The sequence below is a fragment of the Pyrus communis genome, chromosome 2, assembly GCF_041283825.1.
Source record: "Pyrus communis isolate YQ-2024b chromosome 2, ASM4128382v1, whole genome shotgun sequence".
Lineage (NCBI taxonomy): Eukaryota > Viridiplantae > Streptophyta > Magnoliopsida > Rosales > Rosaceae > Pyrus > Pyrus communis.
The window spans coordinates 22,262,380-22,326,327 of NC_142566.1; the positions used below are offsets into that span (position 1 = coordinate 22,262,380).

At 37.3% G+C, this 63,948-nt stretch overlaps 10 protein-coding genes, 1 long non-coding RNA gene and 1 pseudogene across 15 annotated transcripts; 6 read left to right on the forward strand and 6 right to left on the reverse strand.

The window, feature by feature from the left end:
- The first annotated feature begins 341 nt into the window (after positions 1-341).
- On the forward strand, positions 342-5,508 carry LOC137748923 (F-box protein At4g35930). Of its 3 annotated transcripts, none has more exons than XM_088687179.1 (5): positions 342-560; positions 838-1,363; positions 2,198-2,272; positions 2,371-2,480; positions 2,565-5,508. In XM_088687179.1, the coding sequence occupies exons 2-5, from the start codon at positions 1,013-1,015 to the stop codon at positions 2,812-2,814; spliced, it is 786 nt and encodes a 261-aa protein (XP_088543305.1). In that variant the 5' UTR covers positions 342-560; positions 838-1,012; the 3' UTR covers positions 2,815-5,508. The 3 variants fall into 3 exon arrangements, with proteins under 3 accessions (XP_088543305.1, XP_068345216.2, XP_088543306.1); XM_068489115.2 differs by having other exon boundaries at positions 890-1,363; XM_088687180.1 differs by lacking the exon at positions 342-560 and adding an exon at positions 625-766 and having other exon boundaries at positions 890-1,363.
- On the reverse strand, positions 3,214-5,476 carry LOC137747635 (Small GTP-binding protein). The gene has a single exon (XM_068487778.2). It carries the CDS (start codon positions 5,474-5,476, stop codon positions 3,428-3,430), a length of 2,049 nt encoding a protein of 682 aa, XP_068343879.2. The 3' UTR covers positions 3,214-3,427.
- A 1,833-nt stretch (positions 5,509-7,341) lies between the features above and the next one.
- Positions 7,342-9,831, reverse strand: LOC137746526 (GDSL esterase/lipase EXL3-like). Its single transcript, XM_088677661.1, has 5 exons — positions 9,483-9,831; positions 9,139-9,269; positions 8,834-9,067; positions 8,064-8,319; positions 7,342-7,794 (listed from the first exon to the last, which is right to left on the reverse strand). Exons 1-5 carry the CDS (start codon positions 9,829-9,831, stop codon positions 7,601-7,603), a joined length of 1,164 nt encoding a protein of 387 aa, XP_088533787.1. The 3' UTR covers positions 7,342-7,600.
- Positions 9,832-14,022: 4,191 nt separating this feature from the next.
- LOC148698738 (uncharacterized) lies at positions 14,023-14,940 on the forward strand. 2 transcript variants are annotated; one of them, XR_015957474.1, is made up of 2 exons: positions 14,023-14,474; positions 14,628-14,940. It is a non-coding gene; the product is annotated as an uncharacterized LOC148698738 (long non-coding RNA). The 2 variants fall into 2 exon arrangements; XR_015957473.1 differs by having other exon boundaries at positions 14,723-14,940.
- Positions 14,941-17,126: 2,186 nt separating this feature from the next.
- LOC137748267 (GDSL esterase/lipase EXL3) lies at positions 17,127-19,677 on the reverse strand. The gene is made up of 5 exons (XM_068488394.2): positions 19,309-19,677; positions 18,965-19,095; positions 18,659-18,892; positions 17,888-18,143; positions 17,127-17,616 (listed from the first exon to the last, which is right to left on the reverse strand). The coding sequence occupies exons 1-5, from the start codon at positions 19,655-19,657 to the stop codon at positions 17,423-17,425; spliced, it is 1,164 nt and encodes a 387-aa protein (XP_068344495.2). The 5' UTR covers positions 19,658-19,677; the 3' UTR covers positions 17,127-17,422.
- A 5,004-nt stretch (positions 19,678-24,681) lies between these two features.
- Positions 24,682-26,573, reverse strand: LOC137748266 (GDSL esterase/lipase EXL3-like). 2 transcript variants are annotated; one of them, XM_088687201.1, is made up of 5 exons: positions 26,258-26,573; positions 26,092-26,168; positions 25,722-25,955; positions 25,323-25,578; positions 24,682-25,221 (listed from the first exon to the last, which is right to left on the reverse strand). In XM_088687201.1, the coding sequence occupies exons 1-5, from the start codon at positions 26,541-26,543 to the stop codon at positions 25,028-25,030; spliced, it is 1,047 nt and encodes a 348-aa protein (XP_088543327.1). In that variant the 5' UTR covers positions 26,544-26,573; the 3' UTR covers positions 24,682-25,027. The 2 variants fall into 2 exon arrangements, with proteins under 2 accessions (XP_088543327.1, XP_088543321.1); XM_088687195.1 differs by having other exon boundaries at positions 26,038-26,168; positions 26,258-26,571.
- Positions 26,574-29,642: 3,069 nt separating this feature from the next.
- On the forward strand, positions 29,643-30,929 carry LOC137746585 (heavy metal-associated isoprenylated plant protein 27). Its single transcript, XM_068486602.2, has 2 exons — positions 29,643-29,787; positions 30,421-30,929. Exons 1-2 carry the CDS (start codon positions 29,707-29,709, stop codon positions 30,805-30,807), a joined length of 468 nt encoding a protein of 155 aa, XP_068342703.2. The 5' UTR covers positions 29,643-29,706; the 3' UTR covers positions 30,808-30,929.
- Positions 30,930-31,539: 610 nt separating this feature from the next.
- On the forward strand, positions 31,540-35,805 carry LOC137747299 (uncharacterized). The gene is made up of 3 exons (XM_068487388.2): positions 31,540-31,913; positions 34,232-34,556; positions 34,669-35,805. The coding sequence occupies exons 1-3, from the start codon at positions 31,833-31,835 to the stop codon at positions 35,511-35,513; spliced, it is 1,251 nt and encodes a 416-aa protein (XP_068343489.2). The 5' UTR covers positions 31,540-31,832; the 3' UTR covers positions 35,514-35,805.
- A 1,082-nt stretch (positions 35,806-36,887) lies between these two features.
- LOC137748139 (vacuolar protein sorting-associated protein 35A) lies at positions 36,888-43,735 on the forward strand. Its single transcript, XM_068488232.2, has 21 exons — positions 36,888-37,109; positions 37,244-37,340; positions 37,478-37,601; positions 38,083-38,268; positions 38,370-38,457; positions 38,651-38,707; positions 38,811-38,900; positions 39,009-39,131; positions 39,632-39,766; positions 40,016-40,132; positions 40,494-40,733; positions 40,805-40,870; positions 41,001-41,090; positions 41,582-41,671; positions 41,849-41,938; positions 42,049-42,117; positions 42,207-42,287; positions 42,452-42,559; positions 42,661-42,764; positions 43,045-43,158; positions 43,241-43,735. Exons 1-21 carry the CDS (start codon positions 37,017-37,019, stop codon positions 43,449-43,451), a joined length of 2,373 nt encoding a protein of 790 aa, XP_068344333.2. The 5' UTR covers positions 36,888-37,016; the 3' UTR covers positions 43,452-43,735.
- An 875-nt stretch (positions 43,736-44,610) lies between these two features.
- On the reverse strand, positions 44,611-47,229 carry LOC137746994 (rac-like GTP-binding protein ARAC1). Its single transcript, XM_068486994.2, has 7 exons — positions 46,620-47,229; positions 45,803-45,890; positions 45,604-45,713; positions 45,425-45,488; positions 45,187-45,251; positions 45,033-45,098; positions 44,611-44,951 (listed from the first exon to the last, which is right to left on the reverse strand). The coding sequence occupies exons 1-7, from the start codon at positions 46,716-46,718 to the stop codon at positions 44,850-44,852; spliced, it is 594 nt and encodes a 197-aa protein (XP_068343095.1). The 5' UTR covers positions 46,719-47,229; the 3' UTR covers positions 44,611-44,849.
- A 3,258-nt stretch (positions 47,230-50,487) lies between these two features.
- Positions 50,488-52,542, reverse strand: LOC137747781 (3-dehydroquinate synthase, chloroplastic-like; annotated as a pseudogene).
- Positions 52,543-57,528: 4,986 nt separating this feature from the next.
- LOC137747206 (SKP1-like protein 1A) lies at positions 57,529-59,084 on the forward strand. Its single transcript, XM_068487271.2, has 2 exons — positions 57,529-57,975; positions 58,674-59,084. Exons 1-2 carry the CDS (start codon positions 57,679-57,681, stop codon positions 58,845-58,847), a joined length of 471 nt encoding a protein of 156 aa, XP_068343372.2. The 5' UTR covers positions 57,529-57,678; the 3' UTR covers positions 58,848-59,084.
- The last annotated feature ends 4,864 nt before the right edge of the window (positions 59,085-63,948 follow it).

Sequence of the window (63,948 nt, forward strand, 5' to 3'; positions counted from 1 at the left end):
TTCGGATCTTCTTCGTGAGGATCCAGAAAATTTGTGAATAGTGTTCGTTAATCGTATATCATATGATCAATTTTTATCAGGTATTATTTAATTTTAATTTTAAATAATTTTTAATCGTACAATATACGATGAACAGCCATGATTTATAAATCTTGAGATCCTCACGGCAAAGATCAGGATTCTTAGTATCTAGCACGCAATCTGCGCCGTCCGACAACTCTCTGCAGTTAACCATGACCAATAACAGAGAGCCACGTAATAGTAACCTAGATTATTACACAATTCACTTTCTACGGCTTTTATTTTGTAAAAAAACTGTTGCTGTGAAACTTTCGCGGGCATTTGCATCAATTTCAAATCGAGTAAACCCTAGCGGCCCCATTTTCCCTCTCTCTCTCTCTCTCTCTCTCTCTCTCCCTCCCTCCCTCCCTCCCTCCCTCCCCCGCCTCTGCGTTTGCTCTGCTACCTATGATTTATTTTTTACTTTTGGATTTTCTACCAAATTCTGTGGCCACGATGCTCGCGCTGCTCTGGGTTTCGGTTTGATTTTTTTATGGAAGGTATGAAATTTCTTTAATTTTTTGCTTGTTTTATGATTTTATTTTTTATTTTTTATTTTTTATTTTTGTGGATTGGACGAGCTAGGGACTATGGGTCTGTTAGAATTTGAATAATCTAGGGTTTCTGACGAGTTTTCTGTTTGCGATTTTGGTTTTTCCGGATTGCAATTAGAAAAGGGCTGGAGGCGATTTCAAACCGTAAAAATGTATAGTTAGTTAGAATTCGATATTTGGTTAGCAATTTTATTCTGTTTTACTGTTTTTTTTTTTTTTTCAGCTTTAATGTCTGCCATGGTTCGGAAGCTAAAGATTGAATTCTTATGTTAGAGATTTGATAGTTTGTGGCTGCTTAGGTTTTTCTGATTGAATTGAGAGATTGAAGATTTATTTATTGGGTAAAAATTGGGCATTTGGGTCAAAATAATTTGGGGGTGAAACAAAAAGAGGGGAAGATGGGGAAAGTGTCTCCAAAGGAGAGGAATTCGAAGAATCCGAAACAGAAGAAGCGGCGGGGTTCCAGCAGTAAGTATCTGAAGCCGGGTGCTCTTGCCCAGCCTAAGTACAATAAGGTGTCTTCAGGTAAGTCTTGTACTGATCTGGGGAGGAAAAGGGTGGCTGTGTTTGAGAGCAAGAAGGTTGAGGGTGACATGGTGCTCGAAGATAAGGCTATTGATAAGAGCCCATTGATGTTATCCCTTGTGAATTTGGCTCGGCAGAATAGTTTGTTGAAAACTCCGAGGACTCCTCGCTTTGAAGACTGCAAGTCAGAGTCCCGGCTTGAGTCCCTTCCCATGGATTTGCTGGTATTGTTTACTATCACTATCCCTTTGTTCCATTGTTCTGTTTTTATGTTGACTATGTTTTTGTTTGTGTTAAATATGATAGCATCATTTGTGCTTGTAGAAATGTTTTGTATGTTGGTATAAATCACTTCTCTTTGTAAGCGTGACATCCCGCAACTTCTGAACATTCGGCAGTCAGAGTCTAGGAGAGGGTGGTTGTTTTGTGATTTATTTGTGTTTACTTGGGTTTACCAACATCTTGTTGTGCCACTTTTTGATCAGGGTATTGGATTGAGGAAAAACTATCCATGAACATAGACAATATTGTAGTAGGTTGGGGTTTTTAATTTTAATGTGTTCAAGCGTACTTGTGTTTTAGTTGAATTGAGATCTGTAATGTTTCTGCTTTGTTTCTTGCTTTTCATATTGGTGTTAACATTTTTGCCGAAAGAAATTGATTTTTTTGTTTTTGTTTAGGATATTGATTAGTTACGCAAAATTGTTTTGGAATGTCTAGTAGAACTGTTAGGTCTTTGATCTATGACTCTAAATTATTAGTTGTCATAGCCTTTAATCCCTTCTTGAGATAGATTCTACTTTTTTTATCCTTTTGATGAGTATTTTGGACCAAATTTGTGCAGTGCTTAAGTTTCGACATGAAACTGGATATTAAGTCTGATACATGTTATGGTGTTGTTTAGATATACAAAAGACGTTGCATGACTACTCTCCATGTTATAGATCAGGATGTGTAACTGCTTGCTTCTTATGTGCGCTCACAGACGTAGGTTTGGATTTTTTCAGTTTGATATATCCATGTACTTTTTGTACTGATTCCTCTTTTTGCAATTCAAGGTTAAGTTATTGTGTCACCTGCACCATGACCAACTGAAGGCACTTTTTCACGTTTCTCAGCGGGTTAGAAAAGCTGTAAGGCCCTCTCTCTCTGTCCATATATTTATATATATGCTTACATATATGTATATATGCGTATGAACACAATAAAATGTTTATACTATTGGAGACAGGTTGTAATTGCGAGGCAGTTCTACTTTAATTATACAACTCCAGATCGCTCTAGACAGGAGATGTTGAATACAATGACACCCCATCCCGCAGAGCACTGGCCTTTTCTAAAGTATGTGTTCTAAACTATGTTTTGTCACTGTTTATTCTGTCCAATATGTTTCTTCTTCTTCTGAGTTTTACATGGTTTTTGCAGCAAGGGAAATGGGAATGGTGTATGGATTCGGAGCCCCCATACCCCAAAAGCACCGAAGCATGGTCCCCGACCACCATCCCGCCTCAAAGTCTCTGAAATGAGGCAGGTTGCTGCAGTTCTCTTCCAGGAGTCAAATTTCGCCTCAAGATGCATGGTGCCATCTGCCATACCAAAGCCCCTGTGCAAAAATCGAGTTCTGTTCTACGAGGACGAGTTATGCCAGGCTGTTGCTCAGAACAAACTTCTTTGAACTCGTTGCCTCATGTTTCCATATGTATATATAGTTTCTTTCTCGTATCTATAGGTGGCGTGATCAGGGTAGGGAGTATGCAATTTTGTAGAGTTTGCTGGGGGCAATTCAGGAGATATGGAACCTCATATTTGAATCAGGAGTCGAAAGAATTCAGATTACGGTGTGAGAGTAGTAGTTTTAAAACTGGTCACTTGTATATTTCCATGTTTCGGAACAATGGCTAGTTGTATTCCGAGCAATATTGTTTCTATTTTATGCTAAATTTGATTTCTGTGCAAAGAGCTTCATTATTTCTCTTACGTTTTATGAACATTTGGATGCTCCTAAATCTGTAAATCTAAAGACAACACTGTGAGCATGCTCATTTCTTGGGAAGCAACATATTGAATTTCAACATTTAACACGAAACATCAGATTTATTACTGTCATTACATATGTTTACATTTGATTTGGAGTCTGTGATTGTCATTCTTTCTTTTCGAAAACCCTAAATGTTGTTGGAAACCAAGTTTGCGAAGATAAAGATGGAAAATGCACAAGTTTTTCATACATTCTACAAAAACAGTTATCATTTATACAACAATGTCAGAAGCCTTAAATGCTTCTTGTATCACAATACCTCCTTTTCGAGTTTCAACACGGCCATGAAGGCTTCTTGAGGCACATCAACTTTACCGATTGCCTTCATTCGTTTCTTTCCCTCAGCCTGTTTTTTGAGCAGCTTCTTCTTCCTTGTGATATCTCCGCCGTAGCATTTCGCTAAAACATCCTTTCGGATTGCTGATAAAGCTTCACTAGCAATCACTTTTGATCCTATGCATGCTTGAATGGGCACTTTAAACATCTGCCTTGGTATGAGCTCCTTCAGCTTTTGTGTCAAAGCCCTCCCTACACCATATGCCTTGTCCTTGTGTACAATGGTTGCCAACGGTTCTACAGGTTCGCCGTTAATCTGAATATCGAGTCTTATTAGATCGCTTTCTTTGTATCCGATAAAAGTGTATTCCATGCTTGCATAACCTTTGCTTCTGGACTTGAGCTGGTCGAAAAAGTCGCCTACCATCTCAGCCAAGGGTAATTCATATGTGAGTGATGCTCTATTCTCAGCAATAAACTTCATTTCTTTAAACACTGCTCTTCTGTCCTGTGCCAACTCCATAAGAGGACCGATGTACTCCTTCGGCGTAAGCATCTCAATTTTCACAAGAGGCTCCTCAATCGACTTCCTTTTTCCAGGCTCGGGAAGAGCAGATGGATTTGAGCATTCAACAACCTCACCACTTACACAATTCACTTTATACACAACGCTCGGGGCAGTAGTTATCAGACTCAGATTGTACTCCCTCTCCAGCCTCTCCTGAACAATTTCCATGTGGAGGAGCCCCAAGAATCCACACCTAAACCCAAAACCCATAGCGCTAGAAGTCTCCGGCTCAAACTTCAGAGCAGCATCATTAAGCTGCAGTTTCTCAAGTGCATCCCTCAGCTCAGGAAACTGGTCTGCATCCACAGGAAACATGCCACAGAACACCATTGGGGTAGCTTCCTCATAACCGGGCAATGAACTTTCCGCCTTTCGACTATAATGAGTGATTGTATCCCCAACCCTAGCATCAGCCACTGATCTTATAGAAGCCGAAAGATAACCCACCTCGCCGGCATAAAGTTCCTCAACTTGCTGCTGAGTTGGAGACAAAACCCCAATCTCATCAGCAAAATAATCCTTGCCACTAGCCATGAAATAAACCCTATCCCCCTTCTTAATCCTCCCATCAATCACCCTAAAATACACAATAACACCCCTATAAGGGTCATAATAACTATCAAAAATCAGAGCCCGCAATGGCTTATCAGCATTCTCTGCCGGAGGAGGAACTCTTTCGACGATCGCATCGAGAATCTCAGTGATCCCAATTCCCTCCTTGGCAGAACAGAGTATGGCATTGCTGCAATCCAACCCAATAACCTCCTCAATCTCCTTGATCACACTATCCGGGTCAGCCCCCGGGAGGTCAATTTTATTCAATACAGGGATAATCTCCAAGTTGTTCTCCAATGCCAGGTACACATTCGCCAAAGTCTGCGCTTCGACACCCTGCGAAGCATCGACGACAAGCAGAGCGCCTTCACAAGCAGCAAGCGATCTAGAAACCTCATAAGAAAAATCGACATGCCCAGGAGTGTCAATCAAATTCAAACAATAGGGCTCACCATTTTTGAACCCATATCGCATTCGGGCAATCTGGAGCTTGATGGTGATGCCCCTTTCTCTCTCCAAGTCCATGTTGTCGAGAAACTGCTCCTTCATCTCGCGCTTCTGCACAGTGCCGGTGGTTTCGAGCAGCTTATCGGCCAAAGTCGACTTGCCATGGTCTATGTGGGCGATGATGCAGAAGTTCCTGATGTGGGAAATGGGGACCTTAGAGAGGCGGTCATGGCCGAGCTGGAAAATGGGTTGGGTGCCGGTGGACTGGCAGAGCACTTGGTGGAGGCTGTGACGGCGGGGGCGGGAGGTTTTGGAGAGGTGGAGGAGGGGTTTGGAGTGAGAGTAGAGAGAGGAGGAAGGCAAGAAGGAGGTGGTGGTCCTGGGCTGGGAGCGTTGGGGTGTGGTGGTGGTTGTGGATAGGAGGAAGGTTTGAGCAGAGAGGTCCGCAGCCATGGCGGAGAAGCTATGGCGTTGGATTGAATTGTATGAATGCCTTGGGCTAAGAGCTTGTTTTGGATTGGATTTTTTGACCAATGGTGTGGCCCATGTAAAAACTATTTTCCTTTTTATTTTTTTAATGAGAAATAAATAAAAAATTAAGGCTTATTAATTGAAATGTCCTTTAAAACTGTCATTGAGTCTCATTTTACCCCATAAAACAAGTATTGTCTCACTTTACCCATTGAAACTAACATTTTCAACTCTTTTGTCTCACTTTACCCACTTTCGTTAATGGACTGTTAAATTTAAGGGTATTTTAGACATTTCAGTTTTTACACATTTATTTACCTTTAGCCCTTACACTAAATAAGTCTCAATTTTATTTTTGACAAATCTAATTCAAACGCATCAATTTTGGGCATTTTTGAAAATAGATTATTCAATCAATAGAAAATTTTCAAGCAATAAAATCATTTTATCAACCAAAAGTAAGGGTTACATTTGTTCATAGAGTCTTTTCACTTGCAAGACATCCATGTATTGGCTCAAAACTTTGCAATTGAAAAATATTCATTGCAACAAAATCATTATACCATTAAACTATCCTGCCCAAAATACCTCCTGAACCAAAAAAAAAAAAAAAATAAAATAAAATCATTGCAAATGTGCACAGTTTGAAACACAAAATTTCACATTGTTGAGCACTGATTCCACTAGGCATGAGCTTGTTCAAACTGTGCACATTTGCTTTAAATGATTTTTTTGGGTTTGGGAAGTATTTAATTTGGATAGGATAGCTTAATGGTATAATGATTTTGTTGTAATGAATGTTTTTCAATTGCAAAGTTTCGAGCCAATACATAAATGCTTTACAAGTGAAATGACTCCACGAACAATTGTAACCTTTATTTTGGTTGATACAATGATTTTGTTGCTCGAAATTTTTTCTGTTGATTGAATAATTTATTTTTAAGATGTCCAAAATTTATGCATTTGAATTAGAGTTGTCAAAAATAAAATTGAGACTTGTTTAGTGTGGGGCTAGAGGTAAATAAATGTGTAAAAATTGAAGTGTTTAAAATACCCTTAAATCTAACAATTCATTGACGGAAGTGGGTAAAGTAAGACAAAAGAGTTGAAAATGTCAGTTTCAAGGGGTAAAGTGAGATAAAATTAGTTTTAGAGGGTAAACTGAGACTCAATGGCAGCTTCAATGGGCATTTCAACTAATAAATTAAAAATTAAAGGGTAAAATTTAGTAATGCCTTGTAAACTTTGGACAATGTTCTCAACTTGGACTTGGTTATCAAGTTAAAAAAGAAGTCATGACTAATATAAAGCCATCACAGACACGAGAAATGTTTCATTGTGTTGGGAATAGAGGTGATAAATCAACCCATTGGTTATTAGTGGGTACACGTTAAAACCCGTTTGATTTAATATCACTATAATATTGAGATGAGATTGGTATTGGTGATAAAGGTGTGAGGTGAAAACAAACTAAATGAGTCATGATAGGTACTCTTTGATAACACAATGAATTGATATGCCACCTCTAGCTTGGTTCATGGCCCGGTACAACAAGTGTCATAATACAATTGGCTAGAAGCTTGGAAAAATTGTATTATGGCACTTGGTTTAGACTTCACCCATATCAGAAAAACACTTAAATTTCGATTAAAATTGACAGACTTCTTCTATATTTCTGATATATCAGTTAAACATCAGAGAAACTCTCATATTTCGTTTAAATCATGTTTGACATTCCCCAATGTTTCATTCTAAATTTTCACGTTTTTGAACAAATTTCTATCATTTCTATCGAAAACAACCGATATGAAGACATCACTTCTATACTTTGTTTAGGATGAAGTATAATTAGTTAATTTCATGTCACATTGATTTTTTAATGAGGTGAAATCCCCATAGCCTCTCCGGACACAAAAAGAATGGACAACAATGATTAGCCATTAGTTGTCCATTTAAAAAATAAATAAATACAAAAGCGTAACAAGAGTCAAAAGGTGACAGACATCAATTTCTAACAATTTGAGGCTCAAACTTTTGAAAGAGAAAAACACCAAAACTGGTTTGGAAATTTATTGATTACTGATACTTGAGAGAGAGAGAGAGGCTTCAGAAGAACTTATGAACTTGCGAATCGAAAACCAGAGAGGTGATGACTTCATATCCTTTCTCTGAAGGATGGTAGCTGTCCCAGAATATGTATTTCGAAGAATCATTGCAGGTTCCCGGAGAGTAACGTGTACACAGAATGCTAACCTCAAATTTTCCCGTCCCACAGCATCCTCGATTGATCACTTCAAATCCTGAAACCATATAGAAAATCATTGTACCAACCTTATGATCCATATGCGTTGTGGAATTTTTGTTTTTTCTGAGACTATGATGATGACTAAAAAAGTGAATTTAGACTATCGATCTTGTTTGGTTCACATTCAAAATGTTTGGTCTTAGATTCACAGTATGACAACTTAAATCTTTGCGTGGTAAGAGAACATTGTTGGTAACTCATATATGAGAAATTGATGTCTTTTTGCAAATTACTATTCCGAAATTAACCAAGATGGTGATTTACCATATTGAGTAGGGTTTTGGACGAGGGAAAGCAATGTGTTATAGATATCGAGGTAGACAAGCCTTGCTTCTGGCAGCCTCCTATTGAAGGCATCTATTTGGGCAGAGAGCTTGGAGTTGAAGAGACTTGCTGCTTGGTTGGCAGTCTCCGAGCACCCTCTGTCTATGCCTCCACTCAGCGTTCTCTGTGACGGTACACACCCGATGGCTGGCAGACTTACAACTCCAATTCTTCTTGCTCCGAGTCCATATAGTTCCTGCAGTTCCATTTTTTTCCCACATTAAAAAATAGCAAGGTACGACGTAGTGTGTCACGCTTTAGCCATCTCTGCTACCACTCAGAGCAGCTTCTTCATACAATCCCAATTACTTGGCACCCAAGATTCAAGAATGAAAAAGATACGCATGGGTGAGCTCATCTATGGAACTTGGGATACCGAAATATGCGGCATATTGACAATTGTTACTCTTCTGAGGTGGCTAGTTCTGATGAAAGTTTTGTATTTTTGTTTGAGCAATATTCTAGTCTAATCTACACTACGGGGAGGGGGATTCAAACTTGGGTGCAAAAGGGGGAAGCACATTGCTCTAACAAACTGGACTACGTTTAGCTAGGTCTGAAATTCTGATGGATCCCAAGCTTATGTGCATCTCAGGATGCAGGGCATTGCAAATTTAGTACTTCAGGGCTACATAAGTGGTAATGCACGACTACCAAACCATTGATTTTTCTAGTGCTGACATTCACAAAAGCAATTGTTCGATGTTTACCTGAAAGAAACTTGAAGCCGATTTAACCATGAGATCGGTATACGCTGGAATGTCATAGTGAGGTCTTCTTAGTGGTGTAGATAAATAAGTATTCGCAATGTCGTTACTCCCTGTGCACACAATGTATATGCTTTTCGATACTATAGTCGCCGTTCTCTCCTTCCCAACGGCTGCATTTATCTTGCTTATGTATTTTTTGAACAAGTCTAGTTGATCTGATAGAGATAAGACAGACTGATAGAAACAAAATTAACAGAAAGAAAGGATGAAATAGTAAATAGAAAAAAGGGGGTTATATTTATTACCACTATTCTGGGAGTGAGGGGATCATATCCTGAGCCACCTGAGGCAAAACTTACACCAGTAAGTAGGTCTTGAATCTTCAGATTTGAGTCCAAATAAGCTGGCAAAATCTTCTTCACTCCAACTGATTCAGCTGAAATATTTGTAAGGGGTTAATCATTTTCACAGTTTTGTTGAGCCAGTACTTGGATCTAACTGAAGACTTAGCGCAAAACCGTGTGCAATGGCGTTTTAGGATTCATACAGCCGACCCCATTTAGTAGGATATGGCTGGTTGTTGTTGTTGTTGGTTGAGCCAGTAGAGCTAGTAACAAGTAAGAAACAACAGCGACAATAGTTAGATTACCTATCAAGTCTGAGGGGACTCTGCCATTGCTAAACCTTCCAGTAGGCCTTTTTCCTACAAAGTCCCTCCCATAAGGTGGGAAATTGCATTTGACTATCGTGCCAATATTGTTGTTGTTTCCCGGATCCACTATTGAATCTCCAAAAACAATCACTGCCGGAATCTTTTCGTTGTTCGGTAGGTCTACAGCAGCAGCATTGCGGTACAAGAATAAGAATATGGTGATCGTTATAAGTTCGAGAGAAGATTTAGATGATGAAGGAAGAAGTTTTGGGGAGAGGAAGTTCATTGCCTTGGTGGGTGAAAATATACACTGTATGTTTAAGTTTTCATAGGTGTTTTTAAGCATTTGTGTAAGTATGTGGCTGGCTCAATAGGAAACTTCATGTTAATTCTTAGTAAAGATGATTTTTAGATTACTGATAGGAGGGAGGGATTAATGAAAAAAAATGTATTAATGTTTAAATTCATTGCATATTAATATATCATAACAAATTGTATGTTAATGCTTCTGGCAAAAATAAATAAATAAATATTAATGTTATACTTTCCTTTAGATTTCGTAATTGTTTTCCAAATTTGCCTAAAATTAGACAATTTTAATTTATTCTTGCCATTTTCTTACCAAACATGGAAACTGAAAGGGAACTATGGAGTAATTTACATAAAAACATGGGTAAATTATTTGGACATATGTGTTAGTAATAAAATATTTGCAGTATATGTAATAATACATGCAAAATAATTTACCTACAAAATAAAAAAATGTTATTTGATTGAATATTAATTTAGCTACATTTGGTATAATAAAATATAATTGCATGCACATATATAAAATGTGCCCAATATATGTAATAATGCACGTAAAATTATTTACCTACAAAATAAAGGTCTGTAAGTTGATTAAAAATTAATATATCTACTACTTTTTGGTTATGAATTTTAATTTACCTATTGTTTTTTCTTTGAACAAACATAATGTACCTACAATACATAATTCCTACTAAAACTAATATACATTTGCACATATATATATTAGTAGTAAAATGTGCCCGGTATATGTAATAATGCTTTAAAAAAAATTTACCTACAAAATAAAGGAATGTAATTTGATTGAAAAGATAATATATCTACTACTTTTTGCTTATGAATTTCAATTTTCCTTTTTTTTTTTTTAGAAACATAATGTACCTACAATATAATTTACCTATTGTTTAATTCTTATAAGTAAATAATGTACTTATAATTTACCTATTGTTTAATTCTTATAAAAAATTAATTTACTTATACTTTACATATAAAAATAGATAAGGTATTTTTGGCACGCATATATAATAACAAATCAAAATGGTTAATGTATGCAATAATATGTGTAAAACAATTTACCTACAAAATAAAAGAATATCAATTGATTCTTGTTTTTTTTATTTTTTTTATCAAACAATATTATTTGATGCAAAATAACTGATTATACAAAGAATCCTTATTTTCATACGAAAAAATGTGCCTATAATTGTTTATGAATATAGGTAAATTAATATATATATATTTATATATATGTTAATAATATTTATAAAACAGAAAGGGTAAAATTTCCATATGGGGTTAATTGCTAACCATAATTAGGATGAGTAATAATATTTATTAACATAATTAGGGTTTTGTGGCATAAGTTGTAAATATGTTGTAATAATTGGTTATGTATTTATCTACATGGTAGTCTATGTGAAATTTGAGTTTTATTTGAATGTTTAATATTAGTTGGGTTTTTGTTTGAAAAATACAAGTTTCAAGAGTCTTTCTCTAAAGAACCCTTTAGATTAAAACCATAAGTAAAATCAAAATCTAATTTCAGTTCCTTGATACATTAATAACCTCATTTATTAATTATATTTTAATTTTTTAATTATTTCTCTTTTTCTTCCTAATTTTTAATGTATTAATTTTATTTCATTATAATTATAATTTTCATTTCATTTCATTTATTGTAATATATTTTGTTGTAAACATTTAGATAAATTAATTTTTGTTATACAATATATTTCGATGCACTTTATCTTCTTCATTTAGGTACATTAAATTCATAATAAGACATTTCAGTGCATACATTTAGGTACACACATTTTGGTAAAAACATTTCGATACAAACATTTAGGTACATTAATTCAATATTATACATTTTGGTGTATACATTTCGGTACACATATTTAGGTACATTAATTTAATATAATACATTTCGGTGCTAACATTTAAATACATTAGTTCAATATAAACCATTTTGGTACACACATTTAGTTACATTAATTGAGTCTTTCAAGTTTGAAGAATGCTAAATAAAATTAATAAATTAAAAAACTTTTTTTTGGTAAAAAAATAAATTAAAATTTGTGTATTAACAAATTTAAATATTTAATGTGAGATTAAATAACATGCACATTAATTATTTCGATTAAGGACATATTAAGGGATTATAATCAATATGTAACCTAACATCAGGTTTATTTTAAATTTTAATCTTCTTAAAGAATTAAAGTTAAAAAAAACCCTAGCTCAATAATTGGCTCAAGAGATGTACATTTTAGCTTTTAGTAGTTGTTAGTTAGGGTTCGGTTTAATTCGAGGGGACGTATTAATCGGGTGGGCTAGAAATCAACTTCTTTCAACTGTTGTCTCATATGCAGCACATGCAAAATTTCCTCATGACACGGCATTGCAAACTAAGAGTTTGATAATTCAAAAGAGAAATTCCGTGAAATATTACCGAGCTCTATAAACAGCAGCTGGGCTGGAAGAGCGTCAATCAGTGCGTCTTTCGCTTCCAAAGTTTTTGTCTTTGCCCATTTTGCACTTCTCTTCTGCAGACAACTTTTCACTGGTCCCATTCCTGATGACTTCTCCAAATGAAGGAAGAAGTCGGTGGGCAAGGGCCTGAGTAAATCAGTCGTAGGTCAATCCATCCAGGAAGACCCCAAATTTGTATCTTGATTGGTTCTTGACTAATAGCTAGCTATAAACTTCTTTCATATTGCAAACGCTTCTTTTGTGTAATTCGCATTTTCAAAGTCAGAGCTTCAGATGGCCCAAAAAGAAAGAAATAAAACAGTCAAAAGTTCCTGCTGCTGCATAAATTCTATCTTATCAGAAGAAGAAAAAATGATGCTGCTCATTTCCTACTTCGCCGGTTTGCAGTCAAATTTTCACACCGTATTGTGATCAGAAATGATCTAACCTTCATTGTATAGTATGTATATGGTTTGGCTAATTAGTGTTTAGTGCTTAATCACTTTTTGAACAATGTATATATCCAACTGCTTTTTTACCATCAGCACAGAGTACTGCTGCAATGTTTTGCATCCATCCATATTCAAGAGAGAGGATTCTCGCCGGATTCTCTTTATGAGGATTCCGGAATCCTCCAATCACATTTGTTCATCATACATCGTGCACCCAGTTTTCGTCAGGTACTGTTTATATTCAATTTTAAATAAAAAAATTACAATGATTTATGACCGCACGATAATCAATGAACGAATGTAATTTGAGGATTCGGTGAAGATCCTCTCTCCATATTCAATACTCATGGATTTTTAGTTCAAGAACTAAAGCTCAAGTTCGACTAAAGTTTAAAAATTAGTGATCCAATTTTGTCATATAATTATAAAGCAAATGCGTGATTTTTAACTTTAGTCTCTAAGCATCTATAAGTGGAACAAACTATCCAAATATTGTTGTTGTACATATTGCTTTTGGTGCTTTGCAACTTGTTTTTCCCTTTTATGATGTGTGTGTGGTTTTTTTTTTTTTTTTTTGGTAACATATTACTTGGTGTTTTGCAACTTGTTTTGTAGGTCTAGATCTTCTAGATTTTTTTATAGAAGGTTTTAGACTTTACTTCCCCTCTCTTTCTTTGTATTTTTATTTCTTTGCTTAAGAGGGGTAAGTTTATGTCTCCCCTCTTTTCTTGTATTTTTCACTTTACATTTTTTCTTGTATTATGAGGGGTAAATTTTATGTATCACTGATTAAGTATAACTTCTTGTTTTGAATTTAATAAAATTTCTTTCATACAATCGAAGTTTTCCAAATAAAAATTTGAAGTTGTGCATATATATATAGCATAACCTAGAATAGCTCAACTCATTATACAACAAAGGAAAATACAAATATTGATATATAAACTGACTGTGCGACCAGCTAACTCTTTAATTAGGCGAGATCTTAAGTTCAAATCCCCTCCTTTAGATGATTAAAAAAAAAAAAAAAAGAGAGAAACGACTCAAGTGCGAAGTCTGCAATGTAAATGCTTGCAAATGCGGTGTTTTATGCAGGGGTGGGCAAACGAGCCCTGGGCCCGTGGGTAAGGGCGGGTATTAGCGGTTCGGGGCGGGTCCATATTATTTTATTTTATATACAAAACGGGGTGGGGCGGGTAGGGTCTAAGTGAACAGAGGGGTGGGCCGGATCCAATTTTCTGAAGTCACGAGCCCCCGGTCCGAACCATATCCAATAAACCTCACACACACACACACACACACACACACACACACTCTCACACACACACACACACACACTCTCTCTCTCAAATCTCACACATATGACATCTTTCTCGAAGACTCTCCTGGACGTCCTCCCTCTCGATCTCTCTCCCCCAAAGTCCAGACTAACTCTTATCCCTCTCGATTCTTAGTCCCCTCTCCCACTGAAGTCGAGTTCTCTTGTGAACACCACCATCGCCTTCGCCTCTTCCCAAACGTGATCACCCAAGGTCTTGTGAACCATCAACACCACCTTAGGCAGCCAATGTTAGTGATGCAGACATGCATGTCACCATGTCTGATAAGCAAGTGGCTGGCAGACATCATAAGGGATTTGCTACTAAATAAAACTCTACGAAAGATCGCCCACGTGTTGCGACCCTCATCATTACCATTGTCGAAAACACCACCATCATCCTGCGATTCAAAATATCATATCATCTTCTCTCAAATTAAGGTAATTTCTAAATTAGGGTTTTTGAATTATCTGGTTTTTGAGTTAAGAGATTTAGGACTTTTGAATTAGGATTTTTGAAATTTCTGGGTTACTGAATTTAGGAATATAATTTCTAAATTTTTTGGATTTAATTGGTTTTGGTTTTGATTTTAGTTTAGCTTTGGAAGATCATGTTGTAAAGGATCTTGCTGGACTTGTTAAAGTCTTCTTTTTATCCACTTTGGGGGCTCGATTTTGCTTGATTTCAGGCCACTGATGGCAGCAGAGGCGGAGGATGCAGCGGCAGAGGATGCAACAACAGATGATGCAGTGTAGGCTGTTAGGGTTTTTTCTGTTGGGCTTGGTTTTGTTGTCATTTGGAGGTCCATACTCCATACTTTTGTTGTTCAGTTTGTATTGAATGTGGGCCTCTCTCTTGTAAATGTAAATGTGTGTTGTTTGTAATAAAAAAAGCAATCCACTGTCAGACCCAACAAAAAAAACAAGGAAAAAAAAATTAATTGGACCCGTGGACCCGTCCCGAATTGGTCCGTTTGAAACAGGTCGGGTTAGATCTGGTTCCTAAACTCAAAATCCTCATACTCGGCCCGGCCCCGCCCGTTACATTTTAAAACAGATAGGTCCGATTCCTTCAAATTTGGGCCCAGCCCGTGCCCGTCCTAGTTTTATGCACTGGTCGACAAGCGAGTTGCGTGATGCAAAAAGTTAAAGAAATTCAGCATCTGTATAAGAAAAAAAACGATGTTGGTGTTGGAGGAGTTGGACCCTATAACCCTTTTTTTTTGGGTTATTGAAATTAAACCTTACAAGAAAAATGGGGCCGAACAGAAAAGACGCAAGTCACATGATCGCATCCAGCAAAAAAACTAGAGCTCTACAGGGCCAGTGCAGATCAGGCAAATTTCAACTCCAGCACCTCAACTGTCATGGAGTGTAAGCGATGGCAGGTTCTATTCCTCCCTTTGAGAAACCACTCAAATACCCCGTCTAAATTTGCATCGAAAACCCTGATCGCGGCTACTTGATTCGTGACCTCAGCGAGAGCGTAGTCTATCATCTCGCACAAACTACAAATGAAAGGGGTTGGTTGATTCATGTCAAAGAAGGAAATGGGGTAACAATATAACTCGCGCTTCTGCACAGTGCCGGTGGTTTCGAGCAGCTTATCGGCCAAAGTCGACTTGTCATGGTCGATGTGGGCGATGATGCAGAGGTTCCTGATGTGGGAAATGGGGACCTTGGAGAGGCGGTCATGGCCGAGCTGGAAAATGGGTTGGGTGCCGGTGGACTGGCAGAGCACATGGTGGAGGCTGTGACGGCGGGGGCGGGAGGTTTTGGAGAGGTGGAGGAGGGGTTTGGAGTGAGAGTAGAGAGAGGAGGAAGGCAAGAAGGAGGTGGTGGTCCTGGGCTGGGAGCGTTGGGGGGTGGTGGTGGTTGTGGATAGGAGGAAGGTTTGAGCAGAGAGGTCTGCAGCCATGGCGGAGAAGCTATGGCGTTGGATTGAATTGTATGAATGGCTTGGGCCAAGAGCTTGTTTTGGATTGGATTTATTGACCAATGGTGTGGCCCATGTAAAAACTATTTTCTTTTTTATTTTTTTTAATGAGAAATAAATAAAAAATTAAAGGGAAAAATTTAGTAACGCCTTGTAAACTTTGGACAAAGTTCTATTTTGCTATTTGAACTTTTAATTTGGTTTTGAGCATCTTTTTAAACTTTTAATTCGTGTCATTATCCTCGCAACCATAAATCACCAAAAAAATTTTAATTGAATATACAGAGCTTTTAATTCGTGCTAATACCCATGCTGCTGTTTATTTCTCTACTTCTTTCTTATAAACAGCGGTATGCTACACCTAAGAGCATCGTGTTAAAAATATAATGATCGATCCTCAACTTGGACTTGGTTATCAAGTTAAAAAAGAAGTCATGACTATATAAAGTCATCATTGACACGAGAAATTTTTCATTGTGTTGGGAATAGAAGCGACAAATTAATTCATTGGTTATTAATGAGTACATTAAGATCCGTTTAATTTGATATCAATATAATATCGAGATGAGATTGGTAGTGGTGATAAAAGTGTAAGATGAAAACAAACTAAATGAGTCTTGATGGGTACGCATTAACAACCCAATGGGTTGATATGCCACCTTTAGCTTGAAACATGGTCTGGTATAACAAGTGTCATAACACAATTGGCTGGAAGCTTGAAAAAAATTGTATTATGGCATTTGGTTTAGACTTCACCCATGTCGGAAAAACACTTAGGGATGTGCTATCCACACACCCCTTTTTACTTCATACACACCTTCTTAATTTGTAGCCGTCGGATCGACTAAATTAAAGAAGATCAAAGGATATAAATTAATAAAAGATGTGTGAGAAGTAAAAAGAGGTGTGTGAATAGCACACACCCCCCCCCCCCCCGGCCCCGCCCCCAAACACTTAAATTTTGGTTGAAATCGACAGATTTCTTCTATATTTCTGATATATCAGTTAAACATTGGAGAAACTTTCATATTTCGTTTAAATCAATGTTTGACATCCCCAATGGTACATTCTAAATTTTCATGTTTTTGAGCAAATTTTCATAATTTCTATTGAAAACAACTGATATGAAAACATCAAAGTTTATACTTTGGTTAGGATGAAGTATAAATAGTTAATTTCATGTCACATTGATTTTTCAAAGGAATGAAATTCACCATAGCATCTCTGAGCTAAAAAATAGTAGATAATCGTGGTTTGACACCGGTTGTTCCTTTAAAAAAAAAAATACAAAAGTGTGATAAAAAGTTAAAAAGTGACAGACATCAATTTCTATCAAAAAAATAAAGACAGACATCAATTTCTAACAATTTGAGGCTCAAACTTCTGAAAGAGAAATACATCAAAACTGGCTTGGAAATTTTTTGATTGTTGAGACTTGAGAGAGAGAGGGGCTTCAGAAAAACTTATGAACTTGCGAATCGAAAGCCAGAGGCGTGATGACTTCATATCCTTTCTCTGAAGGATGGTAGCTGTCCCAGAATATGTATTTCGACGAATAATTGCAGGTTCCCGGAGAGTAACGTGTACACAGAATGCTAACCTCAACGTTTCCCGTCCCACAGCATCCTCGATTGATCACTTCAAATCCTGAAACCATATAGAAAATCATTGTACCAACCTTATGATCCATATGCGTTGTGGAATTTTTGTTTTTTCCGAGACAATGACGATGACTAAAAAAGTGAATTTTAGACTATCGATCTTGTTTGGTTCACATTCAAAATGTTTGGTCTTAGATTCACTGTATGACAACTTAAATCTTTGCGTGGTAAGAGAATATTGTTGGTAACTCATATATGAGAAATTGATGTATTTTTGCAAATTGCTATTTCCGAAATTGACCAAGATGGTGATTTACCATATTGAGTAGGGTTTTGGATGAGGGAAAGCAATGTGTTGTAGATATCGAGGTAGACAAGCCTTGCTTCTGGCAGCCTCCTATTGAAGGCATCTATTTGGGCAGAGAGCTTGGAGTTGAAGAGACTTGCTGCTTGGTTGGCAGTCTCCGAGCACCCTCTGTCTATGCCTCCACTCAGTGTTCTCAGTGACGGTACACACCCGATGGCTGGCAGACTTACAACTCCAATTCTTCTTGCTCCGAGTCCATATAGTTCCTGCAGTTCCATTTTTTCCCCACATTAAAAAATAGCAAGGTACGACGTAGTGTGTCACGCTTTAACCATCTCTGCTACAACTCAGAGCAGCTTCTTCATACAATCCCAATTACTTGGCACCCAAGATTCAAGAATGAAAAAGATACGCATGGGTGAGCTCATCTATGGAACTTGGGATGCCGAAATATGCGGCAGATCGACAATTGTTACTCTTCTGAGGTGGCTAGTTCTGATGAAAATTTTGTATTTTTGTTTGAGCAATATTCTAGTCTAATCTACACTACGGGGAGGGGGATTCAAACTTGGGTGCAAAAGGGGGAAGCACATTGCTCTAACAAACTGGACTACGTTTAGCTAGGTCTGAAATTCTGATGGATCCCAAGCTTATGTGCATCTCAGGATGCAGGGCATTGCAAATTTAGTACTTCATGGCTACATAAGTGGTAATGCACGACTACCAAACCATTTATTTTTCTAGTGCTGACATTCACGAATTGCAATTGTTCGATGTTTACCTGAAAGAAACTTGAAGCCGATTTAACCATGAGATCGGTATACGCTGGAATGTCATAGTGAGGTCTTCTTAGTGGTGTAGATAAATAAGTATTCGCAATGTCGTTACTCCCTGTGCACACAATGTATATGCTTTTCGATACTATAGTCGCCGTTCTCTCCTTCCCAACGGCTGCATTTATCTTGCTTATGTATTTTTTGAACAAGTCTAGTTGATCTGATAGAGATAAGACAGACTGATAGAAACAAAATTAACAGAAAGAAGGGATGAAATAGTAAATAGAAAAGAGGGGGTTATATTTATTTACCACGATTTTGGGAGTGAGGGGATCATATCCTGAGCCACCTGAGGCAAAACTTACACCAGTAAGTAGGTCTTGAATCTTCAGATTTGAGTCCAAATAAGCTGGCAAAATCTTCTTCACTCCAACTGATTCAGCTGAAATATTTTTGAAGGGTTAATCATTTTCACAGTTTTGTTGAGCCAGTACTTGGATCTAACTGAAGACTTAGCACAAAACCGTGCACAATCGCGTTTTAGGATTCATACAGCCGACCCCATTTAGTGGGATACGGCTGGTTGTTGTTGTTGTTGGTTGAGCCAGTAGAGCTAGTAAAAAGTAAGAAACAACAGCGACAATAGTTAGATTACCTATCAAGTCTGAGGGGACTCTGCCATTGCTAAACCTTCCAGTAGGCCTTTTTCCTACAAAGTCCCTCCCATAAGGTGGGAAATTGCATTTGACTATCGTGCCAATATTGTTGTTGTTTCCCGGATCCACTATTGAATCTCCAAAAACAATCACTGCCGGAATCTTTTCGTTGTTTGGTAGGTCTACAGCAGCTGCATTGCGGTACAAGAATAAGACTATGGTGATTGTTATAAGTTCGAGAGAAGATTTAGATGATGAAGGAAGAAGTTTTGGGGAGAGGAAGTTCATTGCCTTGGTGGGTGAAAATATACACTGCATGTTTAAGTTTTCATAGGTGTTTTTAAGCATTTGTGTAAGTATGTGGCTAGCGCAATAATTGGCTCAAACATTTTAGCTTTTAGTAGTTGTTAGTTAGGGTTCGGTTTAATTCGAGGGGACGTATTAATTGGGTGAGCTAGAAATCCACTTCTTTCAACTGTTGTCTCATAGGCAACAGATGCAAAATTTCCTCACGGCATTGCAAACTAAGAGTTTGATAATTCAAAAGAGAAATTCCGTGAAATATTACTAGACTAATAGTTATAAACTTCTTTCATGTTGCAAACGCGTCTGCTGTATAACTCGCATTTTCAAAGTCAAGGCTTCAGATGGTCCAAAAAGAAAGAAATAAGGTCATCTCCAACCAAAGGCTAGCCAGATGACTCATTTTAACCCTCTGGTCTTACAAGAAATTAATATTTTAATGAACAATGGAAGACCATATTTCTTACCATCTCTAACCGAGGGCCAAAGGGCTCGTTTTAGCCTTGTCACAAAAAATCATCTCCAACGGCCATAGGGTAAAACATAATTTTTATGTTGTTTAATGTTATTTAATGTTATTTAATATTATTTAATATTATTTAATGTTGTTTCATGTTACTTAATGTTATGTAATGTTTAATGGTTTAGCAAGTTATAGAAAAAAAAAAAAGAATTTTTACAATTTTTAAAACAAATTTTGTAAAAAATAATAATAATAATAATAATAATAACGATTATTTGATGTTAGCCAATTAACGTTGGTTTTCAAATTCTGGCCCAGCTGGCTGGCTCCTTTGGGCCAACCGGTTGGCCCTTTGGCCCTTTTTTGTCGAGTGGGGCCCACGAGCCCTTTGGCCTGGCCCTCAGTTAGAGATGATTTTTAGGTTATTTTCAACCCTCTAGCCCTATGAACCCTTCGGTTGGAGATGGCCTAAAACAGTCAAAGGTTTTTGCAGCTGCATAAATTCTATCTTATCAGAAGAAGAAAAAATGGTGCTGCTTATTTCCTTCGTCGCTGGTTTGCAGTCAAATTTTCACACCATACTGTGATCAGAAATCATCTAACCTTCATTTTATATTATGTATATGGTTTGGCTAATTATTGTTTAGTGATTAATCACTTTTTGAACAGTAAATGTATATATCCAACTGCTTTTTTACCATCAGCACATAGTACTGCTGCAAATGTTTTGCATCCATCTATATTCAATACTCTTGGATTTTTAGTTCAAGAACTAAAACTCAAGTTCAACTAAAGTTTAGGAATTAGTGATCCAATTTTGTCATATAGTTATAAAGCAAATGTGTGATTTTTAACTTAAGTCTCTAAGCATCTATAAGTGTGGAACAAACTATCCAAATATTGTTGTTGTACGTATTGCTTTTGGTGCTTTGCAACTTGTTTTTCCTCTTTTATGATGTCTGTTTTTTCTTTTCTTTTTTTCTAGCATATTACTTTGGTGTTTTGCAACTTGTTTTGCAGGTCTAGATCTTCTAGATTTTTTTTTATAGAGGGTTTTAGGCTTTACGTCCCCTTCTTTTCCTGTATTTTTATTTGTTGGCTTAAGAAGGGTCAGGTTTATGTCTCTCCTCTTTTCTTATATTTTTCACCTTCTTTTTTTTTTTTTTTTTTTTTTTTTTGGTATTATGAGGGGTAATTTTATGTATCTCTGACTAGGTATAACTTTCTTTTTCGAATTTAATAAATTTTCTCTTGTACAGTCGAAGTTTTCCAAATAAAAATTTGTAGTTGTACATAGAGCACAACCTTAAATAGCTCAACTCATTATACAACAAAGGAAAATATAAATATTGATATATAAACTGATTGTGTGACCAACTAACTCTTTAATTCGGCGAGATCTTAACTTCAAATCCCCTTCTTTAGATAATAAAAAAACAGGAGAGAAACTACTCAAGTGCGAAGTCGGCAATGTAAATGCTTGCAAACGCAGTGTTTTATGCACTGGTCGACAAGCGAGTTGCGCAATGCAAAAAGTTCAAGAAATTCGGCATCTCTATAAGAAAAAAGACGACGTTGGTGTTGGACCAACCCTATAACCCCTTTTCTTGGGTTATTGAACTTAAACCTTACAAGAAAAATGGGGCCGAACAGAAAAGAAGTAAGTCACGTGATCGCATCTAGTAAATAAACTAGAGCTCTACAGGGCCAGTGCAGATCAGGCAGATTTCGACTCCAGCATCTCTACTGTCATGGAGTGCAAGAGATGGCAGGTTCTATTCCTCCCTTTGAGAAACCACTCAAATACCCTGTCTAAATTTGCATCGAAAACCCTGATTCGTGACCTCAACAAGAGCGTAGTCTATCACCTCGCACAAACTACAAATGAAAGGGGTTGGTTGATTCATGTCAAAGAAGGAAATGGGGGAACAATATAACGCGGTTGTTACTTCCGCTCTCTCAACTTGTCGTAGGACGATTGCCCGAATCATTCCCAAAGACAAAGGTATTCAACTTATTGGAATTTTTAGTGTTTTTAGAGTGTATGGCATCGACCAGGGTTGTTGGAGTACTAGGGGTTATGATAAGGTCGACTTGGGCTGAAATCTCGATTTATTCCCTGCGGTCATGGTGGTTAAGTGGTCATGGAAATATAACACCTTGGAACATTCAGTTTTGACCCTAAAAAGAGCATAAAAGTTCCTAAGCTGGATCGTGAATTATGAAGACGTTATTTTTTTTTATCAAGAAAAAGAAAAATTTTATGTTGTCCGCAGCTATGGAACATGTTATGGTTGATTATTGTCTGAATGTGATAATGGTTGTATCGATGCCGACACTATGTTTGTTCTGGGGCTTGTCACAAGAAGAGTATGGTGGAATCGTTGGGGGAGCTTCTTTTAATTGTCGTTTTCTGCATGGCAACCTGCGGAGAATTATATAACATCGTATAACAGTTGATATGAAGTACAAAAACTTTAAAGGATCTTACCAAACTATTCCCATTCTGGTATCTGTTACACTCTGAATTAACTAATTGTTTCTGATGTATCTTCTACATTTAAAGACTCCACGATGCCGTCTCCATTTTTGGTTTCTATTTTGAATTCAGACTACGCAATTTCGTGCATGTTTCTGGTTCTACTTTGACATTTGAATTCAAACTCTATGCAGTGTATGTTTTTGGTTCTGTTTTTATATTTGGATCCAAGCTGTGCAATAAATGTCTATTTTTTTGTTCTACTTTTACATTTGAATTCAGACTCTTGCAATGCAGTTTCTAGTTTTGTAGTCCTATTTTCCTATGGATTTTGCCTTCCACCATTCCAAACACAAATTTAATTACAAAATTCAGTAGCAAAAATGACCTAAAATTCGAAGCACGAATTTTTCAGATTTGATCCTTCCATGACGTCTTCTAAACCTCATTGATACTCAAGTTCCACTTGTGCGGCCCTAGCCTCAACAAACTTTCTTCTAGAAACTCTCTTCGGCACAACAGTTGATATGTGACCACTCATTCCCAAACCACGCCGCACCATCCGCCCTACAGTCTCGTTGAGGTCATTGATGGTTCTAGAAAGAATTGTGTCAATTACGATGTTGTGGTCGCTGTTTGACTGAGCAATTGGGATCTAGTTCTACTTGCCGTCATCAATGGGCAATGACTTCTTCTTCATCGGAGAGAAGATGAGAGACATAGGAAGAGAGGAGGACGGGAAAGAGTGAAGAGAGAGAAATGGGAAGGAAAGCTAAGATAAAAGGGAGTAGATAAACACAAAAGAGAGAACAATGAGAGCATAAAAGCAATAAATTGAACTGAGAGAATGATAGATTAGTTATTTTCTAACTAGTCTCAATCACGTGATATGTTTCATTGATTTATGTATAATTATTATAAAAATTTATAACTTTTATATCCAAAACAAAAATTAACTATTAATATATGGCTAATTAGTAAATATTCTCAATTGACGTAATATGAAGGCCTTATGCGTATGATTTAGGGTTTGAATTCCTGTCGACTATACTGATTGCAACTCAGCACCAAACAAGGGACAATTATTGACCATTCTATTAATTAATTATGAAACATGGCAATCAACTCCATCGTGTGGACACGATTAGGACAGAATACCCAAAAGACAACCTTCACTTTTGTTGAAGAGGGAGGTCGCTTGTTCTAGTTCAGAAAATATCCTTTAATCATGGTCATTCATCGTACATTGTATTATCAATTTTTGTTATGTACTATTTATATTTAGTTTTAAATCTTAAATTTTAAATGATTTCTGACTACATAATGTACGATAAACGATCATGATTACAGAATTTTCCGGACCCCCAGAAAAAAGGATCTCATGAGGATCATTTTCCTTCTAGTTCTGTGTAATAATTTTTAGGTCAAATCAAATAATTGATAAGCCGGTTTTCATTTAATTGAATCCGATAATGCAGATCAATATGGATGTTGTTCGTATTTACAAAGACAAAGTTATAACTTTATACTGTCAATTATTTTTAATCCGATAATCAAATTATGAAACGACGGAAATTGCATATTTATGTCAACTATTTTTACAGGTATGTATATTTGAATATTTCAACCACATTGAAAATGTTGTGTTGGAAATTACAAGGACATTATTATATTCTTCTAAGAAGCACGTAAACAACTAGATTGAGGCACGGGTATCTTGCTCTCTTTAAGAAGATTAAAGCCCACTAAGGTTTAATAATTTATCCACGAACTGTTACAACAGTATATATTTTGACTTGTCCCTTCAAAACAACCCAGGTGAAATGTTGTGTGATTCAAACCTATCTACACAAAGGGAAGAGTCCAAAGCTCCATCACACGAACACCCTTCTTTAGCCATTAAGTAGAATGAAAAAGATGGAGTAATGAAGTAGAAAAGATTGGGTGGTGGATAATAAATGAAAAGATGATGGAGAATGCTACTAACTTTAAGTTTAATAAACACAAATTAACAAAACAAAAGTTATAAGAGCTATATTATATGAAAGGTTAAAGACTCCATCTTAATTTTCACTGACAACAAATAATAACGATCATCTTAATTTTCCACTAAGTAACGACAAATAATGACAATTATAATTTATTCATTTAATATTAAAAAATGCACCAACACGTTGCAGATTATGAGGGTGAATCTCTTTGGAACCTTAATTGGCTCACAAGACATGTTTTTAGAAATTGGATTTCTAATCCGTTTATTACGTACAAATCTGAAGGCTATAAATCCATATTTCTTCTTTTTGTTCACACACCGTAAGATTGTATTAACAATTTTGTGCACATTAATACAATCGAAAAGTACGACACTGAAGACAATAAAGAATAGGAGAAATACAACACGTTAAGCTGGCTTGCCAATTTATTGATTGTTGAGACTTGAAACTTGAGACTTGAGAGACTGAGAAGCTGATGATCAGAAGAATTTACGAATTTGCGTATCGAAAACCAGAGGGACAAGGATCTCATATGTCTTCTCTGTGGGATGATAGCTGTCCCAGAATATGTATTTCGATGAATCATTGCAGGTTCCCGGAGAATAACGAGTACACAGGACGCTAACCTCGATGTTTCCTGTTCCACAGCAGCCCTCATTCACCACTTCAAATCCTGAATCCATGTATAAGTACCTTAGATTCACAGTTTAACATTACCCGTAAACTTAGTTGGTGTATCACTAATTTGAAATTAAACAAATATGACGATCCTACCATATTGAGTAGGGTTTTGGATGAGGGAAAGCAATGTGTAGTAGATATCAAGGTAGACTACCCTCGCTTGTGGAAGCCTCTTATTGAAGGCATCTATTTTGGCCGAGAGCTTGGAGTTGAAGAGGCGGGCCGCTTGGTTAGCAGTCTCGGAGCAATCCCTATTTATGCCTCTACCCAGTGTTCTCTGTGACGGCACACACCCGATTGCCGGCAGATTTATTACTCCAATTCTTCTTGCTCCGAGTCCATAAAGTTCCTGCAGCCCATTTTTTCCCACATTAAAATAAGGGCAAAAAGTAAAGCACACTTTAATCCTTGATCTCAATTACTTGGAAGCAAAGTTTCAAGAACGAAAAATTCATTTTCCCATGCTGACTTTTGCAATTCTTCGACGTTTACCTGTAAGAAACTTGAAGCTGAGTTAATCATGAGATCGGTATACGCTGGAATGTCATAGTAAGGTCTCCTCACTGGTGTAGAGAAATAAGTATTTGCAATGTCGTCGCTTCCTATGCACAAAATGTATATGCTTTTTGATACTATAGTTGCCGCGCTCTCCTCCCCCGCCGCTGCAGTTATCTTGCGTATGTAATCTTTGAACAGGTCTAGTTGATCTGATAATGATAGGACAGACTGAAAGAAGCATAATTAACAGAAACCAAGGATGTATCAAATACTAAATAGTAAAAGATGGGAAGATATAATAATTATTTACCACAATTTGGGGAGTGAGAGGATCATATCCTGAACCACCTGAGGCAAAACTTACACCAGTAAGTAGGTCTTCAATCTTCAGATTTGGATCCAAATAAGCTGGTAAAATATTTTTCACTCCAACTGATTCAGCTGAAAAGTTTGGAACGGGTTAATTTTCTTACAGTTTGGTTAAGCCAGCAGCCGTAAAAAGTAAAAACAACGACAGTAGTAAGATTTACCTATCAAGTCTGAGGGAACTCTGCCATTACTAAACCTTCCAGTAGGCCGTTTTCCTATAAAGTCCCTCCCATAAGGTGGGAAGTTGCATTTGACTATAGTGCCAATATTGTCGTTGTTTCCAGGATCCACTATTGAATCTCCAAAAACAATCAGTGCCGGAATCTTTTCGTTGTTTGGTAGTTTCACAGCAGCAGCATGGCTGTAAAAGAACAAAACTATAACGAACGAAAGAAATTTGAGAGAAGATTTAGATGAAGGAAGAAGTTTTTGGGACAGAAAGTTCATTGTGTTAAGTGGATGAAAATACACTGCATGTTGAAGGCCTTTTAAGCATATGCTTACGTGAGTAGGTAGTTAGATATTTGCACAGAAGATGTATTTACTTTTTAGTAGTTGTTAGACGGAGACTGGTTTAATTCAACGTACACGGGAAGGTCATGATGACCGAAATTACAGGAAAGGGAGTCGAGGCTCTACCTACATAAATTTTCACATATAGCACCCATGCGCAGATGTTCTCTTGGGACAAGTGATTCTAAACGATTGAAAGCTCTTTTAGAAGAAAAAAAAAATTGGGTTTTAAAAACATTTAAAGTGTTTTTCCCATGATTAACTTGTATTTTTACTAAGAATTAATTTCAAAAACATTTTCTCTAAAAACGTTTTCAGTCATTTAAAAACACTTGCCAAACAAGCTCTTGGTCGACACGAATTAGTGACTGCTGCAATTCAAACCTCGTTGAGAGTACAATTACACGAAAAATGCTATTTCTCTTAATTTAAACTTGAACTGCTTCCTCTCTTCAACTTCCCTCGACAGCAACAAAGGTAAGTTCTTCCTGCAATTTTTGTTTCTGGGTTCCTTAAATTATGAGTATTTTTGTATGAAATTTGCTCTTCCTGTGCGCATATATTGTTGTTCCATGTTAAGCACCAAAGGGACGCAACTGAAATGTCTTCCATAATGGATTTAGCTTAACAACTGTGCTAGTTGGATTGAAAATTCATATTTTAACAAAAATTTCGAGGTCTAAGCATTTTTGAAAATTTGGATGGAAATTTCCTAGTTTTTTTTTTGTCAGACGATAAATTTGTTAGATTAAAGAGTTGACGATGTTCGAAACCACGCTATGATGCAAGAGTAATACTCTTCTCTACCACTGTGAAAGAGGGTCACCTACGGAAATTTCCAAGTTAAACATATTGTGTTAATACCATTTGAGGATACAATTTTCCAAAATTTGAAACCTTGATATTAACACAAAGCCAATCCTAGCCCAGGGCGGACACTTGGAGGCCCTAAAATGGTGGGTACACAAAAATTTAAAGTGGGCCCAACAAATTTAAAGAACCCTAATGGATCTTCATTCATGCTAGAACTAGAAACTCACCAAAGTTTCTCTAAAAAGTTCAAATAGTATTTATATTTTAATGTTATACAATATGTCCTACGTTTATTTAGTTTTTAATATTTCGGACTACTCAGCGTACAGAAAATAAACGTAAAAATTAGATTATCGAAGAAATACTATCTTTTTTTTCTTATTTACCAATTTAATGAATATAAAACTGGACTATTGAAGACTTACCCGTCCTACGCACTCAATACTACCACTTCAAAATCCAAACCTCACTCCGTACTACCCACGCCCATTTTTATCATTTACAATCTTTTCTCAATCTTAAATCATGAAAATAAGTAAATTAAAAAAATCAATGAACAAAAATTATTAAAAAAATATATAAAAAAGAAAACTTTCATGAAAAGGACTTTGACTAAATTTATCTTAATAAAAAAATCATGCTATAACTTTATTTAATGAAAAAAATTTAAATTTTAATAAAAAAGAACTCTTAAATTTTAATAAAAAGAACAAAAAAAAATTAAAATTTTAATGAAAAAGACATAATTTTAATATTTAAAATAAAATAACAAAAATGACGTGCGGACCCATGTGCCCCTCACACAAACTGTTTATGAAACTTACTACATTGTTTATGAAACTTAATGATACTACACTGTTTATGAAATTTACTACACTGTTTATGAAACTTAACAGTACTACAATGTTTATGAAACTCAACGATAATACACTGTTAATGAAACTTTCTACACTGTTTATGAAACTTAACGATACTACACAATTTATGAAACTTAACGGTAGATGCTTGTTCCAGATTTTCAAGTTCTTTTACCATAATGCAATAATATGATAAAAAAAAAAAATGATAGAGATCAACGTCCACGCCGTTAAAGTCATGCATGGCCAATAGCTAAATACCATTACTAGAAAAATGGGTGATGAGTCCAACAATGTTGTCAATGATGACCCCTAACCATCCTAACTCACACCTAACCGACTCCCTCCTAACCATACCGCCTCATATGTGATTCTGAATCAAACGGAACCCACTTCAATTTGAAATTTTAATTTTAGAGGAATAAAATATGATTGGATTATGTCAAAGGGTTATGCAATTGAAGGATTGGTTGGGTGCTCTTTGCAGGTGTCTTTAGTTAGGTGTTTTTTCTTTCTTTTTTCTTTCTTTTTTCTTCGTCTTCTTCTTTCTCTTGTCTTTATCATTAAATAAAGTTATAGAATAATTTTTTTTGTTAAAACTTAAAGTTTTGAAACCCTTTTTATTACTTTTTTTTTAAAAAAAAAAAAAAAAAAAAGGAAATTGCCGGTTTGCCTCCTAAACTACCACCTAACTTTCGATTTCCCCCTTGAACTTTTTAATTGGAAAATTAAGGACTTAAACTAATTTTTTTGGCCGATTTGCCCTACTGTTAATTTTTCATTCATTCCATCCAAATTTCTGTTAAATGGTAGCGTGTGCACAACAAGTGTGGGTAGTTCAGTCGTTTCATTCTTAGTTGTGTCTGAAGGTCTAGTGAAGTGACACTTTTGTCCACAAAGGAGAGTTACGTGATTTGCACATAATAAAAATTAACGTTAATTTGGATGAAATCTATGAAAATTAACGGTAGGGGGGAAATCTGCCAAAAAAATTAGTTTAAGTTCTTAATTTTCTAATTAAAAAGTTCGGGGAGAAATCAAAAGTTTAGTAATAGTTCAGAGAGAAAATTGATGGTTTACTAAAAAAAAAAAAAAAAAATGTAGATAGGACCCCTCGTTATATTGCACGGCGAGATAACTAGAAGTTTTGTAGTCTCTGCACTGTTTATAGATTGCCATGAAACTCAACCCAAAAATGTGATAAGCCCAAACCCAGCCCAGCAACAACGTGTAGATTCTAGATTACTCCACATTTATAAAGAGACAGGTGCCAACCATCTACAGCTACCACGCACAGCACAGCTTGGAGGGTCATGCTGATGTGTATATATATGTTGCAACCTGCAAGGCAAACTTTAGGGTTTTATAACTTCGTAAGCAGCATTGTCCCACTTTTTCTAGTTTTATCTTTGCACGTGTGTGTGGCAATGGGTTTTCTCAGTAAAGTCTCTGAGCTTGGAGAGTGGCATCGTAGTAGTAAAAAGCTCAAAAAGAACAAGCAATTGAAGGTAAGTGCTGCTATATTCCCACTTCTTCGTATAGTTTTTTACTTCAACGTTTGCAAGGACGATGGTTAGAAGGGGAGAATCGAACGCGATGCTCAAGTACATGCGATACTCTATATGTGGTCAATCGATGCATATATTTTTTTGTCTATTGTATAACGATAGTTGGAGAGGAAGAATCGAACATGGTGCTTGAGTAGAAGATACTCTAATACGATGTATATGGTTCTTTCATGTAATGAATATTATATGCCCGACATACTATATTTTTATTGATATAAGTGATCTATTTACTATTAGAGAAAATCGCGCTTTAAAGTGTATAGAGAATATTCCTTAATAATTATTTCGTTTTTCTAATTAATTGGATTTTTGTCACGAGTTTAATATTGATTATTGATCTATCGGAATTTAGTATATTTTTTATTATATAAAAAAGATATTAGGTTCGACTGTATATACTTGTAGCTCGTTCTGAACTATTTCAAATCCCTAACCCCAACTTATTTTTTTTTTTTATAAAAGTTAAATTGAATTTAGTACCAATTGGATAGAAACCCATTGGATGCAATATTAGTCTATAACCGTGCATTTTGTTTCTTTTTTTATTTATTTTTATTGTTATTTTTATATCAGACGGTGGAGATTAAAGTGAAGATGGACTGTGAAGGGTGCGAGAGAAGAGTGAAGAAATCAGTGCAAGGCATGAAAGGAGTCACGGAGGTTGAGGTGGACCCCAAGCAGAGCAAGCTCACTGTGATTGGCTATGTGGACCCCGACAAAGTCTTGCATCGTGTTAGGCATCGAACGGGGAAGAAGGCTGAGCTCTGGCCTTACGTGCCGTACGATGTCGTTCCGCATCCCTACGCCCCGGAGGCTTATGACAAGAAGGCCCCACCTGGGTACGTGCGGAACGTGCTGGTGGATCCCGAGGCTTCGGCTCTCGCACGTGCAAGCTCCACTGAAGTGAAGTATACGACGGCGTTTAGTGACGAGAATCCAAATGCGTGTGTCGTCATGTAGTCCAATGATATGCTGAAATTCCAATAGCACTTTTTTGAATAGTCGCTGTAAAAATTGCTTAAGAGTGTTTTGGAAATGAAAAAAGTTTGCCTGAAGTGTGAAGAAGGCAGAGAGAGGGAAAATTTTGGGTCTTATGGCACCATTGTGTGTGTTATCATCTCATATGAGTTCATCTTGTTCGAAAGCTGTGTCGGAGGCGACAAACACTGGACAACTTTAACAGAGTTTTGAACACTAAACAATTTTGATGATGTGGAAGGTGATTGAAATTGTTTGAAATCGTTTACAGGAGAGTTTAGGGCAATGAAAACGACATGATTTGTGAAGAGTTAACTGTTGTCGAAAAATGAAAAATTTTTAGTTGAAAAAAGAACTGTTGTTGACGGATTATTTATGACCCGATTTTAATGTAAGTATTTTTTAATTGATTTGGTTACAACCATTGAGATCAAATTCAACGGTCTATACTTGTCTGTACAAATGGACCTTAAAACTGGGTTCATTTGTAATAAGTGGCTTAGGCCCAAAGATACTGGGCTGAATTGGGATAGCAATTAAGTTGGACTGGACTAATTGTATTCCTACAGTAAACGGTCTGGGAGTGACAGATACGTCCCTTGCTTTACAGCCACACTTCGCGACCACGACGTCGTTTGATTTTGTGGTGCCCAAAACGCGTCGGCCAGCCAGAGGAATCCCTACTATAAATACCGCTGTTTGTGGTCTTAGCTCACCATTTGGATCTGGGGCTTCTCTCTCTCCCGTTCCAAAGCTCTTCGCTCTCGAGCGATTCGTTCCCCTCCAAGCCCTAACCCTAGATCGAGTTCCCTCCCTTTTTACTCAAACCTTTGTCTGCGCGCGGGACATTTGTGTTCCGAAACAAGGATCGAAACAAGTATCGAAACCCCAGCCGCAGTCGATTGCGAGCAAGCGACCTCGTTCGAGCTAGGGTTTGAGAAAAATCGAATTGTTTCGGACTCGATTTGCTTTGTGTGTTGGTTGGTTGATTTGCTACTGTATCACAAATGTCTCGGTGTTTTCCGTACCCTCCTCCTGGGTACGTGAAGAAGGGGATCCACGATGAGGCCCTGATCGATTCGATTAAGGTTTGTTGAGCAATCCTTGCTTTATGGGTTTTTGGATTTGTGCTCGACGTTTATTGTACGATTCGGTTCGTTAATTGATGCGTTTGTTCAGCTCTCGTATGATCATATTTTGTGTAGATAAGAGAACCCATAGAATGCCCTGAAAAAAGTAAGAACATAGAGAGAGAAAAATTTGGAAATGGGGTGAATTCGAGAGCTGAATCACGGGTTTTACAATCGATAACACTTTTTAGTTCCCCATAGAAACAAATAGAAGCCATTAATCGTTACAAAACGTAATTTCACTTCCTGGGTTTTTGTTGGCTTGAGCCAAATTTGATTGGCCAAAATCGGAAACTTTGGCTTAGATTTTGAGCCCCTGACATGAATTCTTGAGTGGTTGAGTGTTCTGTTTGCCACTGGACTCTAGCGTGTGCGGAACTTTACATCCATTTGTGATAGAAAAATGCTATAGAAACACAAATTCCTGGCCTTCTTTTTGTAAGCTGAGCTGGTTCTGCAGTGTTGTAGCTTGTGTTCATGCATGTGGCACATCAGTGTCTGTCATCTTCCTTTTAGGAATTGATAATGGTACTTTTAAAACCTTCCTATGGCTTTAGTTGTGTGCTTGACGTGTGTGAGCGATGGTACCTGTTCTTGGTACTAGGCTTTCACATTGTCGTGTTGTTTGACTCAAACAACAAAACATGATACTTTTACAGGCACTTCAGAGTCTTGTTAGGTTGGGATTGAGATTGTATTGTGTGGCAGATTAGTGAAAATGATTTGAGATGTGTTAGATGAGATTGCTTGACATTCTTGCTTATGCATATGAGATGAATGATTTGAGATGGGCAAGTACATATTCTACTATGTGCTGGCTGCTTGAAGATCATTTTAGTTCTCACTTCTCACTGAGTTACATACTCAAGTTTGAAGTGGCAACACATAACCAAGAGTGAGTTTGCACTGTAGTGGATTAGGAAGTGACCTTTGAATTCAAGTGTGTCCTTAGAAAGTCATAATGCTGAAAGGTTGCTAAGGTGAAACTTAAGCAATTACAGCTATGAGTTTTGTACTATAGTAGATTTTTTGGGTAAGCGCAGGTTTAGTTTATTTGATCGGTTATTTCATAGATGGTAGGGTCAGATAAATAGCACCTTGAGCCTGGTGTGTTCGGGTGTGGCATATGTTGTAGGATTCAAGTTCTCCTTTTCTTTTAGTGCAGTTTTGCTTGAAGATGCCTTGGTGGTGGAAATGGTAGACACGTGAGACTCAATACTGTCTTGTGCTTAAGGGCGTGGAGGTTCAAGTCCTCTCCAAGGCATAATTGGGAATCCATGTAGTTTTTGGTTCGAGTCCTCCTTGAGGCATAATTGCTTAAGTTTCACCTTAGTTGTTGGCTATGATTGGTGCTGATCTCTATGTAGCAAAGTTAAGAGTGCAGTCTATAGCATGTGTGAAAAAGTTGATTTAGGTTTTTTTTTGGAATGTTGACTCTGTTATCGATGTCATGAACATGTATGAAAAATTCAATTATCACTTGATAATGTTTTAAAAGGCTCGCCTCAGGGTGCGCCTAGGCGCCCTGTGAGGCTGGGCTTGAGGGTTGACGCCTCTGTTTTGAGGGAGTGGGTGTAAGGCGCCGAAAGGCATCGCTGGAGCCGCCTAGGCGTGCCTCAGGGGATTTTTTTTTTTTTTAATTTTTTTAATTTTAATATTCCCAAACCCAAATTTTGGGTAGGGTTTTAACTACCTCATACCTCTTCCTTGCACTATCATCTCTCTGCTTTGTTTTCTGATTTTTATTTTTTATATAAAGGATGTGTGTGCCGTCTACGTGCATTGTTATATGTGTGCTCATTGTGCTTTTCATCCTCTATTTTATATATATATATATATATATAATATATGTATATATATGTGTATATGTATTTATAATATATGTGTGTGCTTAGGGTGATTATTGATTATAAACTTTTTTTTTTAATATAATATATGTGTATGCTCAGTGTATATATTAAAAAATTTAGGTCTCGTGAGGCTTCGCCTCACGCCTCACGCCTAGGCTAGGCTATCCCTCGGACGCCTCGCCCACGCCTCACGCTTTTAATACATTGTATACAGAGAAAACAATAGTTTAATAACCAAAATTCTCGTCATAGATCATCCGCATTGGTTGTCTTCAATGTTGATTTATTGATTTCCATAATTATCTAATAAGGATGTTATGTTTTATCCAACAATTTTTGGTCTGCTTTGGAATGCTTGTTTTTGTGACAGTATTTTAAACTTTTCCAATGAGTTCAAAAGTTGATGGTTACTCTTGTTATTTGAAGCTCCAAAGAGAAGATGAGAAGGCCATTAAAGAAAAGAAGAGGGAGAAAAAACGAGAGAAGAAAGAAAAGAAGGCTCGAGAAAATGGGGAGCCTGAAAATAAGAAGCAGAGTCATAAGAAAAGGCACAAAGTTGAAAGGCACCAAGAAGACAAGAAAGGTAGAGACTATGGAAAGAAGAGAAAACATGAAACGGAAAACCTTGACAAGAGTGACCTTACTGAAGAACATGAGCAACCAGTTGGTTCCCAGAACTCTTCTGATAGCACCGTTAACAGCAACAAAAGGCAGAAGCAGGACTCTCCCCCTGATGGCAGGCAAAATTCTGGTGAGTGCTCTTATGTTTCTTCCTTACTTGGGAGAAGGGTGTTTGCCTGTTGGGTTTGTTAGCTTCTCATGGGCACTGATATTCTTCCTTCAAAATGTATTATTATTTGAAGCAAGCATTCTTCGGATCCGGTTGCCTCTCCAAAGGCACAAAGATCCTGAACTGCTACCCGGTGAGGAGCAGCCTTGCCGGTTCCCTCTCAAATCGCACAAAGATCCAGTGGTGCTATCCAGAGAGAAACAACCTTGCCAGTTGCCTCTCCAAAAGCACAAGGATCCAGTAGTGCTACCCAAAGAGGAACAGCCTTGCCGGTTGTCTCTTCAAAGGAACAAAGATCCAGATTTGCTACCCAGTCCTGAACAGCCTTGCCGGTTGTCTCTCCAAAGGCAAAAAGGTGCAGAAGTTCTACCCAGCCAGGAACAGCCTTCCAGGTTTTCTTTCCAAAGGCCTAAAGGTACAGATGTTCTCCCCAGCCAGGAACAGCCTTCCTGGTTGTTCCTCCAAAGGCCCAAAGGTCCAGAAGTGCTACCCAGCCAAGAACAGCCTTGCTCTTCCTCAGGAAGGACAGATAATGCCTTTGTTGTAGGACTGCAAGAACCTGCTCCTAAACAAGGCATAGAGGAGGGACAACATCCATGCGCTACTTCTGGAAATGCTAGCAATGAACGCTCTTCCAGGCGTGGTAAAGAAAAACACCGGAAGTCTGGCAGTGGTTCTCTTCCTTCACAATACAGAGAGCTAATTGAAAACTGGGTTCAACCTCCTCTCTCACAATGTCTTCACATGGATGTCGACGATGAGGGATGGTTCGAGGCAAAGACAAAATGGAATTGTGGCGTTGAGAAACCTACAGTCGTCAGTGACAGCCTGAGCTATGGTGACGCAACGTCTTGGCCATGTGCTTGCCTCTTCCCCGAGTCCGATATATATGCATTGCCATACACAGTACCGTTCTAAACCCCCGCCTGGAAAGTGGAAGATTGACAAGTGAGGAGCTGAAAGCGCCAGTGAACTTTGTATTTGATAGTTTTTCGGTACTGAAGGTGTGAAGAGGTTGTTTCCGGCTTTGGTGGTGTTGGTTTGCTTGCTCTCTCGTGCCTAGAGCGACTCCCGGTTGGGTTGAGAAAACAGCAACGGCAGAGATTTGGGGAATGAAAGGATTTGTTTTTGTAGGGTAGATGGCATATTGATGTATCACAAACTTTGCAATTCTTTTGAATCGATTATAATATCATTTCCTTTTTGTCAACTGTTTCGGCATTTCTCTATTGGTTTTTGGTAGTTGGCACTTTGGCTCTAATCGGGTACAACGTCGCTGCGTTAGATGTTTTAGTTTTGGGTGGCGCTATCATTTTATATTTTACACATTTTTCAATTTTTACAATTTTCGGTTATTGAAATGAATTGAAGATGATCAAAATGATAAAAATTGTGAAAGGTAAAAAATAGTGTGGGGTCAACGAAAAATTACATTATTGGGAAAATTTGTTGATCATATGGATTTTTAACTCATACATATTGGATTTTAACTGATAAATGACATTACTGGGGATATTAGTAAACTATGCTTAACAACTCATGTAATTGTCGTTAAGCAGCAAATTCATTTGCAGTCATATTTGCATAAAGTGATTATATCAATTAAAATATATTTTGTCACTCAGTATTATGGTCTAGTGATATTTTTCTTAACTTGGAAGTAAGAGGTCTTAGTATCAAATCTCGTGAATGATGAATTCAATATCAAATTAGGTTGTCCATTGTGTGGCTTAGTCGAACTCTCCCTCCCCCTAGTGTAAAAATACTGATGTACTAAAAAAAATTGAAATATCTTGAATTAATTGGATGTGCCAAGGGGACTTGAGTTTTATGATTTAAAATATCGACTATATATCATTTTATATAAGTTGAATCCATGATATTGTTTTCAAATAGAAAGAGTCTTTTAATCCCAAAAAGGAAAAAAGATTTAAATATACATTCCAATTTCGTTCTAGTCTCTACATGTTTGGATTTCAGAATTTTAGATGTCAAATTTGATTCGGATGCACCCAATTTGAAAAGTACAGAACCAAAAGTGCATCAAAGCACTTATGAAACTAGAGGATTTAAAGAAATTGGACATTTACAAGTGGTTCGTATCTCACTTGATTAAAACATCAATTCTTACACTTGAGTTCCGAAGTTCCAAATCTACGCTCAAACTATTGTTTGTGTCAAGAAAACAAAAGAGATCGGGCCGAATCGTGCTCGGCCCATTTAAATAAAGCCCAAACAGGCACGAGCCTGAATCACTTGCTATGTTAGGCCTGACCTCTAACCAGTTTAACCGACCCATGATATCGGGTCCGGATCCAAACAGACCTCGAGTTGGACAGACAGTTGTGGCCAAAACCAGTATGGTCAAAACGCAACCGAGAGAGAGAGAGAGAGAGAGAGAGAGAGAGCTAGAGAGAGAAGATGATCTCGAACGGAGTTGAAGATGAAGAGAAATGGCTGGCAGCTGGAATCGCCGGCCTCCAACAGAACGCCTTCTATATGCACCGAGCTCTGGTAACTCCTTCAATCAGTCAATCAAACAAACCCTCGATCTTCTTCCCTCCAATTTTCTACCAATTTTTTTGTTCGCTGAAAATTCAGTGAAATTGTTTTCCTTCGTTCAATTTTTCTGCAAATTTTTCAATCAGGACTCGAACAATCTCAGAGACGCGCTCAAGTACTCAGCTCAGATGCTGTCGGAGCTCCGGACCTCGAAGCTTTCCCCTCACAAGTACTACGAACTCTGTAAGTTTTGATTACTTCTCATCGATCCGGAGGGATTTGGAAATTGATTCTGCTTCGTTTTTGCATTTTCGTAAATGCCGAATGTTTGCGAGTTTGTGGATGGTGATTTCACTGATTTATGGTTTGAATTGCCTCAGATATGCGGGCGTTTGACGAATTGAGGAAATTGGAAATGTTCTTCAAGGAGGAGGCCCGGCGCGGCTGCTCCATTATTGATCTCTATGAGCTTGTTCAGCACGCCGGCAACATATTGCCTAGATTGTAAGTCTTAATTATGTTAGTTAATCTTCAGTTGCACATGTATCAATTGCTTTATTTAGGTTTTGACTTCGTAGTTCACTTAAAGTCCCCGGGAGATAATCCAATTTGTTTTTGTTTATGAACTATGCTGCACATAAAGTCTTACTTACCTAGTTGGCATTGCGGTCGTATTCCTAGTTGGCATTGTGGTCGTATTCCTTCAGATACTGTAATTCTGATTGTAAATCGTTAACATGCTGCAATTTGAAAAGTTCCCTAATACTAAACCTTATCGAAAAAAGACCCAAAATTAAGCAGAAATTACAATTCATGATTTGATCTATTATCAATGTCTTTGTAATGTAGATTTATACAATTATGAGTTGGACGCTATCTCCTTTCAGGGTGTTCCTTTGAGTGCATCGAATTTATCTTAAGTGAAGAACAAGGCATAGCTATAGCATTTCTGTAGCTTATAAGTGAATTTTATGATCTCTATTAGGTATCTTCTCTGTACAGTAGGTTCTGTGTACATCAAATCTAAGGAAGCTCCTGCTAAGGATGTCCTAAAAGATCTCGTTGAAATGTCCCGTGGCGTTCAGAATCCTGTACGTGGGCTATTCTTAAGGAGTTACCTTTCTCAAGTGAGTAGGGACAAATTGCCTGATATTGGTTCTGAATATGAAGGGTAAGGAAATCAGATATTCATTCCTATGTTTATTTTCTGTGTATGATCGTATTCTTTCATTTGATTCAATCTGATTTGTCAATAATCCTTAACTTGCCCAGAGATGCCGACACTGTCAAGGACGCTGTTGAGTTTGTGCTCCAAAATTTCACTGAGATGAACAAACTTTGGGTGCGGATGCAACATCAGGTTGGTTGATACTTATATACAGAGCTCTCAGGTTTAGACATGCACAGGTACCACAATGCTTGCATGTCATGAAGGTAAAAATATGTCATGAGGGCATGCTTTCTGGTCATGCAGGTGTTGTAGTGCTTTTGAATCATTCATACTCTTAGCTGATCCTGAGTTGAGGCTTGCTCTCCGGCTTTCTGGTCTGCAGGGACCTGCCCGGGAAAAGGAGAAACGGGAGAAAGAAAGGAGCGAGCTACGTGATCTTGTAATATCAGTAACTGGTAGCTGGTTGATTTCACTGCTATATTGTTGTGCGCATATGCACTGTACACTTACAGAAGGCTTCTCTATGTCTGTTGTTCCTTTAGGTTGGTAAAAACTTGCACGTCCTAAGCCAGATAGAAGGTGTTGATTTAGATTTGTACAAAGATGCCGTGCTTCCCAGAGTCCTGGAGCAGGTCCGATTGATGCTGTTTTATCTTTAATCGATCCTTTAATATTTATGATGTGTAACTTCCACCTCTTAACCATAAAAAATGGCTTCATCACCTTGCTTTTTTTAACAGGTTGTCAATTGTAAGGATGAGATTGCACAGTTTTATTTGATGGATTGCATAATTCAAGTCTTTCCCGATGAGTACCACTTGCAAACTCTTGACGTATTGTTGGGTGCTTGCCCCCAACTTCAGGTCAGTAACATTATATGCACAAATTTTATTAATACCCTGTATTGTTTTTTATTCATGTCACTTTTCTTCTATTTTGCATTATGGGGTTTTGTGCATTGATCTTTTGAAACTGAAGGTGCTTTTGTCATTTGTTCTGGTTTTGGAGTGTACCTTCTTATTGTAAGAGATTTTTTACATTTTGTTTTATGACTTGTTGCACTCATTTTAAGCCATATGGAATGCTTTGAATGTTTCATAGGAAGATGCATGGAGCATCATGTCTCCGAGAATTGATACATGGAATGTTGCATTTGTGTTTTGCTTCATATATAAAATAAGTTAATGATAGTCAAATAGTTTATGGTATACTCTTAATCTTGGAAAACCTTTTGTCTTTTGTTTGAAATTTGATTAAGAATGTTAGATAACTTTGTATTTTGTGTGTTCATAATATTTATCATCGTATTTTTAATTTATTACATTTCTCTGCCATTCTTGTCTAATTTCATTTTTTGTTTCAGCCATCTGTTGATATTAAGACAGTTCTATCCCAGTTAATGGAAAGACTTTCAAATTATGCTGCTTCAAGCACAGAAGTATTGCCTGAGTTTTTACAAGTAGAAGCTTTTTCAAAACTGAGCAATGCTATTGGAAAGGTAATCTTAGTGTATAATAAATTGATGATTAAGTTCAGGGTTGTGCCATGCTTCAATTATCTCTTTTCATATCTACTATCACCAAGTGGTTGCACATAGAGCTTTTTTGTGACCTTGTTTGTCTGCAGTATAAGTACGTATAACTGTAACCAAGTGTTCATTGCATCTATATGCTTTCCTGTCTTGGTATTTGTGTTTTTGTGTATTTGTTTGCATTCGTTTTGATACTTAAACAATATGTCAATGCAGGTAATTGAAGCACAAGTTGACATGCCTATCATCGGTGTTGTCACTCTATATTCATCGCTTCTTAAATTCACTCTCCATGTGCACCCTGATCGACTTGATTATGCTGATCAAGTGTTGGTATGTTTCCTTGACAAACTTTTCTTAACATAGTTATGCTCAGTTCTATCGTCTATGCGCATCAAAGTTATACTAAGTGAAACGGATTTTATTGGTCAAATTGCATGTGGCCCGAAATTGGATAGTCCAACCTTTGCAAATTTTTCTTTGCATATACATTGGATGAACCGTAATTTTCCACGTTATGCTATACATATAATCCAGTAAAGTCTGTTCTTGTAAATAAATTTCTTGTGCTGCAAGTCTGGTGGCACAGATTTGATTTATCTTATCATTTAAATTGATTGATCAATATATATATTGTTCTATAAAAGGTCACCACATATGTAATTATTTCCACCATTTATTTTCTTTTCACCAGGGCTCATTTGTTAAGAAACTCTCTGGAAAAGGAAAAATTCAAGACAGCAGGGCAACAAAACAAGTGGTTGCACTTTTAAGCGCTCCACTTGAGAAATATAATGATATTGTCACGGCTTTGAAGCTTACAAATTATCCTCGCGTCCTGGAATTCCTTGATAGTGGAACAAATAAAGTCATGGCTACTGTTATAATTCAGAGCATTATGAAAAATACAACTCATGTTTTAACTGCCGAGAAGGTATGCTTAACTAATGGTTTGTCCTTTCGACTGAGTTTGCTTCTTAATGACATGGAATGCAATTTTTACAGGTCGAAGCTTTGTTTGAATTAATAAAAGGACTTATTGAGGATTTGGATGGGACTCTTAATGATGAGGTAATTTCTGTGTTATCGATCATACATTTATTGATGATAGCAAAGCTCCTCTCTAGGCTTCCACAATATTGTGCATTTTCTTCTGAATCTATACACTTGAGGTGGAGCATATCTTCTCTTTCAACTCTAGGTTGATGAAGAAGATTTCAAGGAGGAGCAAAATTCAGTTGCGCGACTTATTCAAATGTTTTCTAATGATGATCCCGAAGAGATGTTTAAGGTATTGGATATGTTTGAGTATGGTATTCATGTGCCTATTTCATATCTCTGCATACCTTCTGTCTTTATAATCTTACCTTACAAGAGTATCCGTGAGGATTTCTCAAGTATTTAATTCTGAAATCTTCCTGAGTTATATTCCCTTGAAGTTTTAATTGAGTCATAATTAATTGTTTTCTCATGTTTCTGTACTAATATATGGAAAAATGTTACCAGCACTTGAAAATGGTTTTTGCATTTTGAACTGATGTGACAGTGAGTTTTCATGCCTTGATTTCATGCCACCCCACCCCTGCTTATGGGATACTGGTCCTAGTGTTGGCAGACATGGCAATATCACTCGTGGAAAATTCATGTTGTGTATATATTTTAGAAATTGAAGTACATGTAGATTACTCTTTGTTTATTGATTTTTTTCTCTCAAGAGATTTTGCATGAACTGGAGCACCATTCATCCCTAATGTTTGCCACAATTCGTGCACTGAATTGCAGATCATATGTACTGTGAAGAAGCACATCCTGGTTGGAGGACCAACGCGTTTGCCCTTTACTATCCCTCCCCTAGTTTTGTCTTCTCTAAAGGTTTGCTTCTGTCTATCTAAATCATGTTAACAGTTGGACACATTATGTGTTGATGCTAGTCAACTTTTTTTAATTCTGTCGATTTGTTGTTGAAATTTCTCAAACTAGTATGGTGTGAGTAATGGAATTGGTGGTCTTTTTGGTGGTGTTCGTCTGATTTTATTTTGTTATGTGCAGTTGGTTAGGAAATTGCAAGCCCAGGAAGAAAATCCATTTGGAGACGATGCATCAACCACACCAAAGAAAATTTTTCAGCTCTTGACTCAGGTAAATGCTAGCGAAAGCTTTCAGAGAGCTCACACGTATATCCTACACAGTTTGAGCTTAGACTTTGATCTTTCTAGCTATTGAGTAACACTTCTGGTTTATTGTTTCAGACTATTGAGGCTTTGTTGAATGTTCCAGCACCTGAACTGGCATTACGGTTATATTTGCAATGTGCTGAGGTACATTGAAATGTTCGGTTTTCAAATAAATGGCATGACCTAAAGAATGTTATCCCTAATTTTAATGCCTGTTGTTTTTCATTAATTAGGCTGCAAATGACTGTGATTTGGAACCCGTTGCCTATGAATTCTTCACCCAAGCATATATTCTTTACGAAGAAGAAATTTCAGTGAGTTTCCCTATTTGGTTGCCTCTTCACCTGTTTCATATTTTTTTTTTTTTTTTTTTTTAAGATTTCAATGGAACACTGGATTGTGTCTACTCTTTCCATTTTGAATACTGATTACTGGATTGTATATAATCTTTCTTGTTTGCATGAATTTTCTGTAATAGGATTCGAAAGCACAGGTGACTGCCATTCATCTGATAATCGGGACTCTCCAGAGGATGCATGTATTTGGTGTTGAGAACAGGGATACTTTAACTCACAAAGCCACAGGGGTAATCATAATTTCATAATTTCGTTAGTTATAATGCTGCCTGTCTGTTTCTACTGAACCGTTTCTACTGAAAACCTTACTTAATGCCTTGTCTTTGACCAGTATTCGGCAAAGCTTTTAAAGAAGGCTGATCAGTGCCGAGCTGTTTATGCTTGCTCACATCTCTTCTGGGTCGATGATCATGAGAGCATGAAGGATGGAGAAAGGTGTGTTGTATTAACATTTGGCTTCTATACTAAACCCATTTAGTTGTGCTTATGGCTGTGCAAGTCATGTCAGTTTTCTTTATTGTGCCGAAAGGATATGTTCACGGCGAAAGAACTGTATGAAGGACAGTTAGGAGTTAAGTGGAAATGGACAGAGGAGTGAAGGGATGGTTTCTGAGTATAAGAATCTTAGCGGAGCCATTCCTTGGTTCATACTTTGAAACTGCTATTGTTCTGTTTGGTTATAATTCGTTTTAATTTTCTTTTACTTGCTATCCAGGGTACTGATTTGCCTAAAGCGAGCTTTACGAATCGCTAATGCTGCCCAACAGATGTCCAATGCTGCACGGGGTAGCACCGGTTCAGTAACGCTCTTTGTTGAAATACTGAACAAGTAATAGTTGCTGACGCCAAAGCCAATTTTTTCTATTTCTTCTATTGCGGAAAGAGAAGGCTTTACTTTGTTGTGTTTTCAGGTACCTCTATTTCTTCGAGAAGGGGAACCCACAGATAACGGTTGCTTCAGTCCAAAGCCTGATTGAATTGGTTACAACTGAACTGCAAAGCGACTCGGCCTTAGCAGAGCCATCTACAGATGCTTTCTTTAAAAGCACACTGCGGTACATTCAGTTCCAGAAGCAGAAAGGCGGTGCAGTTGGTGAAAGATATGAGCCCATCAAGGCGTGACTTGCTGCGAAGCGAATGCATGTTATTAATGCGAGAGCTGCAGATAAGTTTGCCTTGGTGGATGCTAGGAACCGAATTCATCCTTTATGACGTCGTTTCGTTGAGAGAGTAGATTGTATGCTTTATCCTCCCCGATGCTGAATTTTCCTCCGAGACCGATGGGTCTATAGGACGTTTACTTTGGGTAATCACTCGTCGAGGAATTCTGTATACTGATTGTGGTACTGCAATGGTACAAATGTACAACATATATTTGAATTTGAATCTACTTCGATCAGAACCAACCACATCTTTCTTCAGGTTATTTGAAACTACACTGCGTCTGTCGTATCTTCTACTCGGAGTTCTGTTCATCCCCGAGCCTTGTTTCTTCGAAACCTTTTCTTTCGAAGATTTGTTGGGTTTGTTTTTCCAGTTTAACTTCTTGCAATCGTTCCATGAAAAGATTTTACTCGCATGGATCTCTGGTCTGGTCATTGTTTCGTTGCAAGCGTTAGTTCAAGGGTCTGCTCATTTGGCGGGGGAAAAGATATGTAGCGCCATTTCTCCAATTTTTCCCCCTTCTAAAATAACAATACATTTACACTAGAGGATTGGGGACTTAAGGATAGGCCACAATGGCAAATCATAATAATTTGGTTCGAACTTACCTTCGACCAAAATCGAAATTAAGACCTCACAAGTAAAAAGGAATACCATAAAAGAATTACTATTACACTATAGTACTAAATTTACAACGCCTCCCGCTACCATTTGAAAGTTGAAACTGGAAGGTACATTATTCTTTCAAGTACAATTGGCTACAACTTGGGCCTAGAAGGACACCTTAATGAATCAAACCACCAGTTCCTCAAACTTAGCTCACCAATATTGTTCTTAATCTACTGAGTAGCGATTTTGACACTCCTCTTTTATAAGTTGCCAACAGGACGAGTGCAAGAGGCTAAAAGAGGAGCGTTAAAAACCGACAAGCCTAATAATCTCATGCGAAGCGATGCATTGTGTTGAGGCAAACCACAAAAATGAAAACCAAACGCATAGGCCCAATCCTTCAAGCACACCAGACAGTAATAGTATAAGTGTATCAATGCAAAACGAGGTCGGCTTCCTAACTGGGAGTCCAGTCTATTAAAACAATATAAAAAAATCAAAGCCGGAGTTGAGAAAAAGTTGCCAACCATAGAATTCAACAATTAAGAGATCACAACAGTTCCAAGAATGCAACACCAAACCACCTGATGCTTTCACAGATAGATCCATACGATTGCCAAACGCGGCAACTTACTGACTCCAACTTCTTCAGGACAAAAAGGGAAAAACGAGATTTAGGGAACAAAGGGGTGTGAGGGAATACATGCAGGATGGCTGGTCATTATCTCTTTACACCTATTTTCCAAATCACAATATGGAGCATGCCTTCCCTTTGCCGCCTTCCTTTTTCTTCTGCTTCGGAGGTTGAAGGACAACCCTGATGGCGGCATCAAAGACCCCTTTCACATTCTGCAGCCGCAAGCACACGTCATAAGTCACAGTTCAGGCATGAAAAATACCCCCGCATAATGCAATAGATAATATAAATACCTGCTGAGTTTTTGAACTGCACTCGATATACGCTGGTGCTCCAATTAGCTTCCTGAGCTCCTCTCCCTACAAGGGTAGAGATATAAATCTTAATTATAAGGAAGAAGAAAAGAAGATAAGGCACAAGGATGGTCAATAAAGACAAGAACGTTACTTGAGCGGTAGTAATTGGGACAGCACCAGGATGGTCAATAAAGAACTGCTTGTCGTCCCGAAGATCTGGCTCATTTTAAAGACATTTCGCAGTTAGAACTATCATTGAATAAAAACACTCAATGTGTTCAAACAATGGGCCCATTATCTCAAGATTTATCTAAGGTTGAGGAATAAGATTTAATAAAGCGGCCGAAACTTTTTTAAATATCTACAAAGTAGAAAGATAAAATTTTTACCAAGCTTTGTTCCAACGAGAATAATCGGGACACCGGGCGCATAATGCTTCAATTCTGGGATCCACTGGAAAGGAAATCAATACATTTGAGATTTATCATCAGATCATCAAGGTAAAGACAAAACAGTCATAATCAGTAGCACATTTTGTACACATACATCCCATATAGCAAAATCTCACCTTCTTGGACACATTTTCATAGCTGGCTTTGCTGATGAGAGAGAACGCCAGTATAAACACATCAGCACCACGATAACTCAAAGGTCTTAATCTATTGTAATCCTCCTGTCCTGTTGCACAAAAAATAAATTCAGACCTAAAACACATATATGCATACAACCCCTAGTCAACAAAAACTGAAGTGACAATGCATATTTACCAGCTGTGTCCCATAGCCCCAGGTTAACAGTGCTCCCATTCACGACCACGTTTGCACTGAAATTGTCGAAAACAGTTGGCACGTAATCCTGTTTCCCACCACAATACGGAATAAAGTTATAAACCGTACATCATAACGACAAATGATCTCCCCTTCCTTACAAGTTATAAACCTTAACAATATGAAATCACAAACAACCACATTGCAAAAAGTTCGGAAGTTCAGACATTCTAGGGAGAAAAGATTTAAAATTTCATCAAATAACATCTTATAGGCAGAATAGCTAAAGTAAAATCCCAAAAATCTAAAAAACTCCTATAAAACGCCTCAATCCAAACATCCGAGGAATTATGTCAAGAGCAGAAAAAGAATTTTAAAATCCCAAATAACCCACTTATTTTCAAACCTTTCACATTTGATTGCCCCTCAAAAAAAGGGGCAATTTTGACCAAAATTAATACCATTCTAATTATTTGCACCCAATGTTTTCCTAAAACAATCAAATATCGTCAGCAAGATTGAGCTAAAAATAATACAAAATCAGCAAATAGCAGCACCAGAAACAAAAGGAACAAGAAAGCACATTTTCAAAGGAAGCTAATTTGTGAATAATTATTCTACCAAAACAACAAATTCACCAACAACTCATTGCATTCGGCATCAAACTTCCCCAGAACCAAACCCAAAAACCCAATTAAAAGCAATAAATCAATTACCAAATACATTCCACCTATTGCAACAATGGCGCACGAAATTAAAATTCCCAAAAAAGGAAGGGAAATTAAAGCGAATTGGGAATTGGGAATTGAAGACTTACGGTGGGGAAGGTGTTGCTGGTGTAGGAGATAAGCAGACACGTCTTACCCACAGCCCCGTCCCCAACCGTGACGCACTTTATGAACCTGGACGCGCTCATTTTCTCGCTCTCTCACTTTCTCGAGAAAAACCCAAGCCCCAGATCTTCGAACCTGAGGACCCGATCTTCTTCTTCTTCTCCTTCCTCCTCGTCCTCTTCACTTACACATCTGTGGAGCGATCGAAATCCGGACGATTCACGACGAAACCTAACCCTAATTCTGGCAAATTGGGAGGGGGGGGGGAATCGAGAGAGAAAAGAGAAGAAAAAGATTGGGGGAGTTCGGAAGGGGAAAATTGGAAGGAGAAAAATGGGCGAATGTGGGTCTTGTGCGGGCGTCTGGAAGCTCCACGGAAGAGAAAAGAGGAGAGTGAGCGAGACAAAAATGGCGGACTATTTTTTTGGCCGCGAATTTTATTTGCCGTTGAAGCGTTCGTTGAGCAACAAACTCTCCAACAAATAGCTTCGAGGCTGTGACTGTGAGACTCTGTCTCTCTCCCCTCTGTGTCTCTTTCTCTCTCCTCTCTGTTTTTCTTTCTTTCTGCGCGCTAGTCGCGAGGAAGTTGGGTCCGGTTATATGTGTTTGGGTCGGATTTTTGAGGGGCTTTTTTTTTTTTTTTCCAAAAGATTTTTGAGGTTGGTGGGGATGAAAAGTGAAATGAAACAAAGGGATTTATTTTTCTTGTTGTGATGTTAAGTCTTGTCTGTGTGATTTTAATTTTTATCCCTTTAATTTGGAAATCGACTATTGATTTAAGGTAATTTGGGATTGGTTCGCTATTGTCCACGCGGAATTGTTCCACGATTACTGTTTTTGTTGTTGGCGTTGGAAAGTGACGTGTTATGTTGCTGGATTGTCGTTATGACTAATTAGTTGGTGATTCTTATTTTGGTTTGTATTCTAGATACAAAGTATGACACGATATAAAACGTCAGATGAGTGCGAAAGAAACCTGGCTCGCTTGGTATATTCGTACATAAGGTCTAACTGTCTGCACAATAGTGTTTTTGCAAGTTCTGACATGTTATGTTATCATCTTGTCAACCTGTTCCAATAATTTGTGACAAAGAAATAATCACAACCCAAGTTTGATGAGGATGATTAGTAGAGATAATCATCAATAGACAAGAATCCTTTCACACCTAGTCTCATGGATTTTTAATTGGATTCTTGTTTTCAAGAAGAGTTATTTTTGTGCTATGCATAATTTTTTATTTTTTATTTATGGGATCAAAGCAAGCCTTGGTCAATGGAAATGTTGCTCTTTGGTGACAAAAAAATCAAGAGTTCGAGTCATGTAAACAACATATTTGTAAAGTAAAGGTAAGGCTGCATATTAGATGTTTCTCTGCGACCCTCGCTTTGCGAGAAACTTTGTTGGCTTGGGACCGTCCTTTTAGTTTATTGGATCACAATGACGGTGATACGTTCTAATTGTCAATTAGTTGAGGATTATTTTGGCCTTAACCTAACTGTACTTGATTCGAGCAATACTAACATGTGAAATTATTATATGATACTATAATACTGTCACACGATATAACGTTATACTTGTATCTTAACATGCACCTTAAATATTGATATATTAGATGAAAACTACCATACCAACTTATGCTTGCCAATGAATGTGTGGTAGAAGAGGTGGTTGGAATTTGATAGAGTATAATTTACATGACAGCAACCACATCAAACCCCACAATACAAGAATAATTTCATGAAAAATGATTAATTTCTTTAGGTACAAGATAATTAACTAAGATTATGGAAAGTTTGGAGGCCTTGTGGATTTGGTGTGAAAGGCTTTTTGGGCAATTTGAGATTTTTTATTACAAACGTTATTATTATTTTAAACTACACTGATCATAAAATATGAAAATAGTTTAAACTCAAGACGCAATAAACTGAATAGGAGGTTCTATTCGCTGGACTATTTATCACTTGCGACCAAATTGAGATTAAATATTGAAATCTTAAGGAAAAGTATATGTTTTGAAACATCGAGTTACGTTGTAAAACCAGAGTAGAGTTCTCTCCCCTCCTAATTTTTCTCTCAATCTCCCTTCCCTCCCCTATCCTTCTATTTAAACGGTTATGATTAAGTCATATCAACATTTTGTGTTAACTTTTTTTTTTATAGAAAGAGCAAAACAGAGAGGAAAGTGTGAGAGAATGAGAGGGAACGGGAGGAGATTAGGAGGGATTAGGAGGGGGAAGAATTAAATATGATTAGGGCAGAATCGGCAGATTGGGCAGAAGATCTTCTGGCTATGCTAAAGCTGTCTGTCCTCCTCCAATTACATTATGGAACAGTTGCATTGCCACCTTAAAAGTATAGGGCAAAAATGTTTATCCAATTTTGGAATTTGAATTGCAAGGCTGGAAAGAAAAAGGGCAAAACTGCTCATCTACCAAAAAAAAACTCAAGGTTCTAAAAGACGCTAGGCGATAGTCGGACGGTGCTTAGGTGGCAAGCTGGGGCCTAGCGCTTAGGCGGTTAGGCAGGGTCTAGGAGGACTAGGCAGATTTAACTAAATCCATTATATTTTATGTAAATAAGTGTATGTTTATACTTAAAATATATATAATTTCATCATAAACTACAAAATAGAATAACAAATATATTATGAAGTATTGGAACATAATGAAAACATGGGGAACAAGCATATATGTTTGCTCATTTAAATATTCGACAAGTCTCTTCAATTTATTGAAAAAAAAATGCAAAATGAAAGTTATCTATTTTTTGCCTAAGTGAGTCGATGCCTAGGCAGGTCTGGGCAGGTGCCTAAGTGGTCTAGACGAGTGCCTCAGTAGGTCTATGGGCATTTTCTTAATTTTCAAACGTCTAGATATTAATCGAGGTGGTGCTAGGCGGAGATTTTTAGAACAGTGGAAAAACTTATATGCAACCGAGACGATAAAGGTGTCATTGAATCGAGTCTGTCCCACATGGTTATGTATTTTAACTTATTTATAAGGCATCGAGTAATTGGTTTGAGATTTAACTACTTCGAAATTCCAGTTGCATGTAAGTTTTTCTTTATTTGGTGGGTAAGAGGTATAAAAAGAAACGAAAAAAAAAAATTGTCGTGGCTATTTCCAAGTGATTCGATGAAAAGCCGAGATCAAATACTTTAATGAAGTGGGGACGTCAAGGTAAAGGTGCTCCAACCAAATCATGCAATTCTATATGGAAAACTTAAATCACGTGACATCATGTTATAAACTGGAATGTTGAGTGTTGTTTGAGGTTAAGGAGTTCCTTGAAAACTTGGAACTAGAAAGGAAGAGAAGAGTTTGGTTCCTTAAGGTTAACGAGTTCCTTCTTAAAATACTTTGTGGCCTACTCAGCAAATCATGTGCTTACGATCAAAATCGTTTATATTATAAATTACCATGTAAAGATCATTTTTGCAAAACATCAATTAAAACTAAGATCGTTTAGTTGATCACCCGTAACAAATAGATAGACGGTTCATAATTCTTTTACCCAATCCGTTAATCTATTTTTATACAGCTTGATGACTAAACAACCTTAGTTTTAATTAATTTTTGTAGAGATGATCTTTACATAGTGAATAGTTATGAGCGATTCCGATCAGAAGCGCAAAATACTATGGATATATAGGGTCTTGAGGTATTTTAAAAGAGGAGGTCCTTGAGGAGCCAAGTCTTTCTCAGAATATGCATATATTACATTCATGATTTCCAGAAAAGAAGCAAGAGTTGAATAATATGGTTTCCCATGCTTATTGTAAATACAATAGTTTCTAAAATTACAACATGGTAAAAGCTCTTGCCAATAAAATTAGGGGAAGCTAAGGGCATCTAAAACATAGGGGCAAAGTACACGGACGAGTGGACGACTAAAATACAAAAACCACGAAACGCAGGTGAGGAACTCACACACATCTTGTGCGGATCATCAGGACTTACAAAATGCATGGAGTGTTTCGTCGAGGGCCTTCCGGTGAAGACACAGTTTCCCAAAGGACCCTTCAGAAGGACGAGCCTTAGTAACCCATCAGCTACCTTCTTATCAATCTGCCATGCCGAAAGAAGACGGATGCATTAACAAACAAGCAAAGAAGTTACTGAGCTTCTATGAACTTACACTGCCATTCTCTTACCGCCATTACAGATCTGAACATCTCGATCGTCACAGATTCAGCAGGTGCAATAGGTAACTTGGACTGCTTAAAAATGTTGGTGGTTCGCTTCTCAAGTGCATCATCAATCCAGCCAAGGCGGTATGACATGTCAGCAGCCATAACCTAGCACACAAGCTCTTTAAACATTGAGGAATAATTTTGTAAGGGAAGAAAGAAATGTAAATGCGTAAATCTCTTACCGAGCCGTAACAGCTTCTCCATGGAGCCAGTTTCTATTGCCTGAAAATATGTCACATTTCATCCGAAAGATTCAATTAGATAGGGGATTTAACAGAATATAACAAAAGGCGAAGATGACTTGTCAAAGTACATAGGCTTTCAACACCTAATTGTACAAAACAAAAACTCACATGACCAAATGTATGACCCAAATTCAGTATAGCCCTCACTCCACTTTCCCTCTCGTCCAAGGACAAGCTCAGCCTTGATTTCACACGACTGCTTTATAGCATAAGCCAATGCCGCTGGATCCCTGCATGCACCAACTATATTCAACGTAACTAACCTAATATGCATCTTGTGCAGGATCGAGATTATTCACGAAGCTTCAACAGACTAGAAAAGATAAAACGGCCACATTTTTACAGCCTTAAAGTTATAACCACTGGCGGTGACAAGACGCTCTCTTAATTTGATGTCCCGTAACATTTATCATGTGAAATAGAACATGAATTGAGAGGAATATGCAGCATGGTGCTGGCTCCAGTAACTTTTTGCTGTTCCTTACTCTCAGTGTAACTTTCATACCTTGCCATTATTGCCTGAATATTCCTCTCCTGCCATTCAAAGAAATCTGCATCTCTAACAAGCCCACACTTAATGGCCTCCGCAAGCCCTGATGCCAGTTCCCGATCTGGTAATGTGTTCAATGTGTTTGTGACAATAAGCGTACACTGAGGTTGGTAAAAAGCACCGATTAAGTTCTTCCCAAGAGAGTGGTTTATATCAGTTTTTCCGCCAACAGAAGAATGAACCTGCAAGTCGAGCAACGTAAAAATTTGATGCATGAGACATAATGAGCATAAGTGCATGATTGCTAGAAAAGGAAAGAGATAGTTAGTGACCGACCTGCGCCTTAAAAATTGTCAGAATCTGAATGAAGTTAACACCCCGAAGGTAAGAAGCAGCAGCATAGCCACACATGTCACCAATCACGCCGCCTCCGAGCGCAACAAATGTACATCGCTGGTCCAGTACTCTTGACCCAATAGCCTTGTCAAACACTTTCATAAGAGTGCCCTGCCAGTTGAAGAACACGGTTACTCATGATTCAACTGGCCAAATGCAATCTTAAAGACTATATTTCAAACGAGCATTTAGATACTCACCATGTTCTTACACTTCTCACCATCCGGTAAAATCACCCTCTCAATTGACACATTCGGGTTATCTCTTGTCAAAGCCTCAACAACTTTATCCAAGCACAATGGTGCAACTTTGGTGTTAGTGACCACAAGAACCCTCCTTCCGTGAACATGCCTACGTTAACATAATAATCAACAACACGAACCACAACATCCTCAAAACCGCAATTGAAACAAGGAAAAGAAGCTTAATTCTAAAGAAGAGAAAATTATAGCAACGTCTCTCAACTTTAACCTAATTGGAGCAATGATTCCTCAACTAAACTATGTGACCTTTGGTCCCTAAACTCATCAAAATGTGCAACCTTTTTGTCAACTCCGTCATAACTTCCTTCATAATGAGTCATGTTGGAAGAACCATTGCTACAAGTTGGTCAAGGGACCATTGCTCCTGGTTAAAGTTGAGGGACACCCCAACACTGCATAGAACACATCCAAGATGAGATGTGGTCATGTCTCATTATCAAATGATCAGCAACATATCCCCAAGACAACTATGATGTCTCAGATCAAAGGATTACTTACATTATTCTAACTAGTAGAGTTACTTGCTTGACATGTAAGTAGACCTCCATGCAAGTTCTCTCGTTTGATTGTGTTTAGTGAACTCATTCCCTTAATAAGCACCTACATACTTGTCTTAGTGTCACTACACGAATGGCTTGAGACTTTCCATCCTTCCCATTTGAAGCAGACATAGTACGTACTAGTGTATCCGGATTGTCAGCGTCCCTCTAGCAATCCTATGACTAGGAACCTTTTGGACATTATGGTTATGTGAAGAAAATCTCTGTAGTCTAACATCTTTAGATTACTTCTTCCATCGATCTATTGTCCATGGACTCACTAATTTTGGATGTATATCGTTCATTGAGATAGTCCTAATAAATGACTTTGCCTTTTGTTGTATTAGAGTTATCTATACATACATACATTATCCTGAAATATTTCTTCCAAATATTGATTTTCAGAGCATATCTCCAACATGACTTTCATTGCCAAGTCATCAAAAAAAAAAAGGAAACAAAAAAACACAATTACTCCAGCTCAGAGCAACATCTTAAGCGTAATTGATTTATTATTCCTTTCTCTCTTATTTTGTGATCAGTAATAGAAAAATAGTGAAACCACCATTACCACTCATGATTTGGTACATGGGAATCATGCTTACAAGAGAGAGCTTTAGTCAAACTTGTACACTTTCTAATATTTTATTCATTGTATATTTCTATCTCAGTACTCACTATCTTTTCGTAGTTGTAAAGGAAATGATTAAGAACACTATCGTATTGCGTAATAGGTGCCAACTTTAACTATTTACATGCACGTTTGCATTGGCTTGAGTAAGCTCTCTAAGAAACTTCGGTTAAGTTATGTTATAGAAAATTAAAAAAGAAAACTAATTAAAAAGATTTAAAACTTTAAGTTTTAATGATAAGGACAAAAAAGGGTAAAATGAATAGTATCAGGATAGACTTTTTAATATAAAAATATGGTTTTTCGTTAAAGTGAAAAATACCGAAAGTTTTTCGTTAAAGTTTCAAAAAAAAAAAATGATTAATGAATTTTTATCTCTTGTAAAGTATTCATTTTTCAGTTTTTTTTTTTTGTTTTTTTTTTCTTTTCAAAATTCTCCAATGGGTACACGTAAGAAATAGGCTATTCAACAGTTTTTTTGCTCAATCTCTTGTGAAGTAAAATTCTCATCCCATTAAGTACTAGCCTTTTGCGCAAGTAAGCTACAGTTTTTTTACAATGCAACGAAATTTTGGATACTTTTAAAATGAAGATTTGAATATTGAAATTAAAGAATTCAATACCACGAGGCGTTGTAGTCACATCCAATGCCTACTTCTCTTTTTAGCATAAAAGCACCTAAGCCCTATGGTTTCACAAAAAGCAAATTGTATTGCACAACTCAAATAATTGAGTTGAATTTTGCACCACAAGAATCTCTTATCTTCATCATTTTATGCATGGCATACGCGCATTAGGTGCGCCCAAGGCTTTTGCTTTATTATATTGCAGCACTTTCCATGATAGTATCTTAGTACTGGTTTGATACTGATTTGCTTTTATAAAAAGTAGGTATAAAAAAAAGTAAGCTAAAAAAAGTATTTGATAAACATTTAAAAATAACTTATTTTTCACACTTTTGGATGAAAAAAGCTGAAAACGTGAAGTAGTAAAAATGAGTTTTGAAAAAAAACTGAAATCGTGAAGCAGCATAAATGTTGGATTATATGTTGAATGTTGGATTATGATTTCTTGTTAAACTTTAGATTATGATTTCTTGTAAAACGTTGGATTATATGTTTAAGATAAAATTTATAAATATTTTTCTTTTAAAAATAAAGTATATTTAGTAATTCACCTTTATTTGTTAAGAAAATTAAATTAATAGCACATCTAGTATTATACCATTTTTTATCATCTCACACAGTCACAGTTGTTTTACATAAAGGTTTACAAAACACTATAATACTGTTTTTTTTTTTCTTTTTTCCAAAAGCACTTTTACAAAAAAGTTACCAAACACTCTACAGCTTTATTTCACCATTGCTTATTCTCACAGCACAGCAGAAACAGTTTTTTTTTAAAGCACATCAATACCAAACCAGCCCTTAAGCTTGTTATCAATTTAGGACTCGTTTGGATGTGCTTTTAAAATGACTGAAAACACTGTTAGAGAAAATATTTTTTTTGTAAAAGCATTTAAAGTGATTTATGCAAGAAGTATTAGTTATATGCTTCTTCTGGAAAGCATTTTACGTGTTTTTTCCTGAATTTACTTACATTTTTACCAAGGATTGGTTTCAAAAATATTTTCACCAAAAGTGCTTTCAATCATTTTAAGAAAACACCCAAACGAATACTTATCTTTTGTTATTGTTTAGACATAAAGATAGTAAACTTTAAAGAATAAGGATTTGAGTATTAATTATAAATATTAAAATTAAAGATACTAGAGTTAGCCCTAGTTTGGTACTGCGGTGATTCTGAAAAAAAGTGGCTATAAAAAAAAGCTTGGAGCTTTTTTATGTTTGGTAAACATTCAGCTTCAGTTTTTTTTTCACAGTTTTGGGTGAAAAAAACCAAAAATACAAAGCTGCAAAACCCAGCTTTTTTCACATCTGTTTTACATAAAAATTTATCAAACACTATAATATTGCTTTTTTTTTTTTTTTTTTTCAAAAACACTTTTACAAAAAAATTTACCAAATACTCTGCTGTTTTATTTCACAGTTTATTCCCAAACCAGACCTTAATACAACAAATGTCAATCGACTTGTAAATTAATAGTAGCCTCAATGGATTCCTTTTATAAGGCGGCGGAAACTGAAGAATTACTTTTCCTATCTATTTCGATGTGGGACGGAAAAACATTTCCGCCATATCAATATGATGAAATTGTATTCTTAACTTTCTGATGTGGGTTTGAAGACTTGATACATAGAACATATAATTTCTGGTGGAATTAAATTTGCCCACCTCTGTGAGCGGTGGTTGAACATAAATTTGAGTAACCTTAGCAACCTGCAAAATAGTAAGATAATCGTAAGCAAACTTTAGGTCGAGGGTGTGCCAGCCAAAGACTCTCCAATAGTCAAGTTAGTAAATGATTTTTAGACTCAAGTATTGGGCCAGATAAATCAAGTGTATATATTGTGTTACTGTAAATGAGCCCTAGATTGATGTGTTTATACCATGGGAGAGAAATTTGTAGGATAGAATCCTCGATCTAAACCGGGAAAATTCTAGAGGATATCTAGTAAGTAGATATTGCATCCTCTTAGGAGTGTAATTACTTGCGGCATATGCCTGTCCCTAGATTGTAGTGATTCCAAGACTTATAGGATCTGATTGTGTCCATATCTAGATCAGATTGTGTGTCTTGCGAAACAAGCATGGTCATCTAGCGAAGTCACTAGGACTTCGCCCATTGCCCCGGAGTAAGGTGATGGTAGCACCCTGCTTCGTTTGATACAGCTCCGCTGGTAAGTCTATGACCAGACTTTTGAGGTGGCAGTATTAAGGTCAGCCTTATTCTGGCTTGGAAAATCATGGTCCCACACTTCCATTGTGTGCTTGGGGCTCATATAGAAGTGTTTTTAAAATATTTGAAAGCGTTTTTAAAGAAAATATTTTTGGGTTCCAAAAAAGAAGCACATAACTAATTTCTTACAAGAAACACTTCAAATACTTTTTCATAATTTACTTATTTTTTCTGAAAATTGGATCAAAAAACGTTTTCATAAAAAAAAAAAAACTTTTAATCATTTTAAAAATACTTCTAAACTTGCACTAAATCTAATTTTTCAACTTCCTATTACTCTCTTTTGTGCAATAGGTGCAACCAATCTTAGGAGATTTTATTTCATTTCAACAAAATATCAGGACAATATCATCCAATAGCAACCAGCCACTCCTCTCCACGTGTCCAAACCTCCTCCATACAACACGTCACATAGCTCTCACCCACTCACTCCTCGTTCTTATTATATTTTTTCAGATAAATTACCAATTTAATCTCTGAATTATTACTTGAATGAAAATTAGGTTTCTAAATTATTTTTTTTCTTCAGAAATAGCAGTTCTTGAATTATAAAGATCTGCTAATTACATCCCGAATATTATATTCAAAGCTACTATATTTAATTTTCCGTCAATTCAAGTCACGTTACATGTATGTGATAAACATTGGAGGGTAGATTGGTAATTCTACATAAAGAAACAGTGTATAGAGTTAACTTTGGAGGGTAAATTGAACGTTAGATTAGCAACTTATATGAAATATTAAGGGCTTATGGACGAGAAAAGAATGATATTACACTCTAAAGTGTATCAAGTGATTTAAGTTGATAAAAAATTTGATAAAATAGCTTTGAATATAATAGTGGGATTAAATTAGAAATTTTTAATGAATTTAGGAACTTATTTTACCGAAAAATAGTTCTGAGACCTAATTTTCACTGAGATGATAGTTCAGTGGGTAAATGCTCTCTATTATATTGGAACTCTCCGGATCCTAGGATTCCCACATCATAGCCATTTATCGTACATCGTACGGTCAATTTTCGTCAGGTACTATTTGTATTTAATTTTAAATAAAAATAAATAATTTATAATCGCACAATATACGATGAATAGCTAAGATATGAGGATTTCTAGAATGCTCACAATTTGGATCCGATGGACTCCAAATCCTATTATATTTACCTTTCAACAAAATATTAGGACTATATCATCCAATAGCAATCAGCCACGTAAGAGCCACTCCTCTCCACGTGTCCAAACCTCCTTTAAAAAGCGCCATATAGCCCTCACCCCCTCCGCTCCTCGTTCTTATTATATTTTTCCCGTGGGCGATATCAAAAGTCTCTCACTACGACCACAAACCAAAAGCTTTCGCTTTCTCTCTCTAACACCCTTCGAGTTTTCAAAGCCGTCGTCGTTTCGAGACCATCGTTATCACCGTCACCATGTCGTCGTCGTCGAAGAAGATCACCCTGAAGAGCTCCGACGGCGAGTCGTTCGAGGTCGAGGAGGCGGTGGCGCTGGAGTCACAGACCATTAAGCACATGATCGAGGACGACTGCGCCGACAACGGTATTCCTTTGCCCAACGTCACCAGCAAGATCTTGGCCAAGGTCATCGAGTACTGCAAGAGGCATGTCGACGCCGCCAAGCCCGACGAGAAGATCTCCGAGGACGATCTCAAGGCCTGGGATCAGGAGTTCGTAAAGGTGGACCAGGCTACGCTGTTTGATCTCATTCTGGTATGTTAAAACCCTAATTTAATCTCGAATTTCGATTTAACCTTGTTCGAGATTGCTTTGTTTGATTCTAGGATTTCGGAATTTGGGGATTGGTTTGGGTTAGGGTTTTTGAATTGGGGACTGGGGTCAATTGTGTTGCTTTTAGGGATAGGGTTGCTGATTTGGGGTTTTCTATGATGGTTTGGTATGCGATGCAATTCGATTATTTTTTACTTTTGTTTCTGTTTAGGGATTTGATTCAGTGGTTTCTGTGCATTTGAATTGTTTAATTTTGTTGCTTTTGATGTTACTGTGCTTGTTCTGATTCTGCTTCTGCTTCTACTTCAAGTTTGTCTTGTGCTTCTGTTTGAAGTTGAGATAAAGAGGAATATCTTCGTATTGAAATTTTTTGCCTTTCGACGTTTACTTGTCTAAGTTGTGATTAAGTTTGTTAATAAGAGAATGTGCCTCTTTCTGCAACACTTGTGGTGTGTCAATTTGTAGAGTGGCGGAACAGATAACTAGTTTCCATGCGTATCATCATTATTCAGTCTGTGGCGATAGTATCGTCGGTTTAATTGGTTTATGAATGTAGTGTGTAAGCTTTTGCAGAAACTACTGTAATGTGATCAGTTGGTTTTCATTATTTCTGTGAGTGACTAATTGCCGAAACTGGCATTATTTATGTTTTTCTAATGTGATGATATTGGTATTGACAGGCTGCAAACTACTTGAACATCAAGAGCCTTTTGGACCTGACATGCCAGACAGTTGCAGACATGATCAAGGGTAAGACACCAGAAGAGATCAGAAAGACCTTCAACATCAAGAACGACTTCACCCCGGAGGAAGAGGAGGAAGTTCGTCGTGAGAACCAATGGGCGTTTGAATGAAGTTTCTTGGTGATGGTCTTTTTACTTGGAACTTAGAGCTGGCACACCTATCATGTATTCTAGTTAATCAGCTCACTTCTTTATCATTCTCTGTTTTTAAGTGCTTTTATCGGAGTTGCAAGTCCTTTCAAATTGTAGATAAAAGTTGGATTCTGATGTTGGTAGTGGTTCTTCTACTGCTGTCAATGCCATTGCCAGTTCTACTATTTCTGAATCAAAATCTTCTACTTCCATTAAGTTGTTTCTCACGTGGTTTGAATCAAGCGTGGTGTGTATGCCTTAGTTGTGTCCCTTTCTGGCTGAATTCTTGTTACATTTCTTCTATATCTATGTGACTATCATTCCTCAGTTCCTTTGATTTTTGCTTGAGTTTGCATAAAAATGATTATGAAACTGGTTTTTAAGATAGGATCACTTATGGCTTGTTTTACTATTTCGTAATCAGAATGGGATGAATTGAATTGAGCATGAGGAGGAATGTGACATAAATTGTTTACTATTTTTTTATTAGATTTTTGTCGAAGCTTTGTACTAAATTTTACATGATACCATATATTGTTTACTACTTTTTTATTCGTATGACATAAATTTAGACTCACATCGGCAATCATTTAACAGTCAAGTTGATATAAAATGTAACGAGGTATGACACTGAAATGAAATAACAAGTACATATATAAAATTAAAATATTTTAAAGATGGTGTATGAGGTTGTAATTGCATCCAACCTTCAAGAGTGTAAACTGTAATTTGTCCTTGTATATTTTCCTTCTATTTCGACCTCTAAATTTGCATTCAGTGTCAAATAACATCAGACTCATGCTATATAATTAAGAATTCGTTTGAAAGTGTTTTTAAAATGGCTGAAAAGACTTTTTAAGAAAATATTTTTGAATTCCAAAAGTAAGTGTTTTTTAAGAACTCACTTGCATTTTTTGGAAGTAGTGATTCTAAAATCATTTTCGTCAAAAACGCTTAAAGTCGTCTTAAAAGCATTCCGAAAAATGCTCATAGTCATTTTAAAAGGATTCCCAAACTAAGTTTTTTTATCCTAAATTATACAAAGTTTGAAAATTAGTATCGTCTCTCTTTTTTCATTTGAAAATTAATACTGAATTTAGCAAGTTATTCAATTCTAAAAACGAAATGGGGTTGCTATAAGAATTTGCGTCTCTCTCTCTCTCTCTCTCATTGTCTACCCCCGTCGACGGCGCATGATCCGAACTTTCCAATTGAGCAGATCAGAGACGATGAAGTCTCACCCCATCAGATATCCTCCGTCGCGGCTGTCCACCACCATGCTCTAATCTCGGCACTGCCAAACACCTGCCGACCTGAAGTGATCTTTCGCCAGACAATTCCTTTCAGAAGCTGCGGTCGGTGCCAATTCAATAACCTGTTTCTGGAAACAGGCGACTGAAAAATGACTCCGTTTTCGGAAACGAGAAACTCTCTTCGGGGATAGTGCGGGCCCAACCCAATACATCTCCTTATAAAAATGATAGGGTAAAGTACAAAAAATTACCTCAACTATTAGTCTCACGACACTTTCATATTTCATTTTTTTTAAATGACAATGTCATACCTCGTCTTATAAATTTGTGTCAATGTCATACCTCCGTCAGTTTTTCTGTTAGTTTCTTTGTTAAGTGCTGACGTGACTAGATATGGGATCACTTACTAATCCAATTGGATTAAAATATAATTAAATATATATTTTAATAATTAAAAATTAAAAAAATTAAAAAAATATATATTAAATCTTTCTCTCTCTCCTCTCTCTTCTCAGCACCCCAAAACCCCTTCCCACCCCCCCCGTCCCCCCCAACCTTCCTCCACCACTCTTTCTCCTTTCTCTCTCTCGCATCTCCCTCTCCTTTCCACCGTAGTCTCCTTCCTCCCCACTTCTCTTTCTTGCTGTGCCCAGAACCCCCCAAACCCACCTGGATTTTTCCATCCGTCCTCCTTTCTCGGATTTACCTGCAAGCTCCGACCCGCTTCCTTCTCCCACTCCATTGCCCACCGCCGATCTGCCGTCGTTGCAGTCTCCAAAGCTGTCAAGGAGAAAGGGAGAGAGTGAGAGCTGTTAAGATGGGGGCCGACGAGGTTGCCGTCTTCCTCTAACCCAAACCCAGATCCCACCCCAAACCAGCAACTCCCATTCCCACCAGGTGCCTCTCTTCTCTTCCTCCGCCGCTATCTCTATTTCTAACCTACAAGCATGCATAAAAAACAAAGCACCCACCAATCCTGAGAACACACCATTAACAAAAGTTCAAAAATCCATCTTCCAGTTTACCTCACTTTTCTAAGAAAATGGAACCTTCAGAATATCAAAAAAATTCATTTCCCTTCTCCCACATTTTCTGAGCAACCAAACAAAGCAAAACCATTCAATTTTTCCCAAAAAAAAAAAAAAAAAAAACCCCAAGTTGTATTCACAAGAGACTCGGCAGTGGTGGTGGGCGTGGGATTGCTACTACGTTTTGATGGGCTTGAAGATGGTGCTGGGCTGTGGGAGCAAAGGGAGGTGACAGAGGCAGTCCTTAACTTCTACAAACCCCACGATGAAGTTGATTACTTGGTAATCGTGGAGCGACAAGGCTGTCAAGGATTCACAGAAGTATTCGAACCCATATGGGTAGTTTGATAAGGAATGAGAGGAGATCAATGGAGGGAGTGGGTACCCGTAGAGGGGTAAGGTTGGTGTGCCGGAGATCGGCGACTTCGATGTCATTAGGTAGAATGGGGAAGAAGGTGATGGTCGTTGGTGGATGGAGTCGACGATGAAGAGGAGAAAAGGGAGGGTAAGTGCGAGTTGCAGATGAGAGAAATGTGGGTGGGGTTGTAGATGAGAGAAGGGAGAAAAGGGGTGGATGGGGAATAAAAAGGGTGGATCAGATTTGGGGAAGACGAGAGGGGGAAAGGGGGTGGGTCCCCATGTAAAAAAAAATAAAATAAATGATTTTAATTTTTTAGTTTTTAATATTTAATTATTTTTTTAATATTTAATTAATTTATTTAAGCCACGTCACTATTTAAGCCAAGTCACGTCAGCACTTAACAGAGAAACTAACAGAAAAACTGACGGAGGTATGACATTGGCACAAATTCGTAAGATGAGGTATGAAAGTGTCGTGAGATCAATAGTTAAGGTAGTTTTTTGTACTTTACCCAAAATGAAAAATTAAAAAACCATTTATGCCCTCTCCCTTCAAACCACTCGAGCTTCCTCCATTCCATATATCCCCACATTTTTTTTTATTTCTCACACCCTTTGTTAATTTATGTCCGTTGATCTTCTTCAATTCATCCGATCCGACAGCCGAAAACTAAAAAAATGTGGGAGAAGTAAGGTGTGTGAATATCACATCCCTTCCATATAATAATCCAGCTGCTCCGTTCCATTGCTCCGGCCGGCTTTGTAAGTCTTTCTTTATTTTTATTTTTATTTTTTTGCAATTTTTTAATTTCTGGGTTTGTATCTAGATTCTGATTTAGAGATTTAAGATTTAGGGGTTTCTAATTTATGTTTGGTTGGGGATTGTAGAGGTTCAAGTGATGTCGAATTTCTGATTTTGTATAAGTCCTAATTTAGGAGTTGGGGGATTCAAATTAGGGATTTAGAGATTTTATTTTATTTTTACTACAAACGTATAGGGGGAGGGGAATTTGAACTAGAAGCTCGAGCGTCAGGTAAATGCTTATAATCACTTTAGCATCAGGTTTGAAAACATGATCTTCTCTGTTTCACGTTGCTTTCATTAGTTCCATAGCATAAGTTAAATTTTCTCCGCCCCTCTCCCTTTGTTTTCTTTCTAATTTTTCTTCGTCCCACTCCCTTTTTTCCTTCGTCCCTTTCCCTCTTCATCTCTATCTTCTTCTTTTGTTCTCCGTTCATCTCCCTATTTTCTTCCTTTTGTTCTCTGTTCATCTCCCTCTTTTGATAAAAGAAATTAACATCAAAATTAAACCCATAAGCTGTTCATCTCCCAACTTCGTAATTGACTGCAAATCTTCACAATCAAACCACAAAGCAAGAAAGAGATTGAAAATTTAGGAGTAGGGAATGGGTTGCGTGTGTGATTGGCCTGAAGGTAGAAGATGGGGGTTGGATCTGGTTTGCGTTTTCTGAGTTTTTGGTGCTGTGATTGAAAATTTCAAGCTCACCTCACTGCAGATTTTTTGGGTTGCTAGTTTTCTTGGTGTTGTGTGATTGAAAATTTCAAGCTCATCTCACTTTCAGATTTTACTTATTTATTTTTTTTAGGTTTTTTGAGATTTTGGGTGTTGGATGTGGTTTTGAAAATAGAATGTTTGCAGATTTTTCTTCTATTTTGTTTCGGTTTTGCTGGATCTGGTCTTGAAGATGGTTTTGGGAAGCGAGGACGAAGTAGATGGATGTGCGAAGAGGGATGGAGAAGCTAAGGTCTTAGTAGTCCGCCCGATTTCGGGTGGTTTTACTAAGCCCCTTTAGCCAAGTGTTTGGTCCAATTTAGTCTGGGCGAGTCCCATTAGAGCGCGTTTGTTTGGCCGACTTAAGTTTTAGTGGACTGGACTACTTAGCTAGAATAAGTAGTCCTGTGTTTGGTGTAAATTGGGATTGTGTTTAATGGGATTATGCCGAACTCATGTTGACTAAATCATTCACTAGGTGGGCTTAGCAAGAGCCACCAAAAACGAGGGGATTCGTAGTCCCGCTTCTGTTCTTCGCTTCACCTCATGTTGCTTCGCTTTGCCCCAGGCCTGAACGACAACTTGCCTTCCCTTTCTCTGACTCTCTCTCTCCTCCTCCTTCTTCTTCTCCATCTCAGAAGATCTCCCAGTCTGCAATATTGGGTTTGACAGAAACGAATCCAAGAAATCCAAGACATCGCTGTCTTTCACTTCCCCGACTCCACAAACCCCGACTCGTCGCTGGTCAGCTTATTAAGCATCGCTGTAGGCCGGTTCCGCCGCTCCATAGACTTGGGGCTCCGATTGAATCCACAGACTTGGAAAGCTTTCTCCAGTTGGAATCTTGCACCAAATAAAAACTTGAAAAACCAAGCTCGATTCTTCGTTTTGCAGAAAAATATTTGGCAATTAATTAGAAAAAAAA

Coding starts and splice junctions, on each gene's coding strand:
- LOC137748923 (XM_088687179.1), top strand. CDS start 1,013: ATGGGGAAAGTGTCTCCAAAGGAGAGGAATTCGAAGAATCCGAAACAG. Junction 2,273..2,370: donor CTCAGCGGGTTAGAAAAGCT/GTAAGGCCCTCT, acceptor TATTGGAGACAG/GTTGTAATTGCGAGGCAGTT. Junction 2,481..2,564: donor GAGCACTGGCCTTTTCTAAA/GTATGTGTTCTA, acceptor TGGTTTTTGCAG/CAAGGGAAATGGGAATGGTG.
- LOC137747635 (XM_068487778.2), bottom strand. CDS start 5,476: ATGGCTGCGGACCTCTCTGCTCAAACCTTCCTCCTATCCACAACCACC.
- LOC137746526 (XM_088677661.1), bottom strand. CDS start 9,831: ATGCTTAAAAACACCTATGAAAACTTAAACATACAGTGTATATTTTCA. Junction 9,068..9,138: donor CCCTCACTCCCAGAATAGTG/GTAATAAATATA, acceptor TGTTTCTATCAG/TCTGTCTTATCTCTATCAGA. Junction 8,320..8,833: donor CGGCTTCAAGTTTCTTTCAG/GTAAACATCGAA, acceptor ATGGAACTGCAG/GAACTATATGGACTCGGAGC.
- LOC137748267 (XM_068488394.2), bottom strand. CDS start 19,657: ATGCTTAAAAACACCTATGAAAACTTAAACATGCAGTGTATATTTTCA. Junction 19,096..19,308: donor AGTCCCCTCAGACTTGATAG/GTAATCTAACTA, acceptor AAAATATTTCAG/CTGAATCAGTTGGAGTGAAG. Junction 18,144..18,658: donor CGGCTTCAAGTTTCTTTCAG/GTAAACATCGAA, acceptor ATGGAACTGCAG/GAACTATATGGACTCGGAGC.
- LOC137748266 (XM_088687195.1), bottom strand. CDS start 26,543: ATGAACTTTCTGTCCCAAAAACTTCTTCCTTCATCTAAATCTTCTCTC. Junction 26,169..26,257: donor AGTTCCCTCAGACTTGATAG/GTAAATCTTACT, acceptor CAAACTTTTCAG/CTGAATCAGTTGGAGTGAAA. Junction 25,579..25,721: donor CAGCTTCAAGTTTCTTACAG/GTAAACGTCGAA, acceptor AATGGGCTGCAG/GAACTTTATGGACTCGGAGC.
- LOC137746585 (XM_068486602.2), top strand. CDS start 29,707: ATGGGTTTTCTCAGTAAAGTCTCTGAGCTTGGAGAGTGGCATCGTAGT. Junction 29,788..30,420: donor AAAAGAACAAGCAATTGAAG/GTAAGTGCTGCT, acceptor TTTTTATATCAG/ACGGTGGAGATTAAAGTGAA.
- LOC137747299 (XM_068487388.2), top strand. CDS start 31,833: ATGTCTCGGTGTTTTCCGTACCCTCCTCCTGGGTACGTGAAGAAGGGG. Junction 31,914..34,231: donor CCCTGATCGATTCGATTAAG/GTTTGTTGAGCA, acceptor TGTTATTTGAAG/CTCCAAAGAGAAGATGAGAA. Junction 34,557..34,668: donor TGATGGCAGGCAAAATTCTG/GTGAGTGCTCTT, acceptor TATTATTTGAAG/CAAGCATTCTTCGGATCCGG.
- LOC137748139 (XM_068488232.2), top strand. CDS start 37,017: ATGATCTCGAACGGAGTTGAAGATGAAGAGAAATGGCTGGCAGCTGGA. Junction 38,269..38,369: donor ATTGGTTCTGAATATGAAGG/GTAAGGAAATCA, acceptor TAACTTGCCCAG/AGATGCCGACACTGTCAAGG. Junction 38,458..38,650: donor GGGTGCGGATGCAACATCAG/GTTGGTTGATAC, acceptor TCTGGTCTGCAG/GGACCTGCCCGGGAAAAGGA.
- LOC137746994 (XM_068486994.2), bottom strand. CDS start 46,718: ATGAGCGCGTCCAGGTTCATAAAGTGCGTCACGGTTGGGGACGGGGCT. Junction 45,714..45,802: donor GGGGCTATGGGACACAGCTG/GTAAATATGCAT, acceptor TTTGTGCAACAG/GACAGGAGGATTACAATAGA. Junction 44,952..45,032: donor GCAGTTCAAAAACTCAGCAG/GTATTTATATTA, acceptor TTGCGGCTGCAG/AATGTGAAAGGGGTCTTTGA.
- LOC137747206 (XM_068487271.2), top strand. CDS start 57,679: ATGTCGTCGTCGTCGAAGAAGATCACCCTGAAGAGCTCCGACGGCGAG. Junction 57,976..58,673: donor CGCTGTTTGATCTCATTCTG/GTATGTTAAAAC, acceptor TGGTATTGACAG/GCTGCAAACTACTTGAACAT.